Raw genomic sequence first — 72,089 nt, 5'->3', positions numbered from 1 at the left:
TTTCCGATTAGACTCACAGCTGACTTCTCATCAGAAACCCTACAAGCTATGAAAGAATGGCGAGATATAGCCTAGGTACTAAGAGAGAAAAACTGCCAGCCCAGAATACTATATCCTGCAAAGCTCTCATTTGTGAATGAAGGTGAAATAAAGACGTTTCACAGCAAACAGAAATTGAAAGAATTTGTCGCCACTTGTCCAGCCCTGCAAAAGATGCTTAAAGATGTGTTACATACAGAAATACAGAAACACGGTCACCAATATGAAAGAAGATAAAGGAAGAAAAGCTCACAGCAAAAGATCACAGGAGTCTCAAACCATATATTAGAAAAAATCTTTGGCAAATGACAGGGCAAAATTAATCCTTTTCAATAGTCACATTGAATGTTAAAGGTTTGAACTGTCCAGTTAAAAGACATTGGCTGATTGGTTTAAGGAACAAAACTCATCTTTTTACTGCTTATAAGAAACTCATCTTTGCAACAATGATGCATACAGACTGCAAGTGAAAGGCTGGAAAAATATATAGCATGCCAACAGAAATGAAAAAATAGCAGGCGTAGCCATCTTAATATCGGACATTAACTTTACGACAAGAACTGTTAGGAGAGACAAAGAGGGGCACTATATAATGATTAAGGGATCCATTCAACAGGAAGATATAACAATTATCAATGTATATGCACCTAAAATTACAGGGCACCAGCTTATTTAAAAGACTTGTTAAGGGACTTAAAGGGAGACTTAGACCCCAATACAATAGTACTGGGGGACTTCAATACTACACTCTCAGAGATAGGCAGATCAACAGGACAGAAGATCAACAAGGAGACAGTAGATTTAAATGACACCATAGGCTTAATTGATCTAACAGATATCTAGAGAACTTTTTATCCTACACAGGAATACTTTACATTATTCTGAGCAGTACATGGAACCTTCTCCAGGATTGAACACATACTAGGCCATAAAGCAAGTCTCAGCAAATTCAAAAGATTTAGAATTATACCATGCAGCTTCTCAGGCCACAAAGGAATGAAATTGGAAATTAGCAACTCAGGAATCCCTAGAGCCCGTGCAAACTCATGGAGATTGAACAACATGCTCCTGAAAGAACAACGGGTCATAGAAGAAATTAAAAGAGAAATCAAAAATTTTCTGGAAGTAAATGAGGATAACAGCACAACATACCAAAACCTATTGGATGCAACAAAAGCAGTGTTAAGAGGAAAGTTTGTATCAATAGGTGCCTACCTCAAGAAATTGGAAAGGCACCAAATAGATGAGCTTTCAAGTCATCTCAAGGATCTATAAAACCTGCAGCAAACCAAACCCAAACCCAGTAGGAGAAGAGAAGTAATTAAAATCAAAGAAGAAATCAACAGGATTGAATAAAGAAAAAAAAATATATATATATATTACAAAAATCAGCCAAACGACGAGCTGGTTTTTTGAAAAAATAAACAAAATTGACACCCCATTGACCCAACTAACTAAAAAAATAAGAGAAAAGACCCAAATCAATAGGATCAGAGATGAAAAGGGAAACATAACAACAGACACCACAGAAATAAAAAGAATCATCAGAAATTTCTACAAGGACTTGTATGCCAGCAAACAGGGAAATCTATCAGAAATGGACAGATTCTTGGACACATACAACCTACCTAAATTGAGCCAGGAAGACATAGAAAACCTAAACAGACCCATAACTGAGACAGAAATTGAAACAGTAATAAAGGCCCTCCCAACAAAGAAAAGCCCAGGACCAGATGGATTCACTGCTGAATTCTATCAGACATTTAAAGAAGAACTAACCCCAATTCTCCTCAAACTATTCAGGGCAAATGAAAAAGAGGGAATCCTCCCAAACTCTTTCTATGAAGTCACCATCACGTTAATTCCTAAGCCAGAAAAAGATGCAGCATTGAAAGAGAATTACAGACCAATATCAACTGATGAACATAGATGCAAAAATCCTCAATAAAATTCTGGCCAATAGGCCGGCGCCGCGGCTCACTAGGCTAATCCTCTGCCTTGCGGCGCCGGCACACCGGGTTCTAGTCCCGGTCGGGGCACCGATCCTGTCCCGGTTGCCCCTCTTCCAAGCCAGCTCTCTGCTGTGGCCAGGGAGTGCAGTGGAAGATGGCCCAAGTCCTTGGGCCCTGCACCCCATGGGAGACCAGGATAAGCACCTGGCTCCTGCCATCAGATCAGCGCGGTGCACCGGCTGCAGTGCGCTACTGCGGCGGCCATTGGAGGGTGAACCAACAGCAAAAGGAAGACCTTTCCTCTGTCTCTCTCTCACTATCCACTCTGCCTGTCAAAAATAAAAAAAATTAAAAAAAAAACAAAAAACAAAAAATAAAAAAAAACAGTAAAAAAAAAATTCTGGCCAATAGAATGCAACAACACATGAGAAAGATCATCCACCCAGACCAAGTTGGATTTATCCCTGGTATGCAGGGATGGTTCAAGGTTCGGAAAACAATCAACATAATACACTACATTAACAGACTGCAGAAGAAAAACCATAAGATTCTCTAAATAGATGCAGAGAAAGCATTTGATAAAATACAACACCCTTTCATGATGAAAACCCTATGCAAACTGGGTATAGAAGGAACATTCCTCAATACAATCAAAGCAATATATGAAAAACCCACGGCCAACATCCTATTGCATGGGGAAATGTTGGAAGCATTTCCGCTGAGATCTGGTACCAGACAGGGATGCCCACTCTCACCACTGCTATTCAATGTAGTTCTGGAAATCTTAGCCAGAGGTATTAGGCAAGAAAAAGAAATTAAATGGATACAAATTGGTAAGGAAAAACTGAAACTATCCCTGTTTGCTGATGATATGATTCTTTATTTATGGGACCCAAAGAACTCTACTAAGAGACTACTGGAACTCATCGAAGAGTTTGGCAAAGTAGCAGGATATAAATTCAATGCACAAAAATCAACAGCCTTTGTATACACAGGCAATGCCATGGCAGAGGAAGAACTTCTAAGATCAATCCCATTCACAATAGCTACAAAAACAATCAAATACCTTAGAATAAACTTAACCAAGGATGTTAAAGATCTCTACAATGAAAACTACAAAAATAAAATAAAACCTTAAAGAAAGAATTAGAAGAGGATACCAAAAAATGGAGAAATCTTCCATGCTCATGGATGGGAAGAATCAATATCATCAAAATGTCTATTCTCCCAAAAGCAATTTATACATTCAATGCAATACCAATCAAAATACAAAAGACATTCCTCTCAGATCTGGAAAGATTTTTTTCTGAAATTCATATGGAGACACAGAAGACCTTGAATAGCCAAAGCAATCTTGTACAACAAAAACAAAGCCAGAGGCATCACAATACCAGATTTCAGGACATACTACAGAGCAGTTGTTATCAAAACCGCATGGTACTGGTACAGAAACAGATGGATTGACCAATGGAACAGAATAGAGACACCAGAAATCAATCCAAACATCTACAGCCAACTTATATTTGATCAAATACCCAAAACTAATCCCTGGAATAAGGCTAGTCTATTCAATAAATGGTGCTGGGAAAATTGGATTTCCACATGCAAAAGCTTGAAGCAAGACCCCTACCTTTCACCTTACACCAAAAATTCACTCAACATGGATTAAAGACTTAAATCTACAACCCAAAACCATCAAATTTTTAGAGAGCATTGGAGAAACCCTGCAAGATATAGGTACAGGCAAAGACTTCTTGGAAAAGACCCCAGAATACAGGCAGTCAATACCAAAATTAACATTTGGGATTGCATCAAATTGAGAAGTTTCTGTACTTCAAAAGAAACAGTCAGGAAAGTGAAGAGGCAACTGACAGTATGGAAAAAATATTTGTAAACTATACTACAGATAAAGGGTTGATAACCAGAATCTACAAAGAAATCAAGAAACTCCACAACAGCAAAACAAACAACCCACTTAAGAGATGGGCCAAGGACCTCAAGAGACATTTTTTGAAAGAGGAAATCCAAATGAAAAATGTTCATGAAAAAATGTTCAAGATCACTAGCAATCAGAGAAATGCAAATCAAAACCACAATGAGGTTTCACCTCACCCCGGTGAGAATGGCTCACATTCAGAAATCTACCAACAACAGATGCTGGAGAGGAGGTGGGGAAAAAGGGACACTAACCCACTGTTGGTGGGAATGCAAACTGGTTAAGCCACTATGGAAGTCAGTCTGAAGACTCCTCAGAAACCTGAACATAACCCTACCATACAACCCAGCCATCCCACTCCTTGGAATGTACCCAAAGGATTTAATTTGTCTAATAAAAAAGCCATCTGCACATTAATATTTATTGCAGCTCAATTCACAATAGCTAAGACCTGGAACCAACCCAAATGCCCATCAACAGTAGACTGGATAAAGAAATTATGGGACATGTACTTCATAGAATACTATACAGCAGTAAGAAACAATGAAACCCGGTCATTTGCAAGAAGATGGAGGAATCTGGAAAACATCATGCTGAGTGAATTAAGCCAGTCCCAAAGAGACAAATTTCATTTGTTTTCCCTGATCGGTGACAACTGATCAGCAAAGGGGAAACCTGTTGAAGTAAAATGGACACTATAAGAAACAATGACCTGATCAGCTCTTGTCCTGACTCTTGATGTACAATGTAATACTTTATCCTTTTTAGTATTTGTTGTTGTAGTTGTTGTTCTAGTAGTAGTGGCTGAACTCTGTAATTAATGCACAATTATTCTTAGGTGTTTAAATTGTAACTGAAAAGCGATCCCTGCTAAATTTAAGAGTGGAAAAAGAGAGGGAGGAGATGTACAATTTGGGGCATGCTCAATCGGACTTGCCCCACATGGTGGGACCTAAATGAAGGATCTCTGTTAGTGAGATCCCAGTGGAAAGAACAGGGCCATCAAAGAAGGAGGTACCTTTCTCTGAAGGGAGGAGAGAACTTCCACTTTGACTATAACCCTATCGGACTAAGATCAGACTTGGTGAACTCAAAAGGCTTCCATAGTCCTGGCAACTCATGACTAGAGCCTAAGGAGATTACTGATGCCATGAACAGGAGTGTCAAATTGTTAAGTCAGCAACAGAAGTCACTGTGTACTTACATCCCATGTGGGATCTGTCCTTAATGTGTTGTCTAATGTGCAGTGATGCTATAACTAGTACTGAAACAGTATTTTTACACTTTGTGTTTCTGCGTGGTACAAACTGATGAGATGTTTACTAATTATATACAGAATCGACCTTCTGTATGTAAAAATAATTGGAAATGAAAAAAAAAAACTGGTGTTAAATTGGATATTGCATAGAAAATTAATTAATTAAAATTTATTACATAGGATCTCTGTCTTTAATGTGCTGTACACTCTTATTTAATGCTATAACTAATACTTCAACAGTATTTTTTTTTCAATTTGTGTTGCTATATTGGGGCAAACTGTTGAAATCTTTACCTAATATATACTAAACTGATATTCTGTATATACAGAATTGAAAATGAATCTTGATGTGATGGAAGGGGAGAGGGATTGGGAAAGGGGAGAGTTGTGGGTGGGAGGGAAGTTTTGGGAGGGGGAAAGTCATTGTAACCCATAAGCTGTACATTGGAAATTTATATTCATTAAATAAAAGTTTAATAATAAAAAGATATAATATAGAGCCCAGTACTTATATGAATACAATGTTTTAAAATCTGAAGTATGTTTTAAAAACTATGTAAGGTGATGTTGTTAGGTGATTGTCCTAATCATTTCATAATGTGTATGTACAAGGGGACACCAAAAGGTTTTTGATATTAGGCTTAAAATATAATGTGTATATTCCATATGCTTGTAAAAGTCCCCCACATATAAAACCATCAGGTTGCAGGCCTTGAATGTATACAAATTTTGTCTGTCATTATACTCCAATAACCTTTTAAATCTTTTCAATCACCCTATATCAAAATAAAAATTAAAACTAACTTTGAAATCCAGGCTTATATCTATGGAGTGGGAAGGTTATCATGGAACATAAATAGTTTTTAAAGCACTCATAAATGTGACTAGCTAAAATTTGTATATTGAAAGTTCAGAGACAGATGACAAACTGTCCACAGAATGTGCAAGGCTAAGATGGCATCCAAGTATCAAGGTACAGTGTCCTCCTGCCTGCCCTCCCCATAGCCTGGACAGAAACCTGAGCCAAATGAAACTATTTTGTCAATGACACTGTTATTTTCAATGGAAAGTGGGGGTAAGATTCTTAGAATGAGCTATGCTGAGGCCCTACTTCTCACAAAATCAGAAAACAAGAGGACTGAAGTCAGCTCTGAAAAAATAAGTGAGGACTCCATGAAGGACAGCTCTTCACCCACATGAACCCCACACACACAGGGTCTGGGTTCTCCCTACTGTCCATCATGTGCTCACTGCATAATCTGGGTAGACAGGGATGCCACCAACACTGGGTCACAGAAAGTGGTCCCAGGCAGCAACTGGCTGTGAGGAGATGGGACTCCAGGAGTCCCAGCTGCCAGCCTAGCCCCAACACTGAGGACCAGAGTGGGCTGAGGGAAGGGCCATGCCAGCAAGGAGATGCAACCCACAGATTCCCAGAGAGGACCCCTGGGGAGGCCCGCCTCAGACCAGCCTTCTCCACAACTTTCCCCAACCCCTCCTTCCCCATATCTGCATGACGGGACTCTCACACTTACCACTTACAGATTCTGAGGTGAGCGGTGTCCTGATGCCGAGTTACACTGGAATTCAGTAAACACCAGAGGCCCTGCCTTGGACCTCTCTCCACTGTGATGCTGGAAGACTATGATGGTGTCAAGATCTCGTGTGATTATGTAGCATTCATGCCCCATGCCTGATTGGACAGTGTGTATATCCATTAGCATGCACAACATTACCAAAGTCGCATCAAATAGCATCCTCCATAATGCTAACAAATAACTTCAGATCTTGTGGGAAGGAAAAGTAAGAGGTGAGTCCTGTGTTCTGTTCTGAAATTGTGTCCTGCCACCAGGGGTTTTTACCTCCCTGGTCCACCACTTGCTGGGCCCACTCCTGCCTCCAGGGTATTTCCTGAGAAGATCCTGCCTGGGCTCAAAGTAACCTGCTTCAGATCAGTAACAATTTAAAATCTGTTTGTTAGCTCCTGAGTGTTTTGCATCATATGTGTGATGCACTTTTGAGTTGAGTATTTTTTCATCATTTCATATATCTTTATGCATAAATTTAGAACAAATTAATCCTAAAGCTTTTCCTCTGGCAAAACAAAAGACTGTTCTTATATTTTTTGTATCATTGGAATTGGCTGAGATATAGCAATCTATTACTACTAACATTTTTTTAGTTGATATTAATTTTTTTAACTTTTATCTAATGCATATAAATTTCCAAATTACAGCTTATGGATTACAATGGCTTTCCCACCCATAACTTCCCTCTCACCTGCAACCCTCCCCTTTCCCTCTCCTATTCTATTCACATCAAGATTCATTTTGAATTCTCTTTATATACAGAAGATCAGTTTAGTATATATTAAGTAAAGATTTCAACAGTTTGCACCCACACAGAAACACAAAGTGTTAAATACTGTTTGAGTACTAGTTATAGCATTAAATCACAATGTACAGCACATTAAGGACAGAGATCCTACATGAGGAGTAAGTGCACAGTGACTCCTGTTGTTGACTTAACAAATTGACACTCTTGTTTATGGCATCAGTAATCACCCTAGGCTCTGTCATGAGTTGCCAAAGCTATGGAAGCCTTTTGAGTTCATCGACTCTGATCATATTTAGACAAGGTCATAGTCAAAATTGAAGTTCTCTCCTCCCTTCAGAGAAAGGTACCTCCTTCTTTGATGACCTGTTCTTTCCACTGAGATCTCACTCACCGAGATCTTTCATTTAGGTCTTTTTTTTTTTTGACAGAGTGTCTTGGCTTTCCATGCCTACAATACTCTCATGGGCTCTTCAGCCAGATCCAAATGCCTTAAGGGCTGATTCTGAGGCCAGAGTGCTGTTTAGGACATCCGCCATTCTATGAGTCTGCTGTGTATCCTGCTTCCCATGTTGGATTGTTCTCTCCCTTTTTTATTCTATTGGTTAGTATTTGCATACACTAGTCTTGTTTGTGTGATAATGATAATGAGTATTTTTTATATTGCTTTAACAAATATTTAAAGACGCATAATTTAATCCTTTTGTTTCCATTTCTCATGTGGATTTTTTCTAGTCTATTGTCCTTTAATATTATTTTCATTTGTTTCTTCCTGATTCTTAGTAATGTGTGGATTTTATGATCTTTCTAGTAATCTCATTATCATTTATATTTGTTTTTAGATTTTTATTGATTATCTGCATATACACATCATGCAATGCATTCATGTTTTATTACATAGAAGTTTATGCTTACAATTTATGTTTGCTTCTTGCTGTTTTATTTCCCTGACTACTCTTGCAGTAGAAAGTTGAAGAGATAAAGTTTACGTTTACACGCAAGGCATCGTATTCTTGGGAGTCACTGTCATTGAGTTGTGGCAATTGGAGAAAAACTCAAGTAGTAGTTTTTATTAATCCTGCCTTCCCTCTTTCAATTAGTAACCATAGTTTAGGCACTACTGATATTCCCAGGTGACAAGGGAGGGTTTTCTTTTTAGCAGAACATTACTACAATAATATATATGTTCAGATAGTATTATAAAACCAATGTTCTCTGAAATTAAAAGATTTATGAACTAGACAACAATAAGTGTAATTAACTGGGCAGTTAAATGTTTGGAGGAAGTAGAAATTTATATAGTATCAAAGTAACTTCACATCCTTGGTTACAGAAGGGGAATGGCCATAATAGACAATGTGTCATCATCTCATTATTTAATTTAAGTTTTATGTCTTTCAATTAAGATGGTCAGATATAAAGAAAGATGGAGCTCTTAGTGAAATTTTAATTTCAGTAAAACAGCATAAATTTTAGTATAACTATATTCCACACAGTATTAGAATATCTTGTATTTTATCTGGCAGAACCACTCTTGTAGCAATACAATGTGTGATACATTTCTTTCTTTTTTTTTATTTTTGATGGGCAAACTGGACAGTGAGAGAGAGAGACAGGGAGAAAGGTCTTCCTTTACCATTGGTTCACCCTCCAATTGCCAGCGCACTGAGCTGATCCAAAGCCAGGAGCCAGGTGCTTCTCCTGGTCTCCCATGCAGGTGCAGGGCCCAAGCGCTTGGGCCATCCTCCACTGCACTGCACTCCTGGGCCAGAGCAGTGAGCTTAACTGGAAGAGGAGTGACCAGGACAGAGCCTGGTGCCCCAACTGGGACTAGAACATGGTGTGCCAGTGCCACAAGGCAGAGGATTAGCCTATTGAGCCGCAATGCTGTCCGTCTGGTACACTTATTACATATATATACTCTCTTCCTGTCAAACATTTTTAACTTCAACATAAAAATATTTGTCTTCCTATTTCAAGGATATGTGGAGGATAGATTAAAATATTAAAAGACATACTAAGAGAATCAATATAAAAAGAAGACAATGGGAGAGGCTTTGAAACAGCTAGCCTTTTTGTGCAGCACATCAGTAAAATCTTAATGGAAATGTGGAAGACTAAATGACAGAAAATGAGCAACAGGGCCAGTGCTGTGGCTCACTAGGCTAATCCTTTGCCTGTGGTGCTGGTACCCTGAGTTCTAGTTCTGGTTCAGGCACCGGATTCTGTCCTGCTTGCTCCTCTTCGAGTCCAGCTTTCTGTTGTGGCCCAGAAAGGCAGTAGAGGATGGCTCAGGTGCTTGGGCCCTGCACCTGCATGGGAGATGAGGAGAAGCACCTGGCTCCTGGCTTCAGATTGGCACAGCGTTCTGGCTGTGGTGGCCATTTGAGGGGTAAGCCAAGGAAAGGAAGACCTCTCTCTCTCTCTCTCTCTCTCTCTCTCTCTCTCTCTCTCTCTGTGTGTGTGTGTGTGTGTGTGTGTCTAACTCTGCCTGTCAAAAAAAAAAAGAAAGAAAATGGGCAACGAGTGAATCCAGTCAGTTGTCCTGCTTTGTTCCCTGGACATATCTGATATATGGAAAAACAGAAGTAGTCATTGCTCTTAAAATGTGGTAGAAATGCATTGCTAAACAACAATAAATATTATGAATTCATGAAATCAGGTAACTATTGTACACATAGAATGTGTCATATTGGACAAAAACAGAACTATTTTCATTAAGAGATCTGGGATGACATGATGAGTCCAAAAATTCAAAGAGAATATGTATTATGAAAGAGGTACATGAATTTTAAGTATTTTTGTACAAGAATGAATTTGCCTTTTAACTTCATTTTGGAAAACCTTTTTGATGTTCTTTTCTATATGTATGTTAATAAATCTTTTAACATCATGTTGTTTTTTACCACTTTATTTTTTTCTTAAGATTTCTTTACTTATTTGAGAAGTGGAGTTACAGACAGAGAGAGGGAAAGACATGAAGATCATCCATCTGCTGGCTCACCCCCCAAATAGCTGCAAAGGACTGAGCCAGGCTGATGTGAAGCCAGGAGACTGAAGCTTCTTCTGGATCTCCAATGAGGGTGCAGAATCCCAAGCACTGAGCCATCTTCTACTGCTTTCCCAGGAGATTTCAGAGAGCTGGATTGGAAATGCAGTAGCTGGACTTGAACTGGTGCCCATATGGGATGCCAGGACTGCAGGCAGCAACTTTATCTACTATGCTACAGTACCAGCCCCACCATTTCATTTGTCAAAGTGATACTTATTTACCTTTCTAAGGATGTGCAATATGATTAAAAATATAAAATTTCACATGTACAGTTGTTAAAATTTTAGATTTCTAAAACATGAATGGGAAATTAAAGATGTCAGTCCTATATTCTCAACTAAACACTTGGTAGTATTTACCAATAAACTCAGAGCATCTTATTTTACTATTTTTTTTATTTATTTGACAGGTAGAGTTATAGACAGTGAAAGAGAGAGACAGGGGGAAAGGTCTTCTTTCCATTGGTACACTCCACAAAGGGCTGTCATGGCCAGACCTGCGCAGATCCAAAGCCAGGAGCCAGGTGCTTCTTCCTGACCTCCCATGCAGGTGCAGGGGCCCAAGAACTTGGGCCATCCTCCACTGCCCTCCAGGTCCACAACAGAGAGTTGGACTGGAAGAGGAGCAACCAAGACTAGAACTGGCACCTATATGGGATACTGGTGCCGCAGGTGGAGGATTAACCAAGTGAGCCACAGCACTGCTCCCTTATTTTACTATTTGAATAAGTGTCTATGCTGTAGATGTGTACATTGCCAACTGTCTCTTCCTTGTGAAATGTTGTTATACTTAAAAAAAGCAAAAGAAATACCAGCACTGCACAGACATATAATTCATTATAAAATAAACAATGCACAAACCTTCAGCTGTGGAGGTCTACAGTTTGTTTCTTTGTTTCATGCTGTAAATGTCAAAAACATCAAAAGTTGGCAAGAATAAAAATGGGATCAATAAGACTCAAGGAAAATGTTCAGCAATAATGCTAATGTCATTGATGTTAACATTTTAGTTGCGTGCACTTTACCAATTAAGTTTTCAAACTCTAACACAAGCACATAGTTCCCTATAGTTAATAAACACTAAAAATGAATCCTATGTAAAAAAATGCTAGTCAAACCCAGCCTGCTTTTGAGAAGAGAAGACATGGCAGTCTACAACATGTACATTAATTGATCACAATAAGGGGGAAAGAAAGCCAAGACAAAGCATTCCCAATGAGGAAAGCTGTACTCATTGAGATTTCAGACAATAAAAATTACAGCAGTTCTCGTGGAAGACTGACGCATACATAATTATCTCTAACTTTCTTAGATTTTATTTTGGCTATTTGTTCAAAGATTTATGTTTTTCTTCCAGCACAAAATTTGCAGTATTTCATAAGCTCCCATGCCAGTATATATGAAAATACCTCACAATGGTAGTTATGTCTGCAAATTAAGCATTCATTCATCCATAAAATAGGTTGCCAGCCAACAATCTCTCATGAACAATGCTCAGTGGTTGCTGAATGATTTAAAGTGAATATGAGTTGTTTCAATGGAGACAACTGTAATTTTCTGCTAAACTTTCAATTACTGAATTGCATGGTTTAATTTTACCTTTCAGTTTATGGTCATTAGAAAGCTGTTTACGTGCATAATATACCAGATATATAATGATAAATGTCTGTGTGTAACTGCAAGGATCTCACAGACACACTATTGACTATATTATACAAAATCATGACACAAGTTTCAGTGTAAAAGATTTACTGCTCCCTCTCATTAAGCAAGAAACATCCCACAGTTGAAATTTACACAGGAGTTGCCTTTTTTTTAAATAAAAATAACATTCTGTATACAATGTTATGCTAGTTCATTTTACATAATGTTAAAAGGTTTAGAAATGCATTATTTCTCAGTAAAAAAAAACATGGCACTGCAACCCTTTTAAATGAAAAAAAAAATAAAGTGGCCCATGGAAATATCTAGGATTATTTTATAGCTCCTGATGTTAAAAAATTAAACCAAGTTTGATCTGCAGCATGGTTCACTAGGCTAATCCTCTGCCTACAGCACCAGCACTCCAGGTTCTAGTCCTGGATCAGGCACCAGATTCTGTGCTAGTTGCTCCTCTTCCTGTCCAGCTCTCTTTTGTGGCCTGGGAAGGCAGTGGAGGATGGCCCAAGTGCTTGGACCCTGCACCCACAAAGGAGACCAGGAGGAAGCACCTGGCTTTGGCTTCAGATCAGTGCATTTTGGGGTTGAACCAATGGAAGGAAGACCTTTCTCTCTGTCTCTCTCTCTCTCACTGTCTAACTCTGCCTCTGGAAAAAAAAAATTAAACCAAGTAAGAAAAAAAATGTTAAATAGAAACAAAAATTACAAAACTGCAACAACAGTGGCCTAGAAGTATGCACAGTAAAGTTTTCATTCAAATTCAGTAACTAAGTCATTTCTGGAATAAACACTGTGGATAATTATGTTAGGATAAGGCTCCTCTTAGCACTTAGATAAAATTCACAAGTTATGTAGAAATGATTTATATACTTTATGAAGAAAGACTCTCTCTTTTATTAAAAAAAATATTTGACAGGTAGAGTTATAGACAGTGACAGAGAGACAGAGAGAAAGATCTTTCTTCCATTGGATCACTCCCCAAATGGGTGCTACAGCCACCACTGCCCTGATCCAAACCCAGGAGCCAGATGCTTCTTCCTGGTCTCCCACAGGGATGCAGGGCCCAAGCACTTGGGCCATTTTCCACTGCCTTCCCAGGCCACAGCAGAGAGCTGGACTGGAAGAGGAGCAACCAGGACTAGACATCCCATGTGGGATGCCAGAGCCACAAGGCGGAGGATTAACCAAGTGAGCTACAGCACTGGCCACAAGACTAACTCTTAAACATAGTTACTGCTTCAAAAATCACATACTGGCCAGCACCATGGCTCACTAGGCTAATCCTCGGCCTACAGCACCAGCATCCCAGGTTCTAATCCCAGTCGGGGCTCCAGGTTCTGTCCCGGTTGCTCCTCTTCCAGTCCAGCTCTCTGCTGTGGCCCAGGAAGGCAGTGGAAGATGGCCCAAGTGCTTGGGCCCTGCACCCACATGGGAGACTGGGAGGAAGTACCTGGCTCCTGGTTTCAGATTGGCACTGCACGCTAGCCATAACAGCCAATTGGGGGGTGAACCAAGAAAAGGAAGACCTTTTCCTCTGTCTCTCTCATTGTCTAACTCTGCCTGTCAAAAAAAATCACATACTGATTGATAAATAGAGAGCATATTCAAGATGGGAGGAGTTTGATGGAAAGAAATCTTCAGTGGAAACACAACTAAAAACCATAATCCTGGTGAAGCTTCTTATTTTTACCAAGATGAAGAAAGGAAATTGGATTACCTGATTGCAAAGTACAACACATATTGACAGGCTAAAATGAGAAATTATGAAAAATTTAAGAACCAGAATATTACCTACTGAAGCACAAGTACATGATTTTCAGTTGATTGAACATTGAATATGTCTCATAGAGGTCTCCAGTGCTTCTGGAGTTTTCACTTTTTAAATTTCTTTTTTTAACTTTTATTTAATGAATATAAATTTCCAATATATAGCTGATGGATTACAATGGCTTCCCCCTCCCATAACTTCCCTCCCACCCACAACCCTCCCCCCTCCCACTCCCTCTTGCCTTCCATTCACATCAAGATTCATTTTAAATTCTCTTTATATACAGAAGATCAATTTAGTATAAAGATTTCAACAGTTTGCACCCACATAGAAACACAAAGTGAAACATACTGTTTGAGTACTAGTTATAGCATTAAATCACAATGTACAGCACATTAAGGACAGAGATCCCACATGAGGAGCAAGTGCACAGTGACTCCAGTTGTTGACCAAACAAATTGACGCTCTAGGTTATGGCACCAGTAACCACCCTAGGCTCTCATCACAAGTTGCCAAGGAAATGGAGGACTTCCAAGTTTGCCAACTCTGATCATATTTAGACAAAGTCATAAAAGACAGAGTGAGGATAGTAACCAATTATCCTAAGAGTGGCATTTACCAGGTCTGAACAATTCTACAGCATTAAGTGGGAAAGAGGACCATCAGTACACACAGGTTGGGAGTAGAGCCATTGGAGGTAGAGTAGAGGTTATGGTTACAAAGGAATGAGGCCCAAGTGTGCTAGACAGGGTCTAGAACAAAAGACAGAGTCATTATTAGAGGAGCTAAGAAAGGTGCTGTCTAAGCTACAATTAAGTTTTCTGATTGAGAGTCAAATAGAACCAGACAGAAGGGGCTTGATAATAATCTGGTGGGCTTTAGGCCTTGTAAGTTAAGAGGCCCAGACCTATCTATCTCTTCACATGGGGTACATCCTAAGGGAGGTGTGAACCTCCTAAGGGAAGGCACTCTGTTGACTTTCATTACTTGGCTGGCCTGGGAGGAGAGCTGGCCAGGTAAAGGCAGGTGGCATCTCTAACAAGAAATTTACAGTTCTGCCTGAAATGTTGCTGACCTTACTGGACCATCCCCTCAGCTGCAGTGGTCACTTTGGAAGCTGGGCTGAGTGAAGGGCTTTTAAGCTTAGAGCCAATAAGATCTGTGGCTCTGACCTGGGCATCCTTCGACTCCAGGGCAGGTCCATTTCCAGTGATCCAACTCTTGGCAGAGCTGCCAGGGCTCCTCACAAGCTGACTTCTGCTGAAGCCCAGGCTTACCACATTGAAAGCCACTGCAGTGGACTGGCCTGTTGGGTCTCCTTGAGGGCAGATCAGTGTACAGATCAGCCATTAATAGGCCTGCCACCCATTGCTTCTGATGCCTAGCTTGCTTTTCCTCCTGGTTTGTGTTCAAGCAGACCAGAGGATGCAAGTCAAGGGAGTGCCCAAGTCCCATCTCTAATCTTCGGTGGCCTGAACTATGAGATTATTATTTAAGCTCTTATTTTGGCTATGCTATTACAGAAAATGTTAGCCATCTCTTTTATAAGGTCTAAAGATTAAATTGTGCATCCTACAGATTCCTTCATAATAGAATTAGTTTCCTACCTTGAGGAGAATAGAGAAATAAAAGAACAAGTTGGGCTTAGAATAGAGAAATGAGGGAGCAAGTCCTAGATTGCTTGCTGACAATAGCAATATTACATGAATACTTAGCGAACTGTTTCAACCATTAGATAACAACTTAAGAAAACATTTACCAGAAGGTCCAATGCCTTCTATACATTTTAAGAATCATGTATTTGGAAATACCTCTTAAATATCTAACATGGTGTAGTTTGTTTAACCAGTAAACTTAAGCACAACCACATAAAATGTTTTTAGTTTCTTTCTACCAACAAGTATAAAACATATGATGCAGAGATTCAGGTCACACGAATTAAAATGTACCTTTGATTAATTTTAGCAGCTTAAATTATCCCTAGCAAAGGCCATGTCCTGAAATATATGTTGCTTCTTTTCAATATATTCAGACTAACTTATTATGACTAGTGTTGGCAAGGTATTCTTTTTAACTTGTCTGTGTACTGTTATTTAATTTACTTTTCATTTCTTTTAGAAATTTAGCTTCTTTAGCAGATAGTTGGAGTGGATTTTTTCTTCAGTATATCAACTGACTTAATTGGAATGTTTACAGCCTTTACAGTTAATTTAATCATCCATAAGGTGTTTCATTGTACTGCATATTTGTTGTTTATTTCTGTTTTTGCTTATAAGTTTTCTTTCTTGATTTAACTAATTGGGTTTATTTATTCATTGCAGAAATATTTTGTCCTAGCTATTTGCTTATATGCTTTAGCCCTTTATTCTTTTTAAAATATGATTTTCTGTGGATTAATGTAACTGCATTTACCTTATCAGTCTATTTGTTAGACATTTTTGTTTAGTTATGGGCATGCAAGGATAGAGACGAAAGTGAGAGCTAGAATGAGGGCAAGAGAATGAAAAAGTGAGAGCGAGAGAGCGAGAGAGGGAGAGAGAGAGAGGAGTCTCTCATCAGCTGGCTTTCATCTAAAATACCAAAAATGCTCATGGCTGGGCTAAGTCAAAAGTGGTAACTTTTGGAACTTGGAAACTTCCCAGTTTTAGGAGATGTTTTGTTGTTGGCTTCCTAGTTTTACCTGATTCATACACAGCTTAATATCCATCAATATGGAGATCCTCATGCAAATTTCTTCAGTTCTTTCTCTGTGTAGCTTCCTTCTTCCATATCTATGCCTCCCAAATCTCACCTACTTCAGCCTCTGACAACACAAGGTCTACTCAGCCCAGCAGAACCACCTTAGCTTCCCCACCCTTGAGCTACCTTCTTCCAATATAAAGGGGCCCCCTTTTTTAGGGGTCTCTTTGTTTTTCTGCTCATGGATAATGGCCCAATACTGCTGTTGTCCAGTATCTATATACATGGGTCTCATTTTTCTCTTTCCTTCATGTTTATGGTGGGAAGGTAAATCTAGTACCAATTGCTTCAGCAAGTTTCAAAATGAAGCTAGGCAATATTGTTTATTCTTTTATTAAAGTGTAGTACAGCAATACTAACTTTGAATGCAAGGCAGATAAAGCAAAAATCTCCCTTTATTCTCAACTTTTTTGTTCTTGCATTCTTTTTTGGGTGTAGGTTGGTGTATTTAGAAAATTAAATAGATTTAATAATTATAACTATCTCATTAATGGTAAACTTCTTGTCCACCTTCAGTATAAATAGATAAAAATAGAGTCAAAATCATTATCAATGCTTTTCCAATATAATTATTTATTCATGACCATGCATTCTTTATTCATAAGAATATTTTATATCATCTAATTAAATTAGTATAACTGAATGGAGGACTTTCTCAAATCTTTGGAGATGAGAATACATTTCTGTTGTTTTTCCACATAAATGATAACTTTGATTTCACATAGCACTCCTGACTAAAAAATTTCCAAATATTTGTGTTCTGGCTCAGATATTCTTTCTTCTGCTTCACCAAGTCTGCTGTTTTGGCTTTCCACTGAGTTTTTATTTGATCTATTTAATTCTTATTTTCTAATATTTATTTTGATTTTGATTTCTCTTTAAAATCTTAATTTCATGGAAAAATTTTCATTCTTTTGTGGATGTTTTTGATATTTACATTCTTCATTTCATTAAAAATTTTATTTCCATAGAAGAATGGCAATGTCATGTCAGAGTCCACAGACAAGAGAATCAGACAGTAGCAGTGCACTGCACTGACATTCAAGAAGAACAGAAAATGGGCAAGTCCCAAAGGATGCCCTTCCTACAGAGAACATTCAGTAGACCACAACACAAAGAGTTCTCCCAACTGTATCCCCAGCTGTCTAATTCATGTGAACCTGTTCCTTCCTCTTTTAAGTCCAGAACATTGTAACACTATAAGCCATTTTCAGACTGATGTGTAAATAGGACAGCCATATGCAGCTATTTCATTCTGCTTCCTGTGTCATTGCCCAAACTAACAAATTAGGTTAGGCAAAAACAACGATGGTGTTAGGCATCTTTAGTAAAAAGCTGAACAAATCTAAAATTTGTTCCCATTTTCTTAAGAAATACACTCTACAAAAGGTAGCTATCATGATGACTCAGTTTTGGCTGAAGGCAGAATCATTTTTATGTAAATATACTGAATAAACACACAAACAAATATCCCTAACAAAATACTGTCAGCCCAACTTGAATGTTTTCATAACCTGCTCCTGAAAGAAGTGTTGTACCTCTCTAGTAAATACTAGCACGTTAATTATTATTGGAGATCATATAGAATGAAAACAGATAATTCAGTGTTCCAAAATGAATATAAAAGGATTACATGACTGAGGAATACATTAAATTTTTTATGCTTTTAACTGTTCTCAGATTTTCATGAGGAACAAGTGTTTTTTAATTGTATTTTTTTGACAGAGCAGACAGTGAGAGAGAGAGAGAGAGAAAAGTCTTCTTTTACCATTGGTTCACCCCCCAGTAGCCACTGCGGCTGATGCGCTGTGGCCAGTGCACCATGCTGATCAGAAGCCTGGAGCCAGGTGCTTCTCCTGGTCTCCCATGTGGGTGCAGGACCCAAGCACTTGGGCCATCCTCCACTGCACTCCCAGGCCACAGCAGAGAGCTGGACTGGAAGAGGAGTGACCAGGACAGAATCTGGTGCCCCAACCAGGAATAGAACCCAGTGTGCCAGCGCTACAGGTGGAGGATTAGCCTATTGAGCTGCAGTGCCGGCCTTAATTGTTATTTTAATTTTAAGTTTTCACACATCATATAACATGTCCAAATCTTGAATATACTATTCAGTGGTAGCTATAAATAATCCAGAGTTTAGGAAATGAATCAGTTTTCATCTATATTATGAGTGCTTTTGCAGGACCATAAACAAAACACACTTAAAGGGAGAGGACATATTCTAAATGGAATTATCCCTACAGGCAAATGTCTTGGGAAAAAATGTGAGAAACAGAAAATAGTAATCAGAGAAGGCCTTATAAATGTGCTGACAGTAAAACCCTTCCAACTCTATGAGGTCTATCATCAATTTCTTTGGCTTTCTAAGACCTGGAGTGTTTTTAGTTCTAGTATGATGGAAGCAACACAAGTATCCCTAACTTGATGCAGGCCTATGCAGCAGCTCTGGGCTGCTTTTCTGTTGTATGTGCAGATGTGCCTATCTGAGGTTGTGCATATGTGTGTGTGCTCCTATTTTTCTCACATCCCCAAAAAGTTCTTGTTAATTTTATCACCTGCTCTTAGTTGCTCATGAGAAGTAATGTTAACACACCAGCTATTCTGATGACTGGGATCACAATGTGTCAACCCATCACAGAAACCTGTGGTCACCCTTGATGTCATCCAGGACAGGGCAAGGGACAGCATTAGTCACTAACAAGGTGTTAGTCCTTGTTGTCTATTTATCACAGACAATTATAAGTTCCAGAGTGTTCTGCTGCCCAGTCTTCAGTGTTACCATTATACAACAGCTCATTTCACATTCAATGGCTAACTCAAAGAATGTTGAGAGTATAGCAAATGAAATAAGGGCTCAGAATATTCTAGGGGGCTGGCGCCATGGTGCAATAGGTTAATCTTCTGCCTGTGGTGCCGGCATCCTATATGGGTACTGGTTCTAGTCTTGGCTGTTCCTCTTCCAATCCAGCTTTTTTCTATGTCCTGGGAAAGCAGTAGAAGATGGCCCAAGTCTTTGGACCCCTGCACTCACATGAGAGACCAAGAAGAAGCACCTGGTTCTTGGTTTTGGATCAGTGCAGCTCCAGCCCTTGCAGCCATTTGGAGAATGAACCAATGGAAGGAAGACCTTTTTCTCCGTCTCTCCCTCTCACTGTCTATAACTCTACCTCTCACATAAATTAATAAAATCTTTAAAAAAACCCACAAAATTCCCACTGAAAAATATTAAAAATCAAATATTTATTTTTTAAACATATATATTTTTCTGAAAGGTAGAGAGACAGATTTTCCCTCTAATGGTTTATTTCCCAAATGCTCCCAACATCTGAGACTGGGCCAGGCTGAACCTAGTATCCAGAGACTCCATCTGAGTCTTCAGTAAGAGTGGCTGGGGGCCAAGTACTTTGGCCATAATTTGCTGCCTTCCTGAGGATATTGGGGAAGGGGGCTAAGTGCCTGTGAGGCTCTCAGACATAGGAAGAATTTCTGGCACAATCAGGTTGCAAATGCTGTGCAAGCAGGCTGCAAGCTGTGGCTGGAAAGCTTGTTTTCTCCTGCTGGCATCTCCCCCATAATAACCTCCTGTTCAGTGTGTGTGAGCCTGTAGTTCTAACCACAACTTCAGTCCTCTACCCAGAGCTAGTACAGGAGGGGCCTGAGCCCCCAAGGGGAATCTGGCTGACTTCAGGAGACTCCCACTATCTCCATGGGTGGCCCCAGTTCAATCAACATAGAGTGTATGAAGCCCCTGTCCAATGGGCAGCCCTATAGATTGACTCAATTAAAATGCAGTAATGCCATAAAAACCCTGGGCACTTCCTGAAAGCCATTGTCCTGCTCTGGTATTCCATCTGGTCTCCTGTTGGACTAGATGCTTTACTGTTGCTTTGCAAACAAAATAAAGCTTTTGCATCTTATTTGCAAATTGTTTCCCAGGTTTTCCTTTCTGTGCTAAGCTGAGGAAAAGCACACAGGGAGCTTGCTCAGTTAACCGCCCTCCCCTCCATGACTCAAAACACTTCCGAGGAACATTAGCCAAAGTGGATCAGAAGTAAAACAACTGGGACTTGAACCAATGCTCTGATGTGGGATACTGGCTTCACAAGCAGTCACTTAATTCATTATATGATAATGTTGGCCTCTAAGAATATTTAAGTAAACTTGTTAAATAAAATTATTTAAATAAAATCCTAGCAGAATTGAATCTTAGAATATCTGACTTTAATAAATCACAGCATATTTGTCATCTACCAATTCATTTTAGAAAATGACATATTCAAAACACACACAGAGTCATATATTTCCTGACATTTTCTAAAGCATTTATTTTCAATGCCACCATGAGAAACTATTTATTATAGAGAGAATAAAAATTCCTCATCCAAAATCCAAAATATAGAAATCTGTACAACTTTGCCACAATCTGTACAAATTTACACCAGTTTCTAATTTACCCAATAAAACTAACAAAGTTAAGGAAATAGATGGTGACTTGTGGAAAATACTTTTACATAATTAAGTCCAAGGAGAGTTACAAACCAGACCTCCACATCCTAAAATTAAGTTGTTTACTCAGACTTAGAAAACTACAAACTAACAAATATACAGATAGCTGGCTGATGCCTGGTATTTTCTCAAGAGCCTTTTTTTTTTTTTAAAGCCTGCTGCCATGGAAGATTCTGGTCGCTTGCTAATTTCAAGGCCATAAAAACCAGCATACAAAAGCTGACCACTTCCCCAGGTGATGCTTATTGGTCTGTCTTTATGTACATTTATAGATATTTAAGTGCTAGGTAAAAGTCTTGTCATAAAATTTCCAGTACTACGATTTTAAAGACATTTATCTTTCCTATCGAGCTACCAAATGCTAATGATAATTTTCAAGCATTAATGGTGAAAACTTATCTGCAAGATATACTGCAGAGAAAGATTCATTGAAATACTGATTTTCATTAAAGTAACTGATATAAAACTTTAGGTATAATGCCTGGGAGAAACTGTAACATAGGACTTCACTCCCTAGGAAATAAAATGATCATTTACTTGGTCTCAAAGCTACTAAGTCATTGAAAGGGACTGTACAAACCATGGCTTTTGAAACTTAAAAATTATTGGCCAGCACCGTGGCTCAGTTGGCTAATCCTCCGCCTTGCGGCACCAGCACAACGGGTTCTAGTCCTGGTCGGGGCACCGATCCTGTCCCGGTTGCCCCTCTTCCAGGCCAGCTCTCTGCTGTGGCCAGGGAGTGCAGTGGAGGATGGCCCAAGTTCTTGGGCCCTGCACCCCATGGGAGACCAGGATAAGCATCTGGCTCCTGCCATCGGAACAGCATGGTGCGCCGGCCACAGTGCGCTTACTGCGGCGGCCATTGGAGGGTGAACCAATGGCAAAAAGGAAGACCTTTCTCTCTGTCTCCCTCTACTGTCCACTCTGCCTGTCAAAAAAAAATATTTTACCATTCTATTTTGTGCAAGATCTTCACAGCTGTAACATGTTTTAAGTTCCATAATGCATCATGAAGAAGAACTCACCCAAAGCAAAAATCAAAGTTATCCATGCATTATAAGACATCTTTCCATAGTCTAAATCTTAGTGTGATATTCATCATATTGCAGTTTTTGGAAGGTTTTTTTTTTTTTTCTGCTTAAGAGAACCCTCCTTTGAGCAGATTCTTCTGTCTACCATTTGCACCTTGGTGCTGTTCTGAGCACTGCTTCCTACTGGCGAGACTTCCTACAGCACTCTGGTGGAGCTGTCCTATCTGACTCTGAAGGACACTTCATGGGGTCAACCCAGAGTGCAAGTTAGTGTTCAAGGAGAAGCCTCAATAGCTCCAGACTGCTCAGTGCAATCAGAGGGTCCAGATTCTGGTTGATGTCCACAGGAATATGATGATAACCTGATCCCTTGCACAGCTTCTCTGGGAGCCAGTGGAGTGTGTAATGCTCTGCCCATGTCTCTTGCAGGCTCTGACTGAAGGTCTGCAGCTATCACTTGCTCATGAGCCTCTTGGGTGTGGAGGAACATGGAGATGATGGACTCGGTGGTGGCAATCTCACCTATCTTGGGGGTGGCCCAGGTGTAAAAGGGATGCCTGGGGTTGCACCCAGGTGGCTGAGACTTGCCCTGGACTCCCTCACAGGTGAGAGAGCTGAGAGGGAGTGAAGCACTGATGGCTACTGCCCTCACCACTTCTTTGGAGTGAAAAAGTTATTTTCAAAACAAGAGGTGATGGGAGAGAGGAAGAGAGGAGGGATGGCAGCCTGGTTACAGTTCTGGGAGCCCCCCAGCCACCTCTGCCTCTAGCTCTTTAACCTTCAAAACCTCAACAGTGGTGTTTCCAGCTCTGAGCAGGCAGGGCCTGATTTGTATAGTGAAAGACATCTTCAGAGAAGTAGGGAGTATTCCATCTTATTAAAAATAGGCCTGTCTAGTGATACATAATGTTCTTGAGATGGCAAAATCATTTTATGAGATATTTTCATTTTGTGAATATTTGAGCTCCTTTACATTGCAGATATTTCTGAAGGGAAGCAAGCACATTAGTTGTAACTTTTGGATCCTAAAAGGGCTTCAAGATGATCATGAAATAAAAACATAAATAAAGGGGTTTCATAAAGCATAGATTTCTGAGTAAATTAATAAGTTATAAAAGCATGTCTAGTTATTGAGAAATCTAAAACATAAACAGTATGTACTTATGGTGTGCCCTGAATGACTTCGATCTGCCCAGCTGAATCACTGAAATATCTCATGGCTGCCAAGTGTTAGGGCTCTCCCAATGCAGAGCTGACATTGGAAAACACTCTAACCACACAGGGTACTGTTTTACAGTTTGCATTTGTCAATAAGAGTTACAAAATAAATAAAATATTTGCATTTATTATTAAAGTAGAAAAGTGATAACTTTATTTCCTGAAATGCTTTTATAAATTACTAACGCAGTATATAAATGTCTGAAATGTAGGTATAGATCAGAGGAGGATCAACATCAGTTATAAAAAAAAAGAAAATGCTGAAATAACTAGCTTGTACTTTAAAAATAATACTATTTAAAAATACATAAATTATGAGTCTTGGAAAAGTATAATACAATTATGGGGATACAGTATGTTACTACATCATGACCAGCATCTATCATTAAGCTGACAGCATACTTTGCACACATTTGCTATGCATAGTCAGATATTTTTATGTAATTGGGATTATATTAGAGAAACAGATTTTTATCACTGACACAGTCTCAATAAATGGTTTTAGAACTATACATATTAAAAGATGGCTATATGAAAGTCCATCTGGAGATTCCTCAGAAACCTGAATATAACCCTACCATACAACCCAGCCATCCCACTCCTTGGAATTTAACCCAAAGGAAATTAAATTGGCAAACAAAAAACCTCCCTGTACCTCAATGTTTATTGCAGCTCAATTCACAATAGCTATGACATGCAATCAACCTAAATGGTCATCAACAGTAGACTGGATAAAGAAATTATGGTATTGTGATGCCTCCGGCTTTGTTTTTGTTGTACAAGATTGCTTTGGCTATTCGAGGTCTTCTGTGTCTCCATATGAATTTCAGCATCATTTTTTCCAGAACTGAGAAGAATGTCTTCGGTATCTTGATTGGTATTGCATTGAATGTATAAATTGCTTTTGAGAGAATAGACATTTTGATGATATTGATTCTTCCAATTAATGAACATGGAAGATTTCTCCATTTTTTGGTATCCTCTTCTATTTCTTTCTTTAAGGTTTTCTACTTTTCATCATAGAGATTTTTAACGTCCCTGGTTAAGTTTATTCCAAGGTATTTGATTGTTTTTGTAGCTATTATGAATGGGATTGATCGGTGACAACTGATCACCAAAGGGGAAACCTGTTGAAGTGAAATGGACACTATAAGAAACAATGACCTGATCAGGGAAAACAAATGAAATTTGTCCCTTTGGGACTGGCTTAATTCACTCAGCATGATGTTTTCCAGATTCCTCCATCTTGTTGCAAATGACTGGGTTTCATTGTTTCTTACTGCTGTATAGTATTCTATGGAGTACATGTCCCATAATTTCTTTATCCAGTCTATTGTTGATGGGCATTTGGGTTGGTTCCAGGTCTTAGCTATTGTGAATTGAGCTGCAATAAACATTAATGTGCAGATGGCTTTTTTATTAGACAAATTAATTTCCTTTAGGTACATTCCAAGGAGTGGGATGGCTGGGTTGAATGGTAGGGTTATGTTCAGGCTTCTGAGGAATCTCCAGACTGACTTCCATAGTGGCTTAACCAGTTTGCATTCCCACCAACAGTGGGTTATTGTCCCTTTTTCCCCACCTCCTCTCCAGCATCTGTTGTTGGTAGATTTCTGAATGTGAGCCATTCTCACCGGGGTGAGGTGAAACCTCACTGTGGTTTTGATTTGCATTTCTCTGATTGCTAGTGATCTTGAACATTTTTCATGTGTCTGTTGGCCATTTGGATTTCCTCTTTCAAAAAATGTCTCTTGAGGTCCTCGGCCCATCTCTTAAGTGGGTTGTTTAGGAGCAGGGTTACAGCACAGTGGGTTAAGCAGCTGCCTGCAAAAAAATATATTATGTAGGATCTCTGTCTTTAATGTGCTGTACAGTGTTATTTAATGCTATAACTAGTGTTCCAACTGTATTTTTTCACTTCTTGTTGCTATGTGGGGGCAAACTGTTGCAATCTTTACTTAATATATACTAAACTGATCTGTATATAAAGAGAATTGAAAATGAATCTTGATGTGAATGGAAGGGTAGAGGAAGCAGGAACGGGGAGGGTTGCAGGTGAGAGGGAAGTTATGGGAGGGGGGAAGCCATTGTAATCCATAAGCTGTACTTTGGAAATTTATTTTCATTAAATAAAAGTTTTTAAAAAAAGAAAAGAAATCATGAGACATGTACTCTATAGAATACTATACAGCAGTCAAAAACAATGAAATCCAGTCTTTTCCAACAATATGCAGGAATCTAGAAAACATCTTGCTGAGTGAAATAAGCCATTCCCAAAGGGACAAATGGAATATGTTCTCCCTGATCAGTGACAACTAACCGAGCCCCAAAAAGGAAACCTGTTGACATGAAAAGAACACTATGAGAAACACTGACTTGATCAGCCTTTGTCCTGACTGTTGATGTACAATTTAATACTTTATCCCTTTTAGTATTTTTTTTGTTCTATTTAATACTATTGGTTGAACTCTGTAATTAACACACAAGTATTCTTAGTTGTTGAAATTTAACTGAAAAGTGATCTCTGTTAAATATATGAGTGGGAATAAGAGAGGGAGGAGATGTACAATTTGGGACATGCTCAATCGGACTTGCCCCAAACGGTAGTTTTAGAAACATACCAGGGTATTCCAATTCAATAGCATCAAGGTGGCATGTACCAATGCCATCTCACTAGTCCAAGTGATCAATTTCAGTTTATAATTGATCATAATGATAGGTCTAAGAGTCAAAGAGATCACATAAACAAGACTAGTATCTGCTAATATCTGATAGAATTAAGAAGGAGATTATGATCCAACATGGGAAGTGGGATACACAGCAGACTCATAGAATGGCAGATGTCCTAAACTGTTGTGTAGGCCTCAGAATTAGCCCTTAAGGCATTTGGATCTGGCTGAAGAGCCCATGAGAGTATTGTAGGCATGGAAAGCCAAGATACCATGGAAAAGAAAAAAAAAAGAAAGACGTAAATGAAAGATCTCTGTGAGTTCCCAGTGGAAAGAATGAGCCATCAAAGAAGGAGGTACCTTTCTCTGAAGGGAGGAGAGAACTTCCACTTTAACTATGGCCTTGTCTAAATAAGATCAGACTTGGTGAACTCAAAAGGCTTCCATAGCCTTGGCAACTCATGACAAGGCCCTAGGTTGATTACTTATACCATAAACAAGAGTGTCAAATTGTTAAGTCAACAACAGGAGTCACTGTGCCCTTACTCCTCATGTAGGATCTCTGTCCTTAATGAGCTGTACATTGTGAAGTAATGCTATAACTAGTACTCAAACTGTATTTTTCACTTTGTGTTTTTGTGTGGTTGCAAATTGTTGAAATCTTTACTTAATTTATACTAAATTTATCTTCTGTATATAAAGATAATTGAAAATAAAAAAGATGGCTATAAGATTAGATTTGTTATTATTTGGATAACTAGATCATGCTATTCATGCATCATTATAAATTATAGCAAACATGCAGGAGTTTAAGTGTCAAAAGATTTACAATTATCTACACACATATATTTCCATTTTGTGAAATAATTTTAATTATTTTCAATGTGATTCATTGAAAAATTACACTATGTGTAAGTGAACCAACTGTCACTATTTGTCTCTATTGGTATGGCATTCAGAGAACATGCTAAATTATCACATGTTTTTAATCAATATGTAATTCATAAATATTGTGATTCATATTTACTTTGTTTACATTTGTAGGCAAAATAAATAAATTTCCATACTAAAAGTCAAGATTCAATAACCTTCGATAATTTCAAATATTTATTTTCCAGAGTATATGCAATTAGTTTCCAGTTTGCCTGCAAGTATTTTATTATTTCCTTTCCTAACTCTTTTTACATAAAATGCTAGAAAATACGGATTAGTCAGAATTCTAAGGGCATCATTCAAATGAGAATTTTGATAAAAATATGGAAAATGCTAGTTAGGTAAAATGTGGATTTGAATCAGATTCTCAGAGTTAAAGTCGAGCCTTAAAGAAAAATACTATATGCTTGATTATTAACACTAGTGTTAAGGATTTTTTAAGTGGAAATACAACATATGTGCATAACACATGGTAACAATTCATATTGCTGAATATAAATGAGATGCACAAACTATCTTGAGTTAAAAAAAATGTATCTGAGATACTTAGTCTAATTGATGCCATTATTTAGGCAGGAAGAAAGGTACCATTATAAAAATTCAGATTTCCAGGTAATAGATGAACAACAATTCATGGAAACTATTACAGATCTGAATAATTAGAAGGCATACTTGAGGAGAAAAATAGCAATAAGCTCATTGACTATGTATAAATAACTCAGTGTCATTGAATTCTACAATCTTTCAGTGATGGGTTGAAAACCCAACTGTTCTCTAACACATAATAACCTCAACCAGAAAAAGTTACAATTCCTTTAATTCTTCTGGAAAAAATGTGATCATCTGGATTATTGTTCCAAGATTTCAGTTGTATCGAGCTCTTGGACTATGTAAGGGCTGCCTAAGTAAGCATCAATGAATAAAATGAACCAGTTGTTCATTGTGGCAGCTTGTCTATGCTTAAAGGGGGCAGCTGCAGACTGCAATTAGGATTCTTAGTTGAACTTTCCTAAATCTGAAGTATAGGTGACCATACATCTCAAAACACTGCAAAAATCTAACAGCAGCTGCTTGTTAGCTATGGAGTTCATGTATTCGATCACCAAAGATATAATGACAACTGATTTCAGATATAGGAATTCATATAAATGTTTTTTTTTATGATTTAAGCTTCTGAAATTTTCTGATTTATCACTTAAGAAACACCCCACATAATTTCATGATTAGGTTTCTGTTTCAGGATTTCACCTGCCATATTCCTCCCATTGCCAGTAGCAGAGGGCAGTGTTCTTCACTAAAGTAGCTCCTTGCTATAGATTATATATTTAATTCCTAGTTGTGTGGTGCCTCTTACAAGTTCTCAGAGAAAAGCCATGTCCATTTTGGAAATGGAGGGACTTAAATAGAGGCTAAAACTATAAAGTAGGGAAACATTTATTCTCTTTGTTTATCCTTATATAATCAATGAAAAATTAATCTTACTGAAAATGTTTTTATATATTACCATATAAAATGCCCACAGAATGCTGGAAGTTGTAGGCACAATACCGTGGGATATTGCAAAAGTACAGTTCTCATAATTTGGTGGATTCCAAGCTGGCTGAATTGAGAAAAGACATGCTGCTTTAGGCTAGGAGAAAAAAAATAGCAGGAAAACATGGAGGTATTGCATCCCTAGGGGGAGTTGAAGACAAAACTGCAGTGGAAATTCTGCAGATGCAAAAGTGACACTATGGCATAGTGCAGAAGTTACAGCAATGAGCACAGACACAATATAGGATCCCACAGCCATGAGCAACAGGACACTGCCAGCTTTGGAGAATGAGGTGAGAGCAGGCTGCATGCAGCAGCCTGTGCCTCTTGTGATATTGCCAGAGGGAGAGCCTGGCAGCCCACACTGTCTTTGAGTCCATCCTGGGATCCTAATAGGAGCAGGGTACTCCTCTAACACAGTGAAGACAAAGGACATTTCTTTATCCCTATTCCCCAACAAGGACACCCAGTCAGGGGAAGTTGCCATTTTGACAACAGAAGTGGATGCAGCAGTAATTGTATGTACCTGTGAGCCCAGGATGTTACCAGAGGGAAAAATCCATATTCCTCACAGACTTTGATTCTGGCTGGGGGCTGAACACCCACACAGGATTGTGAGATGCCCCCAGCCTCTCAACATATTACAGGTTCTAATGCTAAAAATGCCAAGGAGGATCACCCAAAGGCTCTGGGAACATCTCTATTCTCTCTGTGGATGGGAAATTAAGAATAGTTTTTTTTAATGAAATTGATACACCATTGGCCCAAATAACTGAAACTAAGAGGGATAAGAAACAAATCAATGAAATCAGAAATGAAAAAGGAGGTGTAACAACAAACACCATAGAAATAAAAAGAATAATCAGGAATTATTGTGACGAGTGATATGCCAGCAAATTGGAAAATCTAGCAGAATTGGATAGATTCCTGTGCACATACAATCTACAAAAATTGAGTCATAAGGACATAGAAAATCTGACAGACTAATAACCAAGATTGAGATTGAGTCATAATATAGACCCTCACAATAAAGAGAAGTCCAGCACTAGTTGGCTTCACTGCTGAATTCTACTAGACATTTAAAGAACTACTTACACTTGTTCTTAAGCTATTCAAAACATTTGAAAGGGAGGGGATCCTCCCAAACTCCTTCTATGAAGCCACAATCACCTTATTTCCTAAACCAGAAAAAGACATAACAGAGAACTACAGTCCTATATTCCTCAAGAACATAGACACAAAAATCCTCAAAAAATACTAACAAATCAAATCCAACAACACATCAGAAAAATGGACCTGGACCAAGTGGAAATAAAGGCTGATATGCAAGGATGGTTCACATTCACAAATCAACAAATGTGATCGACCACATTAACAAACTGAACCAAAAAAAGATTATCTCAACAGTGGCAGTGAAAGCATTTGGTAAAATTCATCATTTCATGAAGAAGACCTTCAGCAAATTGTGTATAGAAGGAACATTCCTCAAGAGAATTAAGGCAGTTTATGACAAACCCACAGCCAGCATCCTACTGAATGGGGAAAAGATGGAAGCACTCCCTCTATGATCCAGAACTAGACAAGGATACCCACTCTCATGATTGCTATTCAATATTGTCCTGGAAGTTTTAGCCAATGCCATTAGGAAGAAAAAGAAATCAAAGGGATTACAAAATTGGAAGGGAGGAAGTCAAATTATCCCTATTTGCAGATGATATGATTTTAAATATAGGAGAACCAAAAGACTCCACTAAGAGGTTATTGGAACTCATTAAGAAGTTTGGGAAAGTGGCAGTATATAAAATTAGCACTCAAAAATCAATAGCCTTTGTATACAAAAACAATGCCATGGCTGAGAAAGAAGTCTTAAGATCACTCCCATTCACAGTTGTTACAAAAATATTTACATGCCTTGGAATACATTTAACCAAGGAGGTGAGAATTCTATGACTGATAATTTTTTTAAAATGATGAAAAATAGAAGAAAACACAAAAATGTGAAGCATCTTCCATGTTCATGGATTGGAAAAATCAGTATCATCAGAATGTACATTATACCAAAAGCAATTTACAGAATCAATGAGATCCCAATCAAAATAGCAAGGACATTCTTATCTGACCCCCAAAAAATGATATTAAAGTTATATGGAAACACTACAGACCCTGAATAGCTAATGCAATCTTATACATAAAACCAAAGCTGGAGGCATTATGAAATCAGATTTTGAGACATACTACTGGCAGTTATAATTGAAACAACCTGGTACTGGCAAAACAAAAATGAGTAGACCAATGGAACAGCATAGAAACACCAGATTAATCCATGCATCTACAACCAACATATTTTTCACAAAAGAGCTAAACCCGATCCCTGGATCAAGGACAGTCTCTTCATCAAATGGTGTTGGTAAAACTGGATCTCCACATGCATAAGAATGAAACTAGTCCCCCACCACCACCACCTTACACAAAAATCCACTCAAAATGAATCAAATACCTTAATCTATGACTCAATGCCATCAAATTATTATAGGAAAAAATTCAGATAAACTTTTCAAGACTTCAGCATAGGCAAAGACTTTAATTTTTATCCCTCAAACCTCCCTGTCTGTGATTATGAGGAATTATTATAATTGAATTGACTATGAATATTAATTATGGTAATAAAATAATGGCTAATAATTTTTGAGTCCTTAACAAAGAGCTGATTTTGTTCTAGGGACTTGGCAGGTATACATCCATTAAATTTTCACAATGACCCTGTAAGGCAGAAACTATAACCTTTTTATGTTTTGAAAAAATAGGGTTGGTGCTGTGGCTCACTTGGTTAATCTTCTGCCTGCAGTGCCAATATCTCATATGGGTGCCAGGTTCTAGTCCCAGTTGCTCCTCTTCCAGTTCAGCTCTCTGCTGTGGCCCAGGAGGGCAGTGGAGGATGGCCCAATTGCTTGGGCTCCTGCCCCCACATGGGAGACCAGAAGCACCTGGATCCTGGCTTCAGATTGGCATAGCTCTGGCCATTAGCGGCCATTTGGGGGTGAACCAACAGAAGACTTTTCTCTCTCTCTCTCTCTCTCTCTCTCTCTCTCTCTCTCTCTCTCACTAACTCTGTCAAATAAATAAAAAAGAAAAAGAAACTGAGGCCTAAGGTGTTTAAGTAGAATGTTGAAGGTCACAAATGCTTTTTTTTAATTCCCCAAAGAAAAAATATTGATCATAATGCATTTGAACATGGGGTTTAGAGGCTTACAGATCTGGCATTATGCCTTATCCTTCTAAGTGCAGCCACAGTCATTTATCATTTGTTTTCCACAATTGCTGGAGAAGTATAAATTTAAAAAAGAATATAGCTCTTCTTTATCTACTCTGAAATTTTTTTGACTTACGTGAGGTTTAGGTAGTAATTAATGGATAGATACTGACACATGGGTGAGTGGATGAAGACCTTCAACTTTGCTATCTTCTGCCACCAGATAACACAAAAATGCCTAAACAAGTTGAAAGTCTCCTTTCTGGGACTCACAAGCATATGCAATAGTAAATAATCACTAGACTTTAATCTTAACCACTTAAGATTACAAGGGGATTCTGCACTTTACAAACATGATGGAAAGACAAATTTGATTTCTCATTCTTTTGTCTTTTTCTATGTATTCAGTATAATTTTAAAATTTTCCCTTCATGGCATGCTCAATCGGACATGCCCCAAATGGTGGAGTTAGAAACATGCAAGGGGATTTCAATACAATCCCATCAAGGTGGCATGTACCAATGCCATCTCAAGACCAAGTGATCATCTTCAGTTCACAACTGAGCACACTGGTAGGTCGAAGAGTCAAAGGGATCACACAAACAAGACTAGTGTCTGCTAATACTAACTGATAGAACCAAAAAGGGAGAGAACCATCCAACATGGGAAGTGGGAGACACAGCAGACTTATAGAATGGCAGATGTCCTAAATAACACTCCAGCCTCAGAATCAGCCCTTAAGGCATTCAGATATGGCTCAAGAGCCCATGAGAGTATTTTAGGCATGGAAAGCCAAGATACTAAGACCTAAATGAAAGATCTCTGTGAGTGAGATCCCAGTGGAAAGAATGGGGCCATCAAAGAAGGAGGTACCTTTCTCTGAAGGGAGGAGAGAACTTCCACTTTGACTATGACCCTCTCAGGATAAGATCAAAGTTGGCAAACCCTAAAGGCTTCCATAGCCTCGGCAACTCATGACTAGAGCCTAGGGAAATTAATGATGCCATAAACAAGAGTGTCAAATTGTTAAATCAACAACAGGAGTCACTGTGTACTTACATCTCATGTGGGATCTGTCCTTAATGTGTTGTCCATTGCAAAGTAATGCTATAACTAGTACTGAAACAGTATTTTTACACTTTGTGTTTCTGTGTGGGTGCAAACTGATGAAATATTTACTTAGTATATACAGAATCGATCTTCTGTATATAAAGATAATTGAAAATGAAAAAAAATTATTTGGTGTTAAATTGGAAATGGCATAGAAAATTAATCAATTCTTAAAAAATATGTAGGATCTCTGTCCTTAATGTACTGTACATTGTGATTTAATGCTATCACTACTACTCCAACCGTATTTTTCACTTGGTGTTGCTATGTAAGGGCAAACTGTTGAAATCTTTACTTAATATATACTAAACTGATCTGTATATAAAGAGAATTGAAAATGAAACTCGATGTGCATGGAAGGGTAGAGGGAGTGGGAAAGGGGAGGGCTGCAGGTGGGAGGGAAGTTATGGGGGGGGCATTGTAATCCATAAGCTATATTTTGGAAATTTATATTCATTAAATAAATGTTTAAAAAATTTTTCCCTTCATTATTCTAAAATATTTTTCAGTTCTTTCTAATTTTTAATAATATAAAAAGAACATTTTTTAGATTTTTTTTATTTGAAAGTCAGACTTACACAGAGAGAGCAGAGGCAGAGAGAGAGAGAGAGGTCTTCCATCCGAATGTTCACTCCCAAATGGCCGCAATGGTTGGAGCTGTGCCGATCTGAAGCCAGGAGCCAGGAGCTTCTTCCAGGTCTCCCATGTGAGTTAAGGGGCCCAAGGACATGGGCCATCTTCCACTGCTACCCTGGGCCATAGCAGATTGCTGGATCAGAAGTAGAGCAGCCAGGTCTTGAACTGGCACCCACATGGGAAGCTGGCACTTCAGGCCAGGGCATTAACCCACTGTGCAACAGCACCAGCCCCAAAAGAACAGATTTAATATATTTCTCTTTTTTTGACAGGCAGAGTTAGTGAGAGAAAGAGACAGAGAGAAAGGTCTTCCTTCCATTGGTTCACCCCCCAAGAGGCCACTACGGCCGGCACGTTGCAGCTGGCACACTGCACTGATCAGAAACCAAGAGCCAGGTGCTTCCTCCTGGTCCCCCAGGTGGGCACAGGGCCCAAGGACCTGGGCCATCCTCCATTGCCTTCCTGGCCACAGCAGAGAGCTGGACTGGAAGAGGAATGACCAGGACAGAATCTGACGCCCCAACTGGGACTAGAACTCATTTTGCCGGAGCCGCAGGCAGAGATTAACCTAATGAGCCACGGCGCCAGCCTGATTTAATATATTTCTGAGGCAAAATTCTAGTGAGATAATCGTATTTCACTACCTTCCTTCTCCCCATCAACCAATATTCCTCCTCCCCTTCTTTTTTCTTTAATCTTTGCAAAAGCTTAATTTTAGTCCATTATATAATCACAGATTTAATGCCCCACTAACAATAATAAGTTAAAGGTATAAAGATCAAGATCACAGTTTCACAGAAGTATAAACAAGGTCTAAAAACATCAAATCACAAGATGTCCATTTCATTCTTACACATCTTTTGTGCTTTATAATGACTACCATATATCAGAGAAAACATAATATTTGTCTTTGGGATACTAGATGATTTCATTAAGCATAATTGTTTCCAGTTACATCCATTTCTTTCCAAAAGACAGGATTTCATTAATTTTTAAGACTGGGTAGTATCCAATCATGCATATAAACTAAAAATCTTTTTTGAAGATTTATTTATTTATCTGAAAGTCTGAATTATATAGGTAAGGGAAAGACAGAGAGAGAGAGAGAGGAGGAGAGAGAGAGAGAGAGACAGAGAGAGAGAGCGAGGGAGAGAGAGAGATTCTTTCTGCTGTTTCACTCCTCAAATGGCCACAGCAGTCAGGGCTGGGCCAGACTGGAGCCAGGGGCTTCTTCCAAGTCTCCCACATGAGTTCTGGAGCCCAAAAACACAGACATTTTCCATTATTTTCCCATGCACATTAGCAAGGATCTAGATCTGAAGGGAACATCAAGAACTAGAATGGGTGCCAATATGGATGCCAGCACTGCAGATGCCAGCTTAACCTGCTACAGCATAGCTCTAGCCCCAACATTTTCTTCACTGAGTCATACATTGATGGACATCTGGGTTGATTCTATATGTTAGCTATCTGTGAATTGATATGCAATGAACATGAGGGTTCTTTTATAGGGTGATTTCATTTCATTTGGGTAATTCCCAGGAGATGCATGACCAGGTCATATGGTAAATCTATTTTCAGATTTCTGAGTAATCTACCTATTGTCTTCCATAATGATTGTGCTCATTTACATTATCACCAAGAGTGTATTAAGGTAATGTTTTCCCTAAATCCTCACCTGTGTTTATTATTTCTCTGATTTTTGGATGATTATCATTGTGACTGGGTGAGGAAGTACCTAATGTGGTTTTTATTTAAATTTCCCTGATGGCTACTACTTCTGAGCATTTTTTCATTTGTTACATTTCATCCTTTGAAAAAAATGCCTGTTCATGCCCTTTACCCATTTCTTAACTGTATTGCTTTGTTTTCTTGTTGTTGAAATTTTGAGCTCTTTATAGATTCTGAATATTAATTATTTATCAGTTTCATAGTTCACAAATATTTTCTCTCATTCTGTCAGTTGCTTCTTCACTGTGTTTTTACTTTTAGGGCAAAGGCTTCCCTCCCTTTCAATTGTTGTGAAAGTTTCAGAATTAGAATTAGAATTAGTTCTTCTTTAAAAGTTTTGTGGAAATTAACAGTGAAGCCATCTGGTCCTGGGCTTTTCTTTCTTTGGAGGGTCTTTATTACTGATTCAATCTCCATCTTGCTTATCGGCCTATTTAAGTTTTCTGTGTCTTCATAAATCAATTTTGATAGATTGTATGCTTCTAGAAATCTATGTATTTCTAGTAGATTTTCCAATCTTTCCAATAGCTGCTTGCATTAATTCCTGATGATTCTTTTTATTTCTGTGGTCTCTGTTGTTACATTTCTTTTTTTAAAAGAATTTTTATTTATTTGAAATTCAGAATTACACAGAGAAAGAAGGAGAGGCAGAGAAAGAGCAAGGTCTTCCATCTGCTGGTTCACTCCCCAATTGGCTGCATTGTCTAGAGTTGTGCTGATCTGAAGCCAGATGCCAGGAGATTCTTATGAGTCTCTCACACAGATGGAGGGGCCCAAGGTCTTGGGCCACCTTCTACTGCTTTCCCAGGCCACAGCAAAGAGCTGGATCATATGTGGAGCATCTGGCTCTCAAACCAGTGCCTCTATAGAATGCTGGCACTTCAGGTGGTGGCTTTACCTGCTGTGCCACACCACTGGTCCCAACAGCTCTTTTTCATCTCTGATTTTGTTCATTTGGGTCTTCTCCCTTTTTTGTTTAGTTAAACCAAGGATGTATCAATTTTATTTATTTTTCAAAACACTATTTCTTCATTTCATCGATTTTTTTGCATTATTACATAGTGACCTTGTCTTTTTTGACAGTTTCTTTCTTTTTTGTTTAAAGATTTATTTATTTATTTGAAAATAAGAGTTACACTGAGAGAGAAGGAGAGATGGAGAGAGAGGTCTTTCATCTGCTGGTTCACTCCCCATTGCAATGGGGCTAGAGCTGCTCCAATCCAAAGCCAGGAGCCAGGAGCTTCTTCTGGGTCTCCCATGTCAGTGCAGGATCCCAAGGACTTGGGCCATCTTCTGCTACTTTCCCAGGACATAACAGAGAGCTGGATCAGAAATGGAGCAGCTGGGACATAAAGCAGCACCCATATAGGATGCCGGCACTGCAGGCAGTGGCCTTACCCTCTATGCCACAGCACTGGCCCTGATGGTTTCTAAGTCTATTTTCTCTGGCTTAGTGCCTACAAGACTGAGCATGTTCCAAGTAGGGCTCTGGCAACTCACTTCTGGCAGACCCTTGGGCTGAGGCCAGACACTATTCCTCCCTTCCACTTCCGACCTGTTGTTGGCTTAGTCTGTGTATGTGTGGTAACACCATGTCTGCTCCATTGTTAGCCATGGTGCCTTGTGCCTGGAAGGCTGCCACTGTGGTAATTTTCCTTCATGGATTAGGAGATACTGGGCATGGATGGGCAGAAGGCTTTGCAGGTATCACAAGTTCACATACCAAATGTATCAGCCTGCATGCACCCAATTATGCCTGTTACATTAAATATAAACATGGCTATGCCTTCTTGGTTTGATAATATTGGACTTTCACCAGACTCACAGGAGGATGAATCTAGAATTAAACAGGCAGCAGAAAATGTAAACATTTTGAAAGATCAAGAGGTGACGAGTGACAGTCCTAACAGAATCATTTTGAAAGGATTTCCTCAGGGAGGAGTTTTATTTTTATATACTGCTGTTACCATACAGCAGAAACTGGTGGGTGTCACTGCACTTAGTTGCTGGCTTCCACTTTGGGCTTCATTTCAACAGGGTCCTGTCAGTGGTACTAATAGAGATATTTCTATTCTCCAGTGCCATAGAGATTGTGACCCTTTAATTCCACTAATGTTTGGTTCTCTTACTATGCAAAAACTAAACACATTGCTAAATTTGGCTAGTGTAACCTTTAAGGTCTATGAAGGCATGAGGCACAGTTCCTGTCAGCAAAAAATGGATGCTTAATATTTCTGAAGTATGTTAATTTTTCTGCTGTATTCCAACAGACCAAACAAGATACACAAGGATGTATCTTTATAAATAGGTGCTAATTGGTAATGAAAATAATTTACTACTGGACTATAGAATAATAATGTTGACAATGAAGACATATGTATATCTCTGGATTTAAAAAATTTGAACAGTCATTTCCTGAGTCATTTTGCTTTGCCTTGAAGAATAAGATGTATTGTTTCATTATATAAGTCAGCAAAATCTTATTTATGGCAAGAAATATTCTGTTGCAATATTGTGCTATAATGTGGGAAAATGTAAAAGTTTTCCACAGTTTCTATCAATGTGAAATAAAACTTAATCCTGAAAAAAAGTCTATTTTATCTGATACTAGGCTAGGAACTCCTGCTCATTTTTTATTTCCATTAGCATAGAATAATTTTCTCCATTCTATCACTTTCAGTCTGTGTGTAGCTTTGTTGGTCTGCAGTGTTTCTTGTATGCAGCATGTATATTGGTCTTTGTTTTTAATCCATTCAGCCAGTCCATCTTTTATTTGGAGAGTTTATTCCACTTACATTCAAGATTGTTATTGGTAGCTGGCACCGTGGCTCACTAGGCTAAATCCTCTGCCTGTGGCACCAGTACCCCGGGTTCTAGTCCTGGTTGGGGTGCTGGTTCTGTCCCGGTTGCTCCTCTTCCAGTCCAGCTCTCTGCTGTGGCCTGGGAAGGCTGTGGAGGATGGCCCAAGTCATTGGGCCCTTCACCCACATGGTAAGCACCTGGATCCTGGATTCAGATCGGCACAGCACACCAGCCGTAGTGACCATTTGGGGTGTGAACCAATGGAAAGAAGACCTTTCTCTCTGTCTCTCTCACTGTCTAACTCCACCTGTCAAAAAAAAAAAAAAGATTATTATTGGTGAGTGATGACTTGTCTCGCCTCCTTTTCCCCACAAATATTCTAGTTTGTTTTGTACTATTACTTTGTACTTTTTTTCCACAAATATTCTACTGGTTGTTTTGTACTACTACTTTGTACTATTACTTTGTAATAATACTAGATTTTTGGCATCATATTTTTTCATGATGCTGTGTTTAGTGCATCCTTAATTTTTTTTTCAAGATTGTTTGTTTTGGAAAGTCTTTATTAACTTTTCTTTATAAATTAGAGCTAGCTGGATACAGTATTCTAGCCCAACAGCTTTGTTTTTCTTTAAGGACTTGGACTATGTCTCTCTGTTGTATCCTCTTTTGTGAGGTTTTTGATGAGAAATCTGTCAATCTAGAGCTCTTTTAAATATAATCTTGTATTTCTGTCTTGTACTTTTTAGCATCTTTTCTTTGTGCTTTACATTTGAAAGTTTCAATATTCTGTAGTGTGATGAAGACCTTCTCTGATCATGTCTATCTGGGATTCTATGTGCTTCTTGTACTTGGATGTCCATATCTTTGTCCAAATTTCTGAAATTTTCTTCGATAATTTCACTGAGTAAGTTTTCTAAATTACTCTGTTTTTCCACTCCTTCAGGAATGTCTAAGACCTGTGTAGTTTGTCCTTGATGGTGTCTATTAGACTAAACACTGTTTTATTTTTCTGAATTTTTTTCTTTTTTTGTCAGACTGTGATATTTCAAAACCTTTGTCTTTTGGCTTTGATATTCTTTCTTTGGCACCATTGATAATGGTGTTCATGCTTTTCACTGTAATTTTTATTTGACATATTGAGTTCTTAATTTCTTAATATTTCAATTTGGCTGTTCTTCAATATTTCTAATTCTTGGCTGAATTTCTCATTCATAGCATGCATCAATTTCTTTAACTCATGTAATTGCTTCTCTGTATTTTTCAATAATCTTACAATAAGTCTTTTGAATTCCTTTTCAGGCATTTTGTCAAGATCCTCATCTTCACAGTCCAATATTGAAGCATTATTGTGTTCTTTTTGGTGTTTCATATTGTCTTCCTTGTTAATATATCTCATATTTATGATTTTACATATCTAGAGAAGCACTTGTGGATATCTCATTTGAAGCCTTGGTTATTGGGAATGTGCCCCGAGGTAGAGGGAGATGCCTGCACCTTCAGTGAATATCTAGAGGTATGTGCTGAGTGGGACCAGGGAGCTCTGGTCAGCATTTGTGTGTGAGTCAAAGTCCAGGGTAACACCCAAAATATGTGTGGTAGCTCTCCTCTGTATCCAGCAGAAGAGAGTGGATGATCCCCTTGTTTGTTGTGGTCACTGCCCCCACAATTCTCTGTGCCAAGATAAACTTCTCTGTGCCTGAACCCTGCCCCCAACTCACTCAAGTACATGAACTACACAAAATATCTGTCCACTTTGTAATCTGAACATGGAGTCCTTCTGGCTTATAGCATAAGCCCTCCATTCCCAGTCACAGGGTGCAGGGTTCCTGCAGTCACAGTCTGTAAGGCATCCACTCTCTGCCCTTGGAGCTGCTCTATCCAGAGAACTACTCTGTCCCTGACCTTGGGATAGGACTGGAAAGCAACATGCTTTCCATTCCCTGAGCTAAATGGGTGCCCTGCCCCCACCAGCTCCTCTTCCAGGACTCAAAGTCAGTGGAGATCATAGATTTCTCACTGTGATAAAAAAAAAAGACATGCACTGGCTCTGGCAGCCTCTACTCCCATTACTATGTCACTTTCCCCTCTGGTGGAGGAAGGAGCAATGTGCCCTCCATTCACAAAGTTAAGTAGACACTCTGCCCCTGGACAACTTACCAAACTGGAGTGAGAGTCAGCAGGGACCACAAGTCTCTTCTCCAGAGAACATCACCAGTGGAGCACAGGCTTGTACAGAAACCGCTCAACTCACTCTGGGAAGATGGCCTCCCTGCCAGCTGAGGACTGCAGGAGCTGCAGCCATAGGAGTAGCTGGTGGTGTCCCCTGAGCTTCTGTGTGTCTGTGAAATCTTTGCTGCTCCACAGAGTGTCTCTTCTTACTTTATGGATTTTATTTCTATTTCTTACTTTACTGCATTGGCTAGGACTTTCAGTAACATGTTGAAAATTGGTTGTGAAGACACATGCTTATTTTATTCCTCATTTTAGTGGAAAAACTTGGAGCTTTCCATCATTACCTACAATGTGAGGTGAGAGGTCTGTGTAGATGTATTGTATTAACTTGGAGGACATTCTGGGCTGGTGGCTCTTACTTAATCTTTCATCCATTTCTTTCATCACTCATAGTGCTAGACTTTGTCAAGATTTTCTGTTTTCATCAAATTGATAAAATTTTGTTTTTTCTTTTTTTCCATTGATTTGGGAAATTAAATCGCCACCAGTTTGACCTGCCTTAAATATCTGGAACTAATTCCATATGTTTATCAAACATCATGCTTATAATACCTTATTGAATTTTATGAAAAATTTTAAAATATGTGCATCTATGTATATGAGAGATACTGGCCTAGAAATTACTTTCCTGTACCATGTCTGTATAGTTTGGATACAGGAGCATTTCTTCAAGTTCTATCTCCCAGAAAAATTCACAAATAATTACAACAATTATTTCTTAGATGTTACATAGAATTTCTCAGCAAACCCATCAGAGCCTGCTGCTTTCTCTTTTAGGAGATTGTTACTGAATTAATTTATCTTTAAATAAATTGTTTATATTTATTTTTTATCTATTTATTTGGAAATCAGAGAAAGAGGTCTCTTCTTTTGCTGTTCAATTCACCAAGTGACCACAACAGCTGAAACTCAGCAAACCTGCAGTTTGGAGACATAAACACAACCCAGGTCTCCCCATATTAGTATAATCCAGATCTTTGATGTGAGTGACAGAGACACAAAAATTTTAGACATTGGCTTTTACCTACCAGTGTGCATGTCAATAGAAAGTCTGAATTGGGAGTGGAGCTATTACTTGAACCAAGGTAGTCCACTGTTGGTTGCAGGCATATCAAGCAGCAACTGCTGTGAAAACATCTTTTAACTGAATTTCTTTAATAGATATAGAAACATTTAGGATATTTATTTCTTCTGATGTGAGTTGAGGCAGATTGTGTCTTTATTTTAGCTAGTCCATTTCTTCTGGATTAAAACACCAATATTTTTGCAAGGGCAATTTGAAAGCCATGAATTCAGCATTTCAGCATTTTATATGCTTTCAGTGAGAAGATTGGTCAATCCTATTCTATTATTACACCAGGCAAAAGTTTTATTTGACTCCTCTATTCATATTTGTTCTAACAGGTAACCTAATTACTGGCTTGTTACCTTGAACTTGTTTATTCTTGGTTTTCAGCTTTTCTAGAGTAGGCATGAATATATGTCAAGTTTTCCATAAGCACTGTTAACTTTGAAGGTCTTGACCACCAACATTTTATTTCCCTTAACATAAAACGAGGGCTATTTAACATACTTTTTTGTAGAGTGGTCTAAAATAAGCATTACTTCAGTGTGTGTTTCTTACTTAAAAAGTACAGCCTTTAGGTATTTCACTTACATGCTTGTGATGTTAATAATATGTCAACAAGGTCTTACTTGGGTTGGAACTTAGATACCCTCCAAACCAAATAATCTGAAATGTATTTTTATACTTCCATCCCAGGAGCAGTTACTCTGGTGAACCTCATGTAGTTTCACTCCATCAATGCTCAGTCTAACTCATGCTCAAGGACTTTTGGGGACTTTACATATTCAGTTCTCAAGGTTTCATCTGTTCAGTTACATTCATTCCAGTTTCTTCTTTGGAAAGTTATTGCTGTCCTCAGATATGGTAACTACTGCAGCTCAATAGCAACAGGTATTGACTGGAATCCAGTTCATTGTATTGTTGAAAAGTCATTTTTCCCAGCAAGAACCCATATAACTGTAGTGACTGCTTGTCAAATTTTCTTTTCTTGGTGATCTCAATGTTTTATTGCCTGTTGTTTGCCTGACATCTTCTCATAAACTTTCCTCAATGCTTTTTGTTGTGTTTTTTAGTGCCAAGAGATTTTAACCGGGTATTGAAAGTAAAATCACCTGATTTCATTTCTACACTCATGTTTTTGGTCCACTGAGTATATTTCCTGATTTTTCATATGAGAAAAATGCATTTTAGTAACTCATTTTGGTACAATGTTAAATTTTGAAAGTCTGTCACATTTTCAGATAAAATGAAATGCAGAATAACAGAGAGAAGGGAGAGGTGAAGAGATTTTGCTTCTACTGGCTCACTGCCCAAATAGCCACAACATGCATGTGTGGGCCAGGCTGAAGCAAGGAGCCAGAAACTACATCCTGATCTCCTACATGGGTGGCAGGGGCAAAGTACATGGGACATCTTCCACTGCCTTCCCAGGCATAATAGCAAGACACTATATTGGAGCAGAACAATCAGAACTTGAAGAGGCATTCCAGTGCAGGATACTGCTGCCACAAACAGGGGCTTAACCTGCTGTGGCACAATGCCAGACCTTCTTTTAAAATTAAGATTCAGTTATGTGGAAGCCAAAGTAAGAGAGAGCAAGCTGTTATCGGCTATCATCTATCACTTTTATTAGTTTTTCTTAAATAGTTGCTTATCACAGAATAATATATTAAAAATATATGACACCAATGAAAGAGCCAGTGTGTTCCCACTGTCTGGTTTCTGATTGCTGCTGATGTGATGCCCTTTTGCAAACTTAAGAGGAAAGAGAGGTTTGGGGCCAACACCCAGAAGGTAGGGGGACATTAGCACTCATGACACTAGATGGGACTTTATTCCCTGTCATATGTTTGTTATATAGATACAGCCATGAAGCAGGATTTGAACACTTAGTACATTCATGACTATCTTCATATACTCTTCAAAACTTACTAACAGAAAAGGATGAATACTACCACATATTGTGACTTAGTGTTTTTATTCAATGTCAGAGTGTGTAATTACTTCTGTAATTCTCAAGTTAACAAGGCAAAGATAAAAAGAAAAAAAATAGTGAAAACAAAAGAACTAGATCAGTCAAGAATGGGGGTTGCCAACAAATTTCTGGAACACAGTAAATTTTGAAAAAATGTAGTATTTTGTGCTTTCAGTGCTTCATGTGAAAAACACATACATACACACACCATCAGCATGACCACCATCACCACCACCCCTCACTGGAGCCGCCTGTGTGTTGGAGAATTGAGGACACCAACAGGCAGAACACAGGAGCTGCAGGCATTGTCTGACAGTAAGGAGGCCATGAGACAGCTCTCAGAACAGACCCATTTCTCTTCACTGAACACAGCTGTAGGATTGGGGGAGCAGAAGCCCTGTAAGGGAAAGGTGTTGAGGAAATCACCAAAGTTGTTTGCAAAAGTTTACCATGCTCTAGGTTACAAATAGATGGTCTTAATTCCTATAAACTCTTGGTTTTCCCTAATGTGGGTAGTCAGGAAGTTTTTAAAAATGATTCATCAATGGATTATGCTGCAGGAATTGCAGGGTCACAGTTCACCTGTGAGAAGAACAGGATAGTTTTCTCAGGGCTTGGAATCCTGTCAGATGTATCCTAGTGACTAGAACATATTCCACAGGATGCCTCACAGGCAGGGCTGCCTGGAGAGAGCTGCAGCTGTCTTTGGGTAGGGCACATGAGTGTCTGTTGGTGCACAAGTGTACATTCATGTGTTAAGGAGGCCAATATATAGTGAGGAGAGTCTCCCACATGCTCCAGGCCCTTCTTCCCAGGCACACAAAAAGGTGAAATCACTATCCACACAGGTCTGCTTCATCTCACTTAAGTTTTCTACTAAGAACAAATGTGTGTATATGTATGTGTGTGTGTTGGGGTGGTTGACGGTGTGAGTGTCTCCTTGTGCATTTCAAAATCCCACTAACTTAGGCTTAAAGCCTCAACCAAAATAACCAGCAATGGCATTTACAACAACCACACATTGCTCAAAGTCCAGGCTCACAGAAGAAAAATACCTACTGTGTGTAGACAGAATTATGTCATACAACCCCTAGAATACAGTGCATATTAGTGGTATGAAGAAAATTCTTAGGCTTGGGGCTGGCTCGGTGGCTCAGTGGGCCTGGGCTAAAGCACCTGCATCCCAAATGCACACCAGTTTGAGACCCAGCTGCTCTGATTCTTGTCCAGCCCTGTGCTATTGCCCCAGAAAGCAGTAGAAGATAGCCCAAGTCCTTGGGCCCCTGCACCCACCTGGAAGATGCAGAAGAAGCTTCTGGCTCCTGGCTTCAGATTGGCGCAGCTCCATCCATTGCATTCATCTGGGGAGTGAGCCTGTGGATGGAAGACCTCTCTTTCTCTCTCTGCCTCTCCTCTCTCTGTGTAACTCTGACTTTCAAATAAATAAATCTTTAAAAAAAGAAAATTTATAGGCTAGTTCAAGTATTTCTGCATCTTTAAATAGTTATTTATTTCATCTGAAAGGCAGAGTAACAGATAGAGGGTACGAAAAAGGAAGAGAGTGAGAGATCCTCCATCCACTGGTTCTGTCTGCAAATGGCCAAAATGGCTGAGCTGGGCCAGGTCAAAGCCACAATACAGGAGCTCCAGGGCTCCAATATGTGTGGCAGAGGCCCAAATACTTAGACTGTCCTCCACTACTTTTCCAAGGAGATGGATTGGAAATGAAGCAGTTAGGATTAAACTGGCACTTATATGGGATACTGGTATTGCAAGTGGCATCTTAACCTGTTATGCTACAATGCCGGCCTATAGTATTTGCAATTTAAGGCTGCAAACTATTAAGCCATGATGTTAATAAATCTGCAGCCTCCCACAAGGGTTTTAGGACTACACTGTGTGGTTCAGTTAATGTCCCAGGCATCTGGGGCTCCTTGCTCAGTTATGGTTTCACTGTTTCCTCTCCCTTGTAGGCCAGGCATGAGGCCTCCAGTGTAGGTTGAGTGAAATTATTGTTTTTCTGGAATTGATCTGTTGGGGAAGTTCCCATCCCCAACTCCTGAAGAGCAAGTTGCCAGCCAGGCACAGTGTGGCCTTCTCAATCAGTAAGGAGGGAAGAGACACATGTTCTAAAAACAAGAAATGGGTAGGCATGAGCCATCAGGGCCTGGGCAATTCTGAGTAGACCATGGAAACGACACAGAAGTCTTCTGAGATCACCTAATCCTTCCAGTGCCAGCTCCCAGTGGGCCCCAGCCCATGGCTGGCCCTGAGGAGCAAGGATGCATTGCTGCCTAGAGAAGCTACATTTGAGTCTGGGGAAGTCAGTACACTTCATCTCAAATATTTAAAGCAATTTTTTAAGTAAATTGCCCAATTAAAGCTTGGCAATTTGTTTTCAAAAGAAGGATTTATTTTTAATTAAAAAAATAGATAAAACAGAGCACGCACAATGTGGGGAGAGGAATAAGACAATTGCTGATTTGCATTTTGACCTTCAAGGGGTGGGCAGGACACAGCCAGGAAGAGAAGAGAACCCCATTTCTCCTGTCCCTTGATCTCATAGTTCAGCTCCCTCCAACTTAAGCTGCACCATCAGGGAACACAGAAGTCAGATTTACAAAAGTGTTTACATGTGCAAATGCAGGGAGCCATGTCCCAGGATAAAAGGTACAGTCTGTGGACATCATAGAGACACTACAGAACAATGCTCAACACCAAGAACAACCACTATTCAGCCTAACATCTCCCAGGACAGGAAATAGAGGAGTTCAAAGTTACCAACTGGCTCCTATGCTGCTGCAATCCACTTCTGGGACTCACTGAGGAGATCAGGAACTGCTGCTCCTGGGGTTTGCCATCAGGAGCTTCTTGGTGCACAGCAGATTCCAGAGAATGGATTCTTCTTTTCCAGGAGCTTGTGCAAGATGCCATACAGAGGAAGTGGCAGTCCTATTTTGTCCTTATTGGACTCCTCCTCACCTGACTGCTCCAAGCCCAAGCTCCTGCCAGACTGTGCTCCATTGTCCCTGTAGGGCAAGCTGTTCTACTGGTTGCACATGCCAGCAAGGGGTTCCAGCTGCCTCCTCTCCACACAGCTGCCTTCTGCTGCCCAGCTGCTCCTGTTAGCTGGAATACTGCAGGGCAGTCCAGGGCAGCATCTTAGGCCTGTCTTCACCTTCATAGTGTATTGCTTAGAACTTTCACATTTCCATTAGTTCAGTTGAGTCTTCTACTCCACTGGGACGCCAAGTTCTGCACTTTGCAGAGAGAGCCTGCATCATTGAATTCAGGCACCCAGTCGAGGGAGAGCGCAGGTCTTCAGTGGAGCAGCCTGTGCAGGACCTGGATGGGGCCTCTGAGTATTTTCCCCTTTCTTTGCTGCTCCATGAGTTGCACTCACTCTGGACATGGTGGGACTCCATGTGTCACTTCCCCACAAGGACACAGGAGCTCCCTGATACAGTACAATCACATGTGCTAGGCTCTTGGCCCAGCAGGGCCAGGGTATAGACTCAGTGGATGCTGACCCACAGGTGATGTATAGGCCTGCACCTGCAGGTAGGGCACATGGGGCAGCACAGTGTGCTCCCTGGAAGTCACTTCTTGAAAATGTGGCTTCTCAGACTGGGGAATGTGGCGCCAAGTGCCTCCTTTTCTTCTCATCCCCCACCCCTACCTCTTGGCTTCCTCCTCCACTCCTTCCTCCCCCCTCTCCTTCCTTCCCCTCCCCCCCTCCTCCCACACCTCCTCCTATGCCTCTTTTTTTTGCATTTGCTACTAAACATGTTGCTTTTTTATGTTATGTTTCCATGCATAATTGAATCAAGATATAAATTTTGTGTTTTTTTTTTTCCTTTATGCACCACTATCACACTGTGTGAACATTATTACAGGGTCCTTTCTCCTTGCTGTTCTTTTCTGCAGGATTTTTTTTTCACTATTTTTGGCTTGAGTGTTCTAAACATGCCTATAATAATTTACTGTAGAAAATAAAGCATCCAGTGATTTTTAAATTAAGAATTTATAATTTATAAATTATAAATACATTTTATAAAATGCACCTTTCATATTTAAGTTTCTATAAATTAAAATGGGGTAAAAACTTTTTATAATATTAAGCTTTTATTCAAAAACATGTTTTCCCCTTTTACAATGATACGTGTATATAAGCTTCTCTAACATTTTATTTTATTTTAAATTTTTTTAGTTAAAATGGGATCTTCTATTCCATTGTATTTTGTAATTGGTGTGTGTTGAAAAACACAGACTATTGTTATTTGAATGTCGATTTTAAGCTAATTTTAGCTTTTCCAAGATTGTTTTAATTTTTTCTGTAACCAAATAATGTCCAACAAAATATTTTTCCCCTCCTCTGAAATTATTATAGTTCTAAGTTGATTTTTCCCTATTTCCACAGTTAATAATCTAATAACAATGAAGACAGTGGAATCTATGTCCAACTCTTAAGTGCTATATAGTTTTGTTTCAAAATTCTTAATGGATCAATGCTATTATAAAGATAAGTTACTTCAGAATACTTTAAATGTACAAAACAAATATTATAAAATAATCACATAGTTCCTATATATCCCATACTGGGCTTCCTTACTGCTAACATATTATACTAGAATGATATATTTGTCACAATCAATATGCACTCATTGAGTTCTCTATTTTTATAGAATTCTGAAAGTCTTCCACAATTAGTGAAACATGCCAACTTCCCCAATTTTTTACCCAACTCCCGCTATCCCTCCTCCCACTTTCAAATTCTAACACTAAGAATATTTGTTGAGTTTGAGGGGCTTGGGGGTCCTACATCTGAGGAAGATTTTGTTAACACATAATCTGCCTCTAATTACAGATGCCAACAAAATATCTGATGTTCCTTAATTGAGGTAGAGTCTGCATTCTCTTCCTCTGACTCTAAGCTACTATGTGAGTGCCTGGACACGGGATTACACTCTAAACAATGTCATGCCAGTTTCTAGACCTGCCCTTCAATGCAATGGCCGTTTTAGGCCTTATTGAAGTCAGTAGAACTACTCTCTTGTGGGCAATGCCTGAAGAAACCTAGAGAGTGAAGTGTGCCCAGCTGATTCCCAGCACCCTCGCCACCTCTGTGACAACACACCAGTTAAGTGTATTAATTGTCTTAAACCTTGTAGATCAGCTGAGACCCAAGATGAATATCCCAGTGTGATCTCATTCATGTCATGAGAAATAGACATATTTTCCAATGAATCAGTGCCTGTATTTTTGACTGACATGGTCATGAGATAATAAAATATATACTCTTTATATCCAAAGTCTGTCATTTTTGTACATGATCTGATATAACAATATTACTTTCCTTTTGTCTACTCAATGTAATTGATTACATTAAGATTTAATATTAAGCCAATTTCAGTCTGGATTATTATATATAATTATTTTGTTATTTTAAATTATTTAATATTTTGTACTCATTGTAATATTTCATAATTGTTATACTTCATTTTTGGTCTAAGAATTCTTTGTTGATGAAATCTGTTGATTTTTAGACCAAATTTTCCTTCCTTGTCTATATGTGGATAGTATGAGATCACCTATGCTTCCAAGGATTTGCAGATTTCTTCTACTTCTTTTTATTGTGGTGAGATATTTAGTGTAAAAATGTGGGCTTTTAAGATTTGTTTTATTTATTTGAGAGGCAGAGGGAGAAAGAGAGAGAGAGAGAGGGAGAGAGAGAGATCTTCAGTCTGCTGGTTCACTGCTCATATGACCACAACAGCCAGGACTGGGCCAGGCAAAATCCAGGAATCAGGAGCTTCATCTCAGCCTCCCACATGGATGTAGGGGCCCAGTGACTTGAACCTTCTTCTGCTGCCTTTCTTAGGTCCACTTGCAAGGAGCTAGATCAGAAGTAGGGCAGCTGGACTAGAACTGGCACCCATATGGAATGCCAGCATTGCATGTGAGTGCTTAACCAGTTAGGCCACAATGCTGGCCCAAAGATGTGGTTATTTTTATCTTATAATTTATAAAATTATATATTAGCAATTTCTCTACCTCCATTTTTAAAGTTAGATTAACTAAGTAATTACTTATTTTTTAAAAAGGAATTTTGGGTTGTTTTTCTAATACTTTATGATTTCTGCTTCATTAAAGTTTTCTTTACTATTTATTAATAATGATTTTCTCCTGATTATTGTGTTTTTAGACTTTTGAATTATGTTTTCCAAATAAAATTACATTGAATTTAAGTGCTGTAGAAACAACTGAGATACTGCTTTTTAAAAAGATTTGTGTTGTGTATTTGAATGACAGAATGACAGAGAAGGAGCAAAAGAGGTCTTCCATTATTTGGTTCACTCCCTAAATGACCACAATGGTCATACTGGACCAGCAACTCCATCTGGGTCTCCCATATGGGTGGTAGGTGTCCAAGAATTTGGACCATCTTCCACTACCTTCCCAAGAGTCAGATCAAAAATGGAACAGGTGGGACTTGAACCTGTACTCCTCTAAGGGATCCAGAATTGCAGCAACCTCATGCACCACAACACTGACTCTTGGATATTAATTTCAGTTATGCTTTTAGTTATAATTTTAAAAAGATTCTATGAAGTGTAGGGAATTTTATACAGCATGCCATTGACTCTACCATCTTGCTAACAACTGTACACAGTTGCTGTATACTGATGGCTTTGTTGTATTTTTGTTGCAATGAAAATGTGTGCTCTAAATCACAATCCAAATAAAATGACCTATATTTTCAGGTGTGTATTTTAGGAAACCAATTGTTCTCTTTTATATTTCATCAACTAATTTACCCTAAGACAATCACATTCTACAGTTTTAAATCCAAGCTTTTTAAAAATTTATTTATATATTTGAAAGAGTTACAGGGAGAGGTCTTCCATCCAATGGGGCCTGCGGGCCAGGGGGCTGCTGAGCTACGATTGGCTGGTGCCCAGAGGCAGGGCCTGCATGCACCTCAGCAGCAAGCTGCGATTGGCCTCAGATGAGGGCCCACTGCCAGCATGCAGGGGTGGTTTAGGGAACCGGGGGCGGAGCCAGGGCTGCAGAAGAGGTGGAGCAGGTAGCTGCAGTGGCCCATACTGAACCCCATGATGAGTGTGGGGAAGGAGGCAGAGGGGGTCGGGGAGTGGGGACAGCGGCCTCCAGCCCTGTGGTGACAGTGCCAGCGACAGTAGCAGGTTTGGTGGTGGTGACAGTACCAATGTTTGCTGGGGAGCCGCAGATAGCGGGCAGCAGAGGGGCATATCTGCCTCGGGCAGTGCTGCTAGGACCCCCTGGTCGCCAGGTCCCGCACCACTGCCAACACAGAATGCTGCCTCGGGGACCCTTGCGCTCTCCAGTCCGGTCACTAGAAAAGATGGTGCTGGGAATTCAGGATGGTTATGGATTCAACAGGGATGACCCCAAGGAGGATGTCTTTGTTCACTAGACAGCTATTAGAAGAATCAGCACCAGGGAGTTTCTGCACAGCGCTGCTGAAGGGGGCCCTGTGGAGCTTGATGTCGCGGGAGGAGAGAAGGGCACAGAAGCCACTAATGTAACTGGGCCCAGAGTGGGCAGGCGCCGGTGAAGGGGCAGCCGCTGTGCCCCTGTTGGAGCAGGTTCCATGATTCATCCCCCAGCCTTGCCAGGCTGCCGTGCACCCACGGGGCAGAGGCGCCCTCCACTGGGGAAGAACCTTGCAATGAAGCAGAGCCAGCTGAAGACTGTGTTGGGGCCCAGAGGACATGGCCATCACTTGTACCAAGGGCGCCAGGCCTCTGTGTGAGGACCCCTGGACCCCCAGCCAGCAGCAGCCAATAGAGGGCACTGTGGGCTGGAGCGCAAAGACAAGGCCCCAGAGCAGGGAGACCAACAATGGGGATGTGAGTGGTCCCCCAGCTCAGACTTCGGCCCAAATATTGCAAGCCCTTCCTTCCTAGGCACCCAAGCAGCAGACAATGGAAGGTGGGGATGGGGAGACCTATTCAGCCAAGGCCACACTGACAGCTCCTGGCCTGAGCCCCAGTACTCAGGAAACTGCCTCTGCTGCTGGTCCCACAGAGACCTCAGCCCCAGAGCCCTAGGCTCCATCAACACTGAGACCCACCACCACCACCATGCTGGAGAGTGTAGAAGTCAATGGACACCCAGCCACCATCTCCATCTGCCCCCGTGTTTCCGACTGATTTGTACCCTACCCAGCACCCCTCTCCATTTTCCCATAATTCATGACATGAAAACATTGGCTTTTCCCCTTTCTTTTGTGACTCAGGAGAGCCAAAGCAGCAGCCTTTTGCCTGGTTCCTCTCTCCCCTACCAAGGGTTGAAGGAAGGGATCCACCCTGATTTTCAGAGGCATCTACTCCATCCTCTAAATCAGACTGAAAAGGAACCAGCCACCTCTTACCTCCTAGGGTTTTCTCTCCCACTTCAGCTTATTTTTTGTTTCCCTCAACCCCCTAACTCAGAAGCTGTTTTATGAACTGCTATGTGCCACCTGAGCCTTCAGTAAAAACAAAAGCAGCCTTGCGTATTAAAAAGAAATTGATCCATTTTTAACATATGTCTTTTAGTAAATGCCTAAATTGCATAGCCATTGGATAAGGCATTTAAACATGCCTAAAGGATCATTGAGGGCAGGTATTATTCCTTAACTCTCTTAATGCTAAGCAACCTTATTTAACATAGTATTGGAAGTATCAGCAAGAGCAATTAGATGCAAAAAAGAAATATAGTGCTTCAACTTGGAAAGCAGGAAGTCATAGTTTTGTACATGGCAAGGTCTAAATATTGCACCAAAAATTGTTAGAACTGAGAAACTAACTCAGTAAATTTACAGGATCGAAAATAAGCATCCAAAAATCTAGCTTTTTAATACAACAGTAATAATTTTGCTGAAAGAAAAAAACAAGATAGAAATTCTATTCACAATAGATACAAAAATTTAAATATTTAGGAATAACTAATTTTGGAAGATGAAAGATATTTACAGTAAGATTATAAAACATCAGTAGAAGGTATCATCAAGGTCACAAACAAAAGGAAAGATTATTTGTTCATGAACTGGAAGAACAAATATCATTAGGATGTCCATACAATCTAAAGCAATGTGCAGATATAATATCAATGACATTCTCTACAGAATTACAAAAATATCCTAAATTTGTGTAGTATCACAAAAGATTCAGAATAGCCAAAGTGAATCCAAGTGAAAAGATAGCACTGGAGGAATCATAGGACCATATTTCAAAACTGCAATAGTTGAAACAGCATCATACTGGCATAAAACCCAACACAAGGATCAATGGGACAGTTCAGTTAATGCTGAAATCAATCCATGTACATGCATCCACTTGATGTTTGATGCAAGAGTCAAGAACAGACATTGGAAAAAGATAATCCATTCAATACATGATCTGACAAATCTGTGTAATAATAATTTTTACATATGTAAAAAATAAAATAAAATGCATACCTCTCACCATATAAAAAAATCAACTCACAATGGATAAAAGGCCTAAAGATAAAACCTGAAACTATGAAATTACTAGAAGATAACAAAGGGAACAAACTTCAAAACAGTGATGTAGACAAGTATTTGAATACAATGACAAAATAGCACAGGCAACAAATACAAAACTAGATAAATGGGATTATATTACACTCAGAAACTACTGCATAGCAAAGGAAATGCCACATCTAACAGAATGTGAGAAAATATTTGCAAGCTACTTATCAAAGAAAGGATTAAGAATCAGAACATATTTGAAACAAAAAAAACCATCAACAAAATAATCCAATGAAGAAATGGGCAAAGGACATGCACAGTTCTCAAGATAAGATATACACATCCTCAAGAAACACATGAAAAATGTGCAATATCAATGGTCAAAATAGAAATTCAAATCTAAACTACAATGAGATATCACCTCCACACTATTCAAATGATATCATTAAAGAGACAGAGTACAAATGTGAGGAAGGATGTGGTGAATTGGGAATTCTCACAAAGCATCAGTGGTAATGTGAATTATTTTGCAATTCTGGAAAACTGTGTCAGAATTTATTTTTGTTTTTAACTTACTAAGTATATATTTGAGATAAGATTGTTAACTTACATCATAGTCAAAGGCTTAATGGCTCTAATAAATAAAAAGTTAAACAAATAAAAAATTAAAAATACCATAGTCCAGTAGAAAAATAGGAAAGGGCTATAAACAATAGTAAAATGAAAAGATATGCAATCTCACTTATATAAAGTAAATTTTCAAATAGCCACAACATTATTAAAGCTATAGTAACATATAACTGCTATCAACACATATAATGAAGATTTAAAATAAATTTTGACAATTTATTTAAAATTAGGATCCAGAAATCCCACTATTGGATATATATTTGAAAGACATGAAATCATTGTATCAGAGAGTTACAGCACTATTCACAGTAGCTAAATATGGAATCAATGGAGTTTCATTCTCAAATGTATGGATAAAAACATATGTTATCTATACACAGTGGAATACTACTCAGTTATAAAAGGGATGAAGTCTTGTCATTTGTAGCAAAATGCTGGAAACTAGAGTTCATTGTGTTAAGTAAACCAACATAGATGGGTACATGTAATGAAACATCACATGGTATCCCATAATTATGCATAACTTTAAAAATCTGGCTAGCATTTCTCCACACTGACTTCCTTCTTACATTTAGTGTGTCTACTATACAACTTCTGTAAACAGTGAAATATGAAGGGTTTGTTTATGAATAATTGTATGTGTATTAATAGATTGTATGTGTATTAGTAGTACTAGATTTACATTTTCAGCATTACCAGAGAAAGGCTAGGCTTTATGCCCTATCTGCATTGCATAGGCCTGAATGGAGCTGCATGATATCTTGACTACGTTTATTACCAAAACATTTAAATTGAGTTTCTAAATGCTGTTTCCAAATGGATTCTTTTGAAAACGCCAAACATCTTTGTCTATATTTCAGTATACATTCTTAAAGAAGATATTGTAAGAATGCATGCAATTTAAGTGAGGCAAATTTGTTGTCTTTCCTGCTCTTTATTATCTTAGAGGCAAATGGAGAGACAGAGAGATGGAGAGAGAAGTCATAAACAGAGCACTCTTACACTGGTTCATTTCCCAATTGTTCACAAGAACTGGGAATGAACTCATTGAAACCTGAAATCAGGAACCCAATCCAGATGTCTTATATAGGTGGTATGAATCAAAATACTTGGTCCATCACCTGCTGCCTCCCAGGGTGACCATTATCACAAAGCCAGAATCTTGAGTAGAAACAGGGCTCCAGTACAAGCACTGTGATATTGGATGTGGGCATTCCAACTTGTGACTTAACTGCCAGGCCACATACCCATTCACTTTTATTGTTTCAAAAATTTCTTGACAATCAAGACTTTAAAAATTTTTTATTTATTTGAGAGATAGAGTTAGATAGTGAGAGAGAGACAGAGATAGTGCAAGACTTTTTAATTACAATACTTTATCATGTGTCTTGGATTGAATTTCTCCTATAATTTTTGTACTCATCTTCAATGGTTTGAATGTCACATTTTATTCTTGAAGTATAGATGTAGAACTATCTTTATGGGTTAATATAAAATTGGCAATTTTTATCAAGACTTTTCATGGTAATAAATGGATCATATATCAGAATGATATAACAATTTTAAATATTAAGTTGTCCAAAAGAAACTATCAAATGACATGAAACAAAAGCCACAAGGGTGATCATTGGCATCATAAATAAGAGTGTAAATTGTTAAATCATCAACAGGAGTCCCTGTGCACTTACTTTCCATGTAGGGCCTTTGTTTGTAATGAGTTGTACTATGAGAATTAACTGTAAAGCTTGTTTTCAAATAGTACTTTATACTTTGTGTGTGTGTGTGGGTGCAAATTGTTGAAATTTCTACTTAAGTATAGGGGTGATCTTCTGTATATAAAGTTAATTAAAAATGGATCTCAAAAGGCTTCCATAGCCTTGGAAACTCATGACTAGAGCCTAGGGAGATTACTTATGCCATAAACAAGAGTGTCAATTGTTAAATCAACAACAGGAGTCACTGTGCACTTACTCCTCATGTGGGATCTCTGTCCTTAATGTGTTGTTCAATGTGAATTAATGCTATAACTAGTACTGAAACAGTATTTTACACTTTATGTTCTGTGTGGGTGCAAACTGATGAAATCTTTATTGATATATACTAAATTGATCTTCTGTATATAAAGATAATTGAAAATGAATCTTGATGTGAATTGAATTGGAGAGGGAGCGGGAGATGGGAGGGGTGCAGGTGGGAGGGAAGTTATGGGGGGGGAAGCCATTGTAATCCATAAACTCTACTTTAGAAATTTATATTTACTAAATAAAAGTTTAAAAAATGAATCTTTTTTTTTTTAGTGCTGTTTATTTTGTTCTTTTTGTTTGGTTTTGTTTTTCCTCTTTTTCCCCCACAAGCCTGGCTTTTTATTAAACTTTTATTTAATGAATATAAATTTCCAAAGTATAGCTTATGGGTTACAATGGCTTCCCCCCTCCCATAACTTCCCTCCCGCCCGCAACCCTCCCCTTTCCCGCTCCCTTTCCCCTTCCATTCGTGTAAAGATTCATTTTCAATTCTCTTTATATACAGAAGATCAGTTTAGTATACATTAGGTAAAGATTTCAACATTTTGCCCATATAGCAACATCAAGTGAAAAAACTACCATTGGATTACTAATTATAGCATTAAATAGCAATGTACAGCACATTAAAGACAGAGATCCTACATAATTTTTTTCAAATTAATTAATTTTCTATGCCATTTCCATTTTAACACCAGGTTGTTTTTTTTTTCTTTTTTTTTTTTTTGTTTCCAATTCTCTTTATATACAGAAGATCACTTCAGTCTATAATTAGCAAAGACCTCATCAGTCTGCGCCCACACAGAAACGCAAAGTATAAAAATACTCTTTCAGTACCAGTCATAGCATCCCTTGGCTTTAGACGACACATTAGGGACAGATCCCACATGGGGTGTAAGTACACAGTGACTCCTGTTGCTGACTTAACAATTTGACACTCCTGTTCATGGCGTCAGTAATCTCCCTAGGCTCTAGTCATGAGTTGCCAGGGCTATGGAAGCCTTTAGAGTTCGCTGACTTTGATCTTATTCCGATAGAGTCATAGTCAAAGTGGAGGCTCTCTCCTCCCTTCGGAGAAGGGCACCTCCGTAGGAGATGGGATGATTTGAAAGTGGGAGGGTGGGTATGGGGGAAAGAACTGCTATATTCCTAAAGCTATACCTATGAAATTTATATTTATTAAATAAAAGCTTTCTAAAAATTTTAAAAAGAAGTCAATAAGAAAACAGAAGCCCAGAGAAGACTCTAGTATTTAAAACTCAAATAACCTATATAATCTATGGATGAAAAAAATCACATAGAAAATTATAATTTATGTTGGACAAAACTAAAATACAAAATAAGTTACATTTGTGGTAGATACATGGAGGCCAGAATGTCTTTATGACTCTAACATCTGAGGTGGAAATTACTGCCCTTTGAATGTAGGCTGGCCTTTACCTACTGAGCCAACACAACTTGGCATATTTAAAACACTGAAAAAGCCATTAGTAACAAAGGATGCTATTCTAACTGGAAATGTATTAACTTTAATTTGAATATTATTCTCTAAATAAATGACAATCATTTAATAGTCTGTTATGATACCAAATTTTAATTTTGAATTTAAAATGTTAAGAAGGGAAAAACAATGAAAATGGGGTGGTAGTAACTTATTTTATATAATACTAATGATTCAAAAGCAACAAAAGAAAACTGTAGCAGGAATTGTATAAAATTAAAACTATACAACAAAAGGTACTATCAGAGTGAAAAGGGAACCCATTTGATGGGAAGAGTCTTTACAATTCATGTTTCAGAAGAGTTCATTATTAGAGATATGTTGCATATAAGAAAATCCCAAAACTCAGAAACAAAAACATTTAGAGATGGATAAAGTATTAAATATTTCTACAAAGTTATACAAGTTGTTGCTTAGCACATGAAAGAATTATCAATATATTTGTTGCTAGCAAAATGCAAATGACAAATAATAAAATACTACTTTACACTCATTCAAATGTCCATTATGAACAAATAAATATTAGCGATGCTAAAGAAATTGAATCTTTAATACATTTTAGTTGTGAATGAAACATGGTGGAAATAATACAAAAGAAAGTACTGAAACTTTCAAAAAACTAAATGCAAAATTTTCTTATGATCCCGGAATTCCATTACTGAGTATACAACCACAAGAAGTGAAAGTGGGTCTTTATTGTTCAGGAACAATTTTTAAGATATATATACTATTAATATATAATTATTATATTAATATATATTAATATATTAATAATACATATAATATTTGTTTAACTTTACTTAGTGTAAGTTTAATCTTATGAGTATAAAGTTAGCTGAAAATAGATCTCTGTAAAAAATAAGAATAGGAATAGAAGAGGGAGCTTGAAAAAGGCAGCATGGATGGGAAGGAGGGTAAGGTGGAAAACATCACTATGTTCTGGAATCTGTGTATATGAAATACATGAGATTTGTATGCCTTAAATAAGATTTTAAAAAGAACAGATATTTGTGCACACATGCTCAAAGCAACATTATTCACAATAAACAAAACATAGAAGCACCCCACCTTTCCGTAAAACAATGATAATATCCTCTAATCCTAATCCCATCCCAAAGGTCCCACCTCTAAACACCACTCTCAGATTAATTTTCCTGCCTTAATGCCTCACAGGGGGAGATAACCTGAAAGTTATGTTCAAATGAGAGCAACATACAATGAAATATATTTGGAATTGAAGAATTATCTTTTTTTAATTTAATTTTATTTTTTGACCGGCAGAGTGGATAGTGAGAGAGAGACAGAGAGAAAGGTCTTACTTTTGCCAATGGCCACTGTGGATGGCACATCTTGCTTATCTGAAGCTAGGAGCCAGGTGCTTCTCCTGGTCTCCCTTGCGGGTGCATGGCCCAAACACTTGGGCCATCCTCCACTGCCTTCCCGGGCCATAGCAGAGAGCTGGCCTGGAAGAAAAGCAACTGGGATAGAATCCAGCACCCCAACTGGGACTAAAGCCCAGTGTGCCAGCACCACAAGGCGGAGGATTAGCCTGTAAGCCACGGCGCCGGCCTGAAGAATTATCTTATAAGTTTTACATGTACCAGAACAAGGGATGAAACTTGAAGACATAATACTACCAGAAATGACCAGTAGTAAGAGTACAATTATTGTATGACTCTACTTATATGAGGTTTCTAGAGTAGACAAATTCAAGAAAGAGAATAGAGAAGTGATCACAGGGTCTGTAATGGAGGGAAACATGGAATTACCTTCTGATGCATTCAAAGTTTTACTTGTGAGCAATTAAAAAATTCTGTAGATGGAATGTGATGGTTGCTGTGTAATGCAAAAATATTTAATGCCACTAAAATGTGCACTTAAAATATCCAGTGTTTGGCTGGTGCCGTGGCTTAACAGGCTAATCCTCCGCCTTGCGGCACCGGCACACCGGGTTCTAGTCCCGGTCGGGGCACCAATCCTGTCCCGGTGGCCCCTCTTCCAGGCCAGCTTTCTGCTGTGGCCAGGGAGTGCAGTAGAGGATGGCCCAAGTGCTTGGGCCCTGCACCCCATGGGAGACCAGGATAAGCACCTGGCTCCTGCCATCGGAACGGCGTGGTGCGCCGGCCACAGCGCGCCTACCGCGGTGGCAATTGGAGGGTGAACCAACAGCAAAAAGGAAGACCTTTCTCTCTGTCTCCCTCTATTGTCCACTCTGTCTGTCAAAAAAAAATATCCAGTGTTCAATAATGTATGTTATTACAATAAAATGTTTTCTCCAACTATGAACCACAGTCCTAGTCCATAATCATTTTAATGATTCATAAATCTATTTTTATCACTAATTTTTAAGATGGTGAAATAGCAGAATATGCTAATTAAATGAGTTTGAAAAAATGTCAAGCAATTTTGGGGCTACAAACATACAATTTAGTATTAGTACAAAATACATATAGGATCATAGAAATATATATGCAAAATTTATTTTAAAATTATTTACTTGAGGATGGTGTAGTGGCACAGTGGGTTAAAGCCCTGGACTGAAGCTGCAGCATCCCATATGGGTGACAGTTTGAGTCCCTTTGCTCCACTTCTGATCCAGCTCCCTGCTAATATGCCTGGGAAAGCAGCAGGGGATGGCCAAGTCCTTGGGCCCCTGCACCCATGTGGGGGACCCAGAAGAAGCTCCTGACTCCTGGCCATTTTCCAGTGTTCCAAGACATACTTAATCTAGTACTTTACAAAACTTACTAAAAATTAACGAAAGCATTACAAGCTTCATTTATTTATTTATGAAAGGCAATGAGAAGATCTTTACCCTGTTACAATAAAATGGTTGAAAAAATGCATCCAATATAATTGTAAATCAATAGGTACCATCTTAGAGGCAGAATTTAAGGAAATGCATAATGAGCATTGCTGGGCATATGAAAAATATTGCTTATAACAATGTTCACAGTACATGATGATGTGCTCTATGTGAAAATACCAATGTTGCTCCAAAGATTAAGCTTATGACATTGACTAGATTCTCCATCAAAATGACAGCTATTGATCACCACTCCATGAAAGGCCAAGGCTCCATCAAGGTAAAGCTCAGAGCTTGGAGATCAGTCCCAGTCTCCCTTTTTGGTGGCTGGGACCCAACTACCTGAGCCATTACCTGCTGCATCCCAGGGTGTGCATTAGCAGAAAGCTAGAATTGGAAGTCAAATCAGAGTTTTCTCCCAGACACTGATATGAGATGTGGGCATCCCAAACTGTATTTTAACTCCTGTGCCAAACATGTACCCAGAATTTTCTTAAAAAACAAATAATAAGCTGGTGCCACAGCTCATTAGGCTAATCCTCTGCCTAGCAGTGCCGACACACCAGGTTCTAGTCCCAGTTGGGGAGCCAGATCCTGTCCCAGTTGCCCCTCTTCCAGGCCAGTGCTATGCTATGGCCCGGGAAGGCAGTGGAGGATGGCCCAAGTGCTTGGGCCCTGCACCTGCATGGGAGACCAGGAGCAGCACCTGACTCCTGCCTTTGGATTGGCACAGTGTGCTGGCCACAGCACGGCTGCCATGGCAGCCATTGGAGGGTGAACCAATGGCAAAAGGAAGACCTTTCTCTCTGTCTCTCCTCTCTTTCACTGTCCACTCTGCCTGTAAAAAAAAGTAAAAAAAAATAATAAATATGAAATTTCTGATATAAGTATAGTTAAGATATATTTAAGAGATATTTCTATGAAAGGGGGAAAAGAGGAGGGGAGGGAGAAAGGGAAGAAAGAGAGACAGAGAGGCAGAGACAGAGACACTGATTTTCCATCCACTGATTCATTCCACAAATGCCCTCAACTGCCAGGGCTAAGTCAGCCCAAAACCAGGAGCTGAGATTCCATCTTGGTCTCCCGTGTGAGTGGCAGGCACTCAACCACAGAAGGCATCATCCAGTGCCTCCCAGGTACATGATCAGGAAGCTAGATAGCAAGTGTGGTAGCCAGAACTTGAAGTGGCATGCTGATAAGGGATGCAGGGCTTGCAAATGGTGTCTTAGCTTGCTTTCCAACACAGCAACTCCCTGAACATGATAACTTAAAAACTACACTTAAGGTGTTCATTCAAGGTAAACATGCCATTTTAAAAAGAGAAAAAAGTATGTGTCCTTTTGAAGGAACATGTGTTATGAAGAGAACAAGTTTTAAAAATAGATGCTTCAAGTATTTCTTCTGTGATGTGAGGATATGACAGATGCTGAGTTGAGCAGCCCAGACCCAGAAAGGACTTTTTGCTCACTTATGGAGACCAAGGTCAGTAGACTGCCCCTACTAGGTCATTCTCTGTTGCAGAGTCATCTATATGTCCATCTAGACTCTGTTTCATCCTTCCTGTGCCCCAAGAATTTACCACATTCTCTTCTAAGTCACAATTAGAATCATATATCAAACATGTCTTTTGCTGTGGCAACAGAAAAATCAAGGATCACTTTTCACTAAACTTAGATGACTTGAATGTCTTGTAGCCACATCAGCATCACCTTGTTTATGCAATTTCTTATGTTGAATTTTATTTATGCTCACTTTCCCATTTTCATTAATGAACCTTTATAAAACTCCTAAAATATAATGCAAAATAAGCTGATGAATAATTAAGTAAATAACTTACTGGATATGTATTTTATTTTGTGGGACAGAAAGGTTTGCAGTGTTATCCCTAGAAGAGAAGGTGAACGGCAACAGTCTTGAGAAAACTAGTATGGATCAGAGATTCTACTATGTCAAATGACATTATGACAGAATAGAATAGAGAAAACATGGACCCATTAGGTGATAAACAATGAACACATTAGGTGGTAAAGCAAAACATAATCCACCTGCTGTTGGGGAATAACCCTTCAGTCATGGGAAAAGGCAGGAAGGAGCACCTTCTTAGAAGAATACCAGCAGTTCTATTAATGAGTAGAAATTAAGAACAAGTCATTATAGAGTTAATGGAGACATCTATTTGATAATTGTGTGAAAATGTTACTGTAAAGAAATAATTTTAAAATTTAAGGATTGTTGTACAAATAAATTACAGTAAACCAAAGAAAGAAACCTAATGCTGTCACTAGAATTTACTCTATAGAAAAAATACTTGAGTGGTGTTAACTATTTTCCTGTTAATACAGATGCTCCCTAGCATTTCAATTAGAGTACTTCTTGCTTACATTCCATAAACAGTATGCATCCTGTTATCTCACCTTTTTGCCTGCAACTTTAATGAAAATGTTCAAAATAGATGTTTATTGTAGTACATGTCTCCATAATGGTTCCGATGACACTTCATTTATCCATGCCCTCACAGTTGTTCCTGACAATGACCCTTGATTTTCCCATTTCAGTTGCTTTAGCCAATGGGATATCAGAAAATATGATACAAGCATAGTTTTTAGAAGTATGTGTCTAGTAGTTTTCCTTTTTTGACACAGTGGTCTTGTGAAGAAACCTGGGGCCTGCCTCTTGGAAACAGTTAGAATATGTTAGAGCCAGAACAAATCACCAGACATGTGACTGATGTCATCTTTAAGACACCAGGCTCAATCCAGGTACCAGAGGGCTAAAACCTTATTTGTGAATCTAGATTGAACTGTCAGCTAAGCCCACCCCAAAATGTTAACTGATTTACAAGTGAAATTATTCTTTTTATTCAGTAAAAAAAAATTTTTTTTTGGACAGGCAGAGTGGACAGTGAGAGAGAGAGATAGAGAGAAAGGTCTTCCTTTACAGTTGGTTCACCCTCCAATGGCCACTGTGGCTGGCGTACCATGATGATATGAAGCCAGGAGCCAGGTGCTTCTCCTAGTCTCCCATCCGGGTGCAGGGCCCAAGGACTTGGGTTATCCTCCACTGCCTTCCTGGGCCACAGCAGAGAGCTAGACTGGAAGAAGAGTGACCGGGACAGAATCCAGCACCCTGACTGGGACTGGAACCTGGTGTGCCAGCACTGCAGGTGGAGGATTAGCCTATTGAGCAGTGGTGCCAGCCATAATCCAGAAAGTTTTTTGAGTACTTATGCATCAAATGCTGATACATGTTTGTGAGTAGGTCCGAAATGAACCGCATGTGAAATAAAATCAGTACAATTTTAAAATCACATGTAGATGTTTTCATACACATTATATGTGCAAATCAGTTGGCTCTTACTAAAGCTGCTGGCATGAAGAGAGGTCATCTGAATTCCACAAAGAAATTGTCTGAAGATCATATCTCCATGTTTTAAATTTTTGCTTACATGTGCACACAGAATTATATTTTATTAATATTTTAAGAATCATATTAGCAGTTAAAATCTCATACAGTCTAACTTTCTTATTTCAAATCATAGACTTACAGCACCATAGTCCCCTTCCTCAAAACCCTGGTTATAAATAATACTTCATAGCCCCTTGTAAGTCCTCTTCAACAAATTATACCTCCCTTGTGAAAGTTGGTCCAAATAATTCAATGTCACCAGTCTTTGATAACCTATGGACAAGGCAAGGTAGCATCAATCAAGTTATGTTGATTATGGTCAGCCTGATCAGTAACTCTTTGGGCCAAGTAAAGCTACGGTTGACACAAGTCAGGGCTTAGTTTGTCCCTACTCTGAAACACTAAGAAAAAAACCCAGTGAGAGTTGTTTTTTCAGAGACAATTTCTATTTATGGAGCTTGGTTTTTCATACAATATGAACTAAGTTTTTCCGAGGGAAATGAAAATATTATCCAGCACCCAAATTTTCATTGTATAACTTCCTGTTCTTAGAAAATAGATCTTGTATAAACTGCTGTAAACTAAAACCAGAAGGACTAGACAGGTAACACAGTGCAGGAGGGAACCAGAAGCTTCACTTATAGAGGAGACAACATGAAACCCTACAAATACAACTTCCATGTAGCACAAGGCAGCTGGCACACATTTCACAATGATTTCTCTTGGAATTTAGAGACATTTTGATAGTATTGTTAGTATTCTCATCTTAGAGATGAATAAACTGTGACAGAGCAACAACCTAGATTCAACCCCATGGAACTTCCAGCACTCTTGGCTCACATACCTAATGCCATCCTGTAGTCACTGTGGATCAGGAACATGTACAGAGAGAGCATCTAGAACTGACTTCCAGGAACTAATATCACACCATCACACCCCTCCCAAATCACATGGTCTGCACACCCATTCCCATGTTGAAGCAGCCACATTGTTCACAGAGCATCTGGAACCATATTTTGTACACCTAGAGTCACACAGTGGCCTTCTGCTAGTGCACTACAAGCTGAAAAGCAATCTTCAGAAGCACAGGCTGAGTCACCTCATCTCTACTCCCATACCTGTGGATCTGAAGTAATTTCTCCTTCCAGCCCAGAATAGGCCTCATCTGATCGATGGAAGTTTTTGCTAACACCAAGTGTGGAGACACCTGTCCCACTCCTTGGACTACACTGAATCTCATATCTGAATCAGATATCTTCTGTTACTCTCACATAAACATTTGCAAGCACAGACACCAACCTGAGTGGTGGAGCAGCATCAGGAAAGCTCCATGGTTAACAAGTTTGATGGTGGGAGTGGGTGGAATCACCACCTGCTAAGATGTAACCCAGAAAATCCTTCCCATGGTTCTATATTGATAATATCATGGAAAGGTGTGGCTACATTTTCCACAGGATTTTTCAACCCTCCATTAGGAAATAAAAAGGGTCATTTATATACTTCCTGTATCTATACAGTTATTTATATACTTCCTGTATACACTTTGAGAACAGAGGGTATACATGAGTACACATCTTTATACATAAGACACCCCTGTGAAATTCTGATTTCTTATTAAATTCTCAATTTGACAAATTCACATTCTTTTTTTTTTGACAGGCAGAGTGGATAGTGAGAGAGAGAGAGAGAGAGAGAGAGAGAGAGAGAGAGAGAGAGAAAGGTCTTCCTTTTTGCCATTGGTTCACCCTCCAATGGCGGCTGTGGCCAGTGCACCACGCTGATCCGAAGCCAGCAGCCAGGTGCTTCTCCTGGTCTCCCATGCGGGTGCAGGGCCCAAGCACTTGGGCCATCCTCCACTGCCTTCCTGGGCCATAGCAGAGAGATGGCCTAGAAGAGGGGCAACCAGGACAGAATCCAGTGCCCCAACCGGGACTAGAACCCGGTGTGCTGGTGCCGCAAGGCAGAGGATTAGTCTGTTAAGCCACAGCGCCAGCCAAATTCACATGATATTAATGGAGAAATTCAAATGTGAGAGGAAATTTTTGGTAATGGTCACTAATTTTGTAATCTTCTTTTGTTCCAATAATTGTATGGTGGTTATAGAACCCATGCCTACTCATTACAGATATTTAAGTAGGAAAAATCTCAATTCTATTGTAATTATTTTCATAGGTTTATTTTGTTTATTTTAAAGTCAGAGAGAGAGAGAAGAAGGAGGGGGATTTAGGGTGGGGAGAGAGAGAGAAAGAGAACAAATCTTCCATCCAGTGGTTCATTGTGGAAATGGTTGCAATGGCCATGGCTGGTCCAGCTGAAGCCAAAAGCTTCACCTGGGCCTCCAACATGGGGGGCAGTTGGGCCACCATCCATTGCTTTCCCAGGCACATTATTCAGGAACTGGATTGGAAGAGTAACCAAGACTCAAATATGCCCTTATGGGATGCCAACATTGCAGGCCACAGCTTAACCCATTGCACCACACACCAGGGATTCTATTGTAATTTAAAACACTTAAATAAGAAATGTCATTATTTTGCCAGCTCTTTAATCAGTTTTTAAAATGATGATTGATCTCATCTACTGAAATAATTTGTGAATTATCAATGGATAATTTCCCATAGTTGGGACATTACTCTATTCCATTTATTTCCATAATATACCTGGGAAATGAGGCAAATACATTCAAAAATTATTGTGCAAATTTAAAAACTGACTGTCTGATATTGGCTTATCCAGAAGTATCTGAAATCCAGCTGACCATCTGTCCACTTGCTTTCCTCTCCACATATCGAACAAAACCTTCATATTTTTTTAAGAACTTGACCAGAACCTTGTTATCTACCTGCTGGCTTTTGCCACAAACAAGGCAAGGAGGTGAATATAAGAGTTTCATGGAGGTCCTGCTGCTACTTCTGCTCCTGTCCTGTTGAGAATGGGCATGGATGCTGTGATACAGTTGAAGAGAACTTCAGTGGGAATGTAATGGGGATGATGATTCTTGGTTCACAGCCATTACTCATTTGCTCTATGCATATGGCTATGAAATGTACTATTCAAATTCTTGTATCATCTTAGATGCTGCAACTGCCCATCAGTTACTTTACTCTGCAAATTAAGAGACTTAAGCTTTGAGATTTCCACCTTAAATACCTCCACCTCAGACCAAAGAAGCAAATTTTGTGTACCCTAAATGCTTAGGTCCTACACTGATTTAAATAGAAAATGGAGCGCAGAGATAAAAAAAATAGAATATCATCCTGGAGCAGTAGGTCCTAATATCTGCTCACAAGAATTATTGTTCCTGTAATAGTGATCACTTGTCAGCAGGACATTCTACAATTCCAGATGTGGATTCCATAGCAATCTGCATTGAACAGAAAAAGTGGAAAGGCCATACTCTGTTATTGACTGATCATTTTGCACCTCACTTCATCTCTCTGTATCATAGTCACACCTTCCATGTAATGACTGGAGTTCTTAATTTTGAGAACCTAGTCAATAAGAGGAACTCTAACAATTAATTTGTACTGAATGCAGAAAAATGAATGACATAGTCCCTATAGCAAAAAATAAAGAGCACAATAACAAGAGATAGAATTCACTAACTAAGGATTCCCTTAGGATTAAGGGATTACTAATTACTAATTAAGATACACAGTTATGGACCTCAGGTGTCTGAACTTGTTAAGCTCTCTATTTATTCCTTAAATACATCCTTTAGAAACACAGATGAGATTAACATCACCTTCATCAACAATCTACTGAAGACCTGCCCCCTGCATTAACCATCATTATTATTAATTGTTTTCATGATATAGATATTTTCATGCATTTATAACAATATCCATCTTTCTATATCTATCTATCTATAATGTATTATACATAATGGAAGTCATATTTATGTAGCCTGGAATTTAAAATATTAGTGTGTTAGTATCACACACAAAAAGTGAAATAATTAAAGATACACATCTCAAAATTATTAGGAATCATAATTTCCTAAAATGTATATTATATATGAGTATAACTAGCTTGACATATTACTCATCCATTGAAATTGTAAAGTTCAGGGCTGGCACTGTGGCTTAACAGGCTAATCCTCCACCTAGTGGTGCTGGCATCCAGGGTTCTAGTCCTGGTCAGGGCACTGGATTCTGTCCCAGTTGCCCCTATTCCAGGCCAGCTCTCTGCTAGGGCCCAGGAGTGCAGTGGAGGATGGCCCAGGTGCTTGGGCCCTGCACCCCATGGGAGACCAGGAGAAGCACCTGGCTCCTGGCTTCGGATAAGCACGGTGCGCCGGCCAAGGCACAACAGCTGCAGTGGCCATTGGAGGGTGAACCAACGGCAAAGGAAGACCTTTCTCTCTCTCTCTCTCTCTCTCTCTCACTGTCCACTCTGCCTGTCAAAAAGAAGTGTAAGGTTCAGGGGATTTAAGAAATGTGCAATCGTAATGAATGCCATGTTTAGAACATTTTTACTATCTCAAAAAGAAATTTAATGTCCTGACTCATGTCAGTGGCAGGGAGATGGCAACAGTTGGCCAGTGGCTCTTCTGTATACACATGATCCAGAGATTCTAGCCAAAGAAAAAAATCCAAGGTCCCACCTTCTTTGAGCCTGGCTGCAAGGATTGACAGGGAGCTGGGCACCCACTTGAGACTGTGAGGCACTCCCAGCCTCCTATTATACCACAGGCTCTGAGGCTCAATCCACTTAGGCCGAGCTCCAATAGACAGTGGACTCAGGGAAAAGTCTGCCTCTCTGTGGACTGGAGAGGTTGGGAGGGGTGGAGCAGACTCACTGCACCCAGCAACTATGGGATGCTTGTGTGCTGAGGCTGTGAGGACACTCTGGGTGCAAGAGAGGGCACAGCATGTATCTGGGCCTCTGAGAAATCACTGTGTGTGGCTCCACACACTCAGACCTACGTAGTGACCTGAGGCAGATCACTGCAGTGGGACCCATGCTTGGAGTAAGGGCTGTGCAGATCATTTCTGTGGTTCATATATGAGTGCAGATGAGTGTTGTGCCCACTGAGGGCTAACACCTGAGGAGTGATCAACTTGGAGAAGAGCAGATGACGCTGTGATCACACCAACAGAGGTGACCATTCACTCCCTTCGGTTAACAAGAGGACACCTACCTCACCCAAGATGGGACTTACCCTGGATACTCGCATTGACCACAGCTCCCTGGCCACACCCAGCACACACCTCTGGGCATTCACTGAAAGTGCAAGCATTCCATTAAGCCACAAAGCATACTTCAAAGATAAAACCAATCAGAGGAAAAAAAACCAATAGGTATAGCCACAAATGCCTAAAATATATGCAGAAATTCAATTCAAGAAACAAGAATATGGAACACAGCATGACACTCCCAACAAAAGAAGCACAACAATGCATCAATTTTTTTGAGGTCACACTGCTTTTATTTTCTTGATCAATGAAAATAATTTTTGAAACTTTAATGTGTACATTTAATATATAGAATATCTGCAACACATCAATATTAAAATGTAAAAATGAAGAGCTTCATGAAATGCTGGAAATAGGATTCAAAAAAATTAACCATAGGATTACTCAAAAGGAATCAGAAGCAAATGCATGAATTAAAGAAGTCATGCATTACATGAAAGAAAATTTTAAATGGGATTTTAAAAAAATAAAATGAAATATTAGAAATGAAGAATTCAATAGATCAAATAAAAATCCAGTGGAAACCCATAACAACAGACTTGTAAGGCAGAAGAAAGAATATCAAGCTAGAACACAAATCTTATAAGAAGGAGAAGGAGGAGAGCGAGAATGAGAAGGAGAAGGACAGATAATTAGAAAATGCCATACCAAAAGAAGAAATTAGAAAACTTAAAAGCAGTGTTGGAGATTTATGTGATATTATCAAACAACCCAACATGTAGTTCTTGGGAGTTCCTGAATGTTTGGAAACAGAGAATGTACTAGAAGGCAGATTTAGTGTAATATTTACAGAAAATTTTCTCAACTTGGAGAAAGAAATGGATGTCCAAATAGAGAAATCACATAAAACTCCTAACAGACATGACTAGAAAAGATCTTCACCATGACATATTGCGGTCAAACTCTCCACATAAAACATAGAGAAAAGATTCTAAAATGTGCATGAGATAAATTCCAGATTACTTTCAGGGAATCTCCAAATAGACTTATAACTGACTTATCAGAAACTCTACAGGGTAGAATATTCCAAACTTTAAGGAAAAAAAAACCTGAAACCTGGAATACTGTACCTTGAATAGCTGTCATTTATGAATGAAGGTGAAATAAAGACATTCCCTGTTAAACAGAAATTGAAAAAAATTGACACTACTTGTCCAGCTTCATAAAGTATGTTTAAGGATGTGCTGCACACAGAAATACAGAAACAGGGTCATCAATATGATAAGGAAGTGAAGACATAAAATCTAGTAAAAGTACAAAGGAAATCCAAAATAAACAATAGGAATATTTATGGAAAAATGGCAGGGCTAAGTTGTTACTTATCAATAGTCACCTGGAATGTACATGGCCTCAACTCTCCAGTTAAAAGTACAGAATGGCCAGATGGATTGAAAAACAAGACCCATCTATCTGCTGCCTACAAGAAACACATCTTACCAACAAAGACACATGTGGATTGAAACAGAAAGGATGGATGGAATAAGTTATTCCATCCTAATGGAAACCAAAAAGGGTTGCTGTAGCTCTCCTAATATCAGACAAAATAGACTTTAACACAAAAACTGTAAAAAAAGACAAAGAAGGGCATGTGTAATAATTAAGGGATCAATTCAACAAGGTGATGTCATTATAATAAGTGTATTTGCACCCAATTACAGGGCATCTGGATATTTAAAGGAAATGTTCAGGGATCTAAATAGATTGCAATTCAATAGAAATGGGGGACATCAATACTCCACTTTTATCAATGAACAGATCACCAGACAGAAAATCAGCAAGGATACAACAAAGTTAATCAACATTGTAGACCAAATGGACCTAAAAGATATCTACAGAGCTTTTCAACTCACAGTAACAGAACACACATTCATCTCACCAGTGCATGGAACTTTCTCTAGCATAGACCTTATGCTACACCATACTAAAATCCTACCATGCATCTTCTCTGGAATGAACCTGTGGAATGAACCTGGAAGTCAACAATGCAACAATCTCTAGGACATATGCAGACAATGGAGACTGAACAACATGCTCCTGAATGAACAGTAGGTCATAGAAGAAATCTAAATATTTCTGGAAAGAAACAATACAATACATCATATCAAAACTTATGGGAAATAATAAAGGAAGTGGTGAGAGGGACATTTACAGCAATCGGTACCTATATAAGAAATTGAAAGACACCAAATAAGAGAGCTGTAAATGCATCTCAAGGACCTAGAAAAAAAAAACCAAACCCCAAATTAGTAGAAGAAAAAATACTTAATGTTAGAGAAGAAATACACAAAATTGAAACAAAAATATAAAATATCATTAAATGAGGAGGTTTTTTTAAAAAAAGTACATAAAATTAATGCACCATTGGTCCAACTAAGAATAATGAAGGAAAATATCCACATCAATAAAATCAGACATGAAAAAGGAAATGTAATAATAGCTACCATAGAAATAAAAAGAATCATCGGGAAATACTACAAAGAGCTATATGCCAATAAATTGGGAAACTCTGAAGAAATGCATAGATTTCTGCACACATACAATCCAACAAAATCTATCCAAATACATCTTCACCCCATTCTTCTGACTGTTGATTGTATTATTATTGGTCTGAATGCATGCCTCAGTTTGAAAACCAGGGACCCAAACTTTTGTTTTTCCCAAAGAAACCTTTTATTTAATGGGTACAAGTTTCATAAGTACAACTTTAGGAATATAGTGATTCTTCTCACAATACCCACCTTCCCACCCCTACTCTACTCCACCTACTCCTCCCTCTCCCATTGCTATTCCCATTCTCAATTAAGATTAATTTTCAATTAACTTTATACCCAGAAGACTAACTCTGTACTAAATAAAGATTTAAATAATTTGCACACACACACACAAAACTGAGAACAAATTTTATAGTTAATTCTCTTAATACAACTAATTGAGGACAGAAGTCTTGCATGGGAAGTAAGTATACAGTGACTCCTGTTGTTAATTTAACAATTAACACTCATGTATAATATCAGTGATCACCTGAGGTTTGTAACATTAGCTGCCAAGGTTATGGAAGCATTTTGAATCCCAAATTTCTGTCAGCAGAGGTCCAAACTTTTTTTTTTGACAGGCAGAGTTAGACAGTGAGAGAGAGAGACAGAGAAAGGTCTTCCTTCCATTGGTTCATCCTCTAAATGGCTGCTGTGGCCAACATGCTGAGGCAATCCAAAGCCAGGAGCCAGGTGCTTCCTCCTGGTCTCCCATGCAGGTGCAGGGCCCAAGCACTTGGGCCATTCTCCACTGCCTTCTGGGGCCACAGCAGAGAGCTGGATTGGAACAGGAGCAACCAGGATAGAACCGGTGCCCTAACCGGGGTAGAACCCGGGGTGCCGGCACCACAGGCAGATGATTAGACTAGTGAGCTGCTGTGCTGGCGAGACCCAAACTTTAAAAGGAAGCACTTCTAGGCCAGTGGGGGCTAAAATTTAAAAATACAAAACAAAAACAAAAAAGACACTCCTGTATCAATATCACTGCAAATATAATTTTGGCAAACATTATATCTTTGACAAACCAGTGGTTAAGAATGATGTACTAT

The 72,089-nt window shown here is 39.0% G+C and overlaps 1 protein-coding gene across 1 annotated transcript; it reads left to right on the top strand.

Moving 5' to 3' along the window:
* Positions 1-36,930: 36,930 nt before the first annotated feature.
* Positions 36,931-37,582, top strand: LOC133754196 (acyl-protein thioesterase 1-like). The gene is made up of 2 exons (XM_062184716.1): positions 36,931-37,097; positions 37,147-37,582. The coding sequence occupies exons 1-2, from the start codon at positions 36,931-36,933 to the stop codon at positions 37,580-37,582; spliced, it is 603 nt and encodes a 200-aa protein (XP_062040700.1).
* The last annotated feature ends 34,507 nt before the right edge of the window (positions 37,583-72,089 follow it).

This window comes from Lepus europaeus, chromosome Y (assembly GCF_033115175.1).
Source record: "Lepus europaeus isolate LE1 chromosome Y, mLepTim1.pri, whole genome shotgun sequence".
In the NCBI taxonomy this organism is placed as follows: Eukaryota; Metazoa; Chordata; class Mammalia; order Lagomorpha; family Leporidae; genus Lepus; species Lepus europaeus.
The sequence above is the reverse complement of the archived record's forward strand: the minus strand, read 5'-3'. Positions and strand labels throughout refer to the sequence as shown.

Bases quoted from the DNA above. Each gene is read 5' to 3' on its own strand.
- LOC133754196 (XM_062184716.1), top strand. From the start codon at position 36,931: ATGTGTGGTAACACCATGTCTGCTCCATTGTTAGCCATGGTGCCTTGT. The intron at 37,098-37,146 runs ACCCAATTATGC...TATGCCTTCTTG, and splicing joins AAATGTATCAGCCTGCATGC to GTTTGATAATATTGGACTTT.